The sequence below is a fragment of the Elaeis guineensis genome, chromosome 10 (assembly GCF_000442705.2).
Source record: "Elaeis guineensis isolate ETL-2024a chromosome 10, EG11, whole genome shotgun sequence".
In the NCBI taxonomy this organism is placed as follows: domain Eukaryota; kingdom Viridiplantae; phylum Streptophyta; class Magnoliopsida; order Arecales; family Arecaceae; genus Elaeis; species Elaeis guineensis.
The window spans coordinates 76,297,485-76,369,573 of NC_026002.2; the positions used below are offsets into that span (position 1 = coordinate 76,297,485).

Below are 72,089 nucleotides of genomic sequence, written 5' to 3' on the forward strand. Positions count from 1 at the left end.
CCCGCCAATGGAGACATATACGTTGGTAAATGATTTATTCTGAGGATTTATGTCGCCAGCGAGACCAGCGACAAACCGCCAGCGAGACCAACGGTTCTGAAGGATTTTGCTGCCAGATGATTCACAGTCTACCGCAAGAAGATATGCCGTATTATGATCCTGTCACAGAAAAAATATGGTCATAGTTTATGGTTGATAAGAAAAACTTAAGAAATTTGATGAATTTAAGATGATAAGCATAATTTGAAATTATAATGAATTAAAATTTTATATATGATTGATAGTGTGATGAATTAATTTATGAATTCATGAATTTACATATTGATTATGTTATTATCAGTAAACCAATATGTACAGTATTATTGCTTGATTTATTCAGTTAAAGGTATACACTGCTTACTGGGCTATTTAGCTCATGATGAGTTTTATATTTTTTCTTTATAGATCCAAAAAATTAGCATGATGCATGATTTCAGTTGGAAAAGCGATTAGAGATGGAGTTAGTTTATTTGATTTAGGATTTTCTCAGAATTGATGCAAGATTTTTATTTTAAGTGTTAACTTTGTCAGATAATTATTTTTTTTTTTTGACACTGAGTTTTGATTTATTATTTGAACTAAGGTTTGATCATTAAAAATTAAAATTTATTTAACTTTATGTGTATGATATCATGATGAGATGCCTTGCATGCTTATAAGAAAAGTTTCTTATGAGTATGCGGTGGTTGCCATGACCTTCGACTTACAATCTCGGGTCAGGGACGTGACACACATGATCTTTGCTGTCGGATGCCATTCTGGCTATAGCTTTTGTTGAAATGTAATTCGAGTTTTATACCCACAACTTGATCTGTCCGAGCTGCTTAATCCCGAGATGGACATGGAAGACACTTTGATGCGGCTACGTAAGAAGTAAGGGAATACTTATATATTTTTCGAATTCGTGATTCTCCGCCGAGTGTGGCACGTCGAAGATCTTGATGACAGGATAATTTTCAGGGTTGATGAAGTGCAACTAGCCGACGATGCTCCACAAGTCGAGTAGTCAATTTTTTTTCTTTTTTTTCTTTTTTTTTTTTGTAATGTCAGACAAAGAACTGACTAGATTCTTCTAAACACTTTTTGCTGGAATAAAATAATAACTTTTGCAACCATGCGTTCATATATATTTTTTTATTTCTTTTCATGTTGTTATTTTCTGAATCACACTAACTCCATATGATCGTCGTAAAAACTTTAACTTAATAAAATTTCAATCTTCATAATGCTACCCCTTACTCTCGAGTCTCAAAATCAGACTGAGGGAGTAGCTATATGACGCAAGTCCTCAGGTTATGCACTAGTTCCTTTTTTTTTGCCTTCGATGCTAGAATAGGGATAGTTATAGCTAATCTCAAGCTTTTAGAATTTCTAAGCCGATTAAAGATCGAGTTTAAATATAAGCTGATCAAAAACTTTTAGCATCTCATGATCGATTAAAGATCGAGTTTAAATATAAGTCGATCAAAGACTTTTAGCATCTCAAGGCCAATCAAAAGCTGAGTTTAAATATAAGTCGATCAAAGACTTTTAGCATCTCAAGGCCAATCAAAGATCGAGTTTAAATATAAGCCGATCAAAAATTTTTAGTATCTCAAGACTGATGAAAGGTCGAGTTTAAATATAAGCCGATCAAAGGCTTTTAGCATCTCAAGGTCAATCAAAAATCGAGTTTAAATATAAGTCAATCAAAGATCGAGTTTAAGTATAAGTCAATCAAAGACTTTTAGCATCTCAAGGCCGATCAAAAGTCGAGTTTAAATATAAGCCGGTCAAAGGCTTTTAGCATCTCAAGGCTGATCAAAGGCCAAATTTAAATATAAGCTCCTCATTGATATTACTCTCACTTATACATGAAAGTACCGACGTCAATAAATTGGAGCATCTATTCATGCATGTACTTTAGTAAAATTATAATATCACTGATAATACATGCAGAGGTTAGCTAAATTTCATGATCTTTGGAGTGGAGTTCCATCAAGCTATCTCAGTTTATAAATTTTAGGATGTACCATCTTATCCACTTGATAAGGACCTTCCCAATTAGGTGATAGCTTTTTTCGCTCCATAGGCTGTGAGACTTCGGCACGCCACAGCACCAGATCGCCGACTTAAAATTCTTTAGACTTGACTCAGGACTTATAGTATTTGGCCAACCTTTATCAGTAGGAGGCCATTCGCATGGCAGCTTGTTCCCTACTCTCCTCAATCAGGTCAAGATTGGTTCGCAATCATTTCGAGTTGGTGTCCTTATTGTACTCCTCGATCCTGAGGGAAGGAAGTCCGATCTCAACTGGTATAATTATTTTGGTTTCAAATACAAGATTGAATAGAGTTTCTCCGATCAGAATCCTCTGAGTTGTTCGGTATACCCACAGCACATGATACAGCTCATCCGCCCATGACCCCTCAGTCCGATTAAGTCTAGCTTCCAGGCCTTGCAAGAGAGTCCTGTTCGTCATTTCAGCCTCTTCATTTGCTTGTAGGTGTCCAACTGAAGTAAAGCATTATTCAATTCTGAGGTCTTCACAAAATTTTTGATGCTGAACTGCCTGCCATTGTCAGTTACCAACACTCTCAAGAGATCATAGCGATAAATAATAGATTTTAGATGAAGTCTTTAACCTTAACCTCTGTTATACGGGCTAGAGGCTCGATCTCCACCCACTTTGTGAAGTAATCAATGGCCACTAGAAGTAATTTACGCTGATCTGAGGCTTGAGAAAAGGGACCCAAAATGTCTATTTTTCACTGAGCGAAAGGCCATAGAGCGGCAATAGGAGTAAGGGGCACTGCTGGTTGATACTAAACATTAAAAATTCTCTGATAATGATCGCACCTTCTGACAAAATTGGAGGCATCTTTTTGCATCGAAAGCCAATAATAATCTTGCCAAAATATTTTGTAAGAAAGAGTCTTTGCATCCAAATGATTTTCACAAATCTTCTCATGGATCTCTTAGTGCATAGTCTACTTCGAACGGTCGCAGACACCTCAGAAGTGGAAGAGAGAAGGACCGCTTATATAACTTATCATCATGAAGCACATAATGGGTAGCCTGCTTGCAGATTTTTCAATCTTTCCGACTGTCAAGTGGTAATTCATCCGATCTGAGGTATTTTAACAAGGGGTTGATCCAGCAAAGTTCTTCATCAATCTGCTGGATAGCAAGAGATTCTTCTAGGCTCGAGATTTTCAATATCTCGATATAAGTTTTTTTTTAAAATTCAAATGATAGAGAGGCTGCTAGCTTTGACAGTGCATCCGTCCGTGTATTTTGTGTCTGAGATACCTATTGGATATTAAAGCTTAGAAAAGATGTGATCAGTTCTTTTACCTTTTCGAGGTACTTCTTCATGTTTTCCTCCCTAGCTTCATACTCTCCCATGACTTATCCTGTCACCAGTTAAGAGTCACTGAAGACCTTCAAGTATTTGGCTCACATCCTTTGCAAGTCTGAGTCCGGCAATTAAAGCCTTATACTTTACTTCGTTATTGGTGGCTGAAAATTCAAACCGCAAAGCGTACTCCATCACATCACCTTCCGACCTAGTTAAGATGATCTTAGCTTTTGATCTCGATGAATTGGAAGATCTATCCACATGAAAAATTCACTGGTCTTTAGGATCAGGGTTCATATTTATTTGTTCCTCTAATGCCATTGAATTATGCTCCACAGCCTCCGAGCCCTCCTCATCAGTGATGGTGCACTCAAGGACGAAGTCCCCCAAGACCTGAGCTTTAATTGAAGGCCTTGGATGGAACTTAATGTCGAATTTAAAGAGCTGTAAGGCCCATTTTGCAACCCATCCCAATGTGTCCGGATGGTGGAGGACTGCTTTGATTGGCTGATCCATGAGCAATACTATTGTATGAGCTTAAAAATAGGATCGAAGCTTCTTTGCCATGATGATCAGAGAGAATATTAATTTCTTTTAACTTTGTATACTTGGTCTCTACATCTTGAAGGACCTTACTTGAGTAATACATTAGTTTCTGAATTTGCCCTTCTTCTCGGATGAGAACCGAACTAATTATTGTCGGAGATATGGTAAGGTAGAGTAGCAATTCTTCTCTAGATTGGGGCTTTGTAAGCAAAGGTGCCGAGCTAAGGTATTGCTTCAACTCCTTAAATGCATTCTGACACTCAATCATCCATTGAAAGTTCCTCGGTGCTTGAGAGTTTGGAAGAAAGGCAAACATCTCTCAGCCGATCTGAAGATGAAATGATTGAGTGAGGCGATCCTTCCAGTAAGGTGCTGGACTTTCTTTATATTTCTTGATAGGGACATCTTCAAAATCATCTTAATCTTCTCGAAATTCACCTCAATTTCTCATCAGGAGACCATAAATCTAAGAAACTTTCCAGAGCTAACTCCGAAGGCACATTTTGTGGGATTCAACCGCATCTAGAATCGATGCAAGGTGCTGAAGGTTTTTTGAAGGTCGGCTATTTGATCTAAAGTGGCTCGATTTTTTATCAACATATCATCCAAATAAACATCCATATTACGATCAATTTGATCTTTGAATACCTTATTCACTAGTCGCTAGTCTGTTGCCCTGATATTTTTTAGTCCAAAGGGCATCATCCTGTAACAGTAGAGCCCAGAGTCAATAATAAAGGCCATTTTCTTCTTATCCTCAGGTGCCATTCAGATTTGGTTATAACCGGAGAAGGCATCCATGAAGGTGAGGAGCTCGTGCCCAGAAGTGGCATCCATCAATTGATCTATCCAAATGGAAGGATAGCTATCTTTGGAGCAGGCTTTATTCAGATCAGTAAAGTCGATGCACATGCGCCATTTTTCGTTCGCCTTCTTGACTAGCACCACGTTGGTGAGCCAGTCAGGGTACATTACTTCTCGGATAAAGCCAGTCTTGACCAGCTTATCCACTTCCTCAGCAATTGCTTTCTGATACTCTGGGACCAAGCTTCTCTTCTTCTGCTTTATTGGGCGGAAGGTCGGATCCACTCCCAAGTGATGGATCATCACCTCCGGATCTATGCTAGACATATCTGCCATTGTTCAAGCAAATAGATCTATATTTTTTTACAAAAGAGTAGTTAGCTAAGCTTTGGTTACCTGATCTATGGATGATTCGATTTCATAGTTTGATGGAGATTTTCTTTCCTCAAAGGAACCTCTACTAGATCCTCGGACAGCTGAGCATGCTCTCCAGTCAGATCATCGCTGGCGTCCAAACCTATTGGGAGTTCAGATTGGGGCACCGCTGGCTGCTCCTCTGCATGCAGTTTAGCAGCGAAATACTATCGAGCCATGGCCAACTTGCCTCGGACTTGCCCCACTTCAGCTTCCATTGAAAATTTCATCATCAAGTGGTAGCTCGACACCACTGCCTTCAATGCCCCTAGACTTGATCGGCCAAGTATTATATTATAGATTGACAGCAGATTAAGCACAAAAAAATCAATATGGATGGTCACCAGCTTGGATCTGGTTTCCACCGTAAGGAGCAGTCTGATGGTTCCCTTTGGAGTCACCGAACTCCCAGAGAAATCTTAGATTGAAGTACTGAATTTATTTAACTGTTTGGAACAAACCCTATTGCAGTGAAAGCAGCAAAGTACAAAATATCGACAGAACTTTCATTATCAATAAAAATACAGTGTACATTATAGTTAGCGATATTAACAATAATAACCACTACATCATTGTGTGGGGTTTGTACACTTCTGGCATCTTGTTCAGTGAAGACTATTGGCTTCTCAAGTTGAGGCCTCTTCGCTGCATGTGGCTCCACTGATTCAAATGATCCCCCAGTTATCATATGAATTTCACCCCACAGGGGTCTATCTTCTGGTGCTGCCTACCCCTCTGCTTGTGGTTGTGCTGGTGCCGATTGAGGTTGAGGCTGAAGGGGCTAGTGCTATTATTGTTGAAGCATAGGACGTCTCTGTTACTACTGTCTGGCCTTTGGAGGATATCAGCATGGAGAATCTTATCGTTGGATGAACCGATCCAGCCTCCCTTCTCGGATCAAACACTCAATTTTCTTTTTGAGCTGGTAACAATCTTCAATATTGTGATCGTGATTATGATGATAAAGGTAATACTTGTCTGGATTGCGGCACCCCGGGCTTGTTTGCATCTTTGGAGGTGGAGGCAACTTGGGCCGCAACTCCATTAAAATCTTTCCTGAAAATATTCAAAGGAGTGAGATCGCCAAATCATCTCGTAGGTGAATGATTCCTCCTCAGTGAAATATTCTTTCTCTTCGATGGGGATCTTGAATGGCGATGATTTCCACCATTTTGTTTAGGCGAGCGAGCCTCGCTCTGCTCTTGATTCCCCATAGTTGGGGTTATTCGGATGGTTTCTTCTGCCAGAGAATCTTCCAATCAGATATATTTCTCTTTCCAAGCCAATATTTTTGAAAAATTTCTGAGAAAGGTCTTCAACAGTGATTTTTTGAAGTCATCCATCAACAATCCATCCTTCAGGACGGACATTGCGATCGAGTAATCTAGGTCACAGACTTTCAACATAACTCTGTTGAATCGAGCTATGTAAAATCGAATGGACTCATCCTCCTATTTGATGGCTTGGAAGTAGTCCGAGTGCTTTTGTTGTCGCTGGCTGGTGATGAAATGGACAGTAAAAGTTTGGCTCAGCTGTTGGAAAGAGTGAATAAAAATCGATTTCAGACTGGAATGCCAATGTCGGGCCACCCCCTTCAAAGTGGAAGGAAAAGCTTGGCACAAGATAGCATCAAAGGCTTCCTGAAGGAGCATGACTGCTCGAAAGCTATTGACATGATCAGCAGAGTTCGTAGTCCCATCGTAGCTCTCCAGCTGAGGAACCTTAAAGTTTGATAGGATAGGTTCTTGGAGAATACTCGTCACAAAAGGCGGGTCAAAATCGAACTCGTCGGATGGTGCTGATGGGTTATTGCAAATCTACTGGATCTTCCAATCCATTTTTCAAAGTCTTCGCTTGACTTTCACATCTCGATTAGTATGCGCTTCAGAGCATGGAGGAGATCGTCAATCAGGGGTTGAATCATGCCCTGACTGAGGACTTGGAGACTGCCATCTCCTTGGTTCTTGGGTCTGATCCACCACCATTCGCTGGGTTGGAGGGATTTGGATTTGATTCGCTGGTTGCGGTGCCAGTGGAGGTTGAATCGCTACCTGAACGATAGCCGTAAGTTGCTGCACCTACTAAAAAAGCAAGTTGAATTGCTCCATGATCTTCACCATGAGTTGCCATACCAGCATAGAAACTTTCACTGTTGCTGGAGGTGCAAGAGCAGAGTGGTTTACTTCATTTTGCACCTACTAGGAGGTGGAGGCATTGGTTCTCCTGGAGGAAGTCCTATGTAGAGTCATCTTTATGAGTTTCCAACTTATCTATTTCTTTTTATAGGACCTGAGATCCCGCCCTTCCTCTATCTGTTGCGGCTTTTTCTAGTTGACGTCGGAAGGCAAGGAGGCACCGCACTGAAGCAACCTACAAAAAGTCTGGGCTGGAGGATTGTGCTCTGGCGAGGACCCTCCGATACTCAAGTCAGAATGCGCAAATAGAGAAACACAGTTTTTAAATCTATGAGATGGACTACTTACTTGGGTCCCTGGAGTTTGAGTATTTGTAGAGGAGACGGTTGTATAACCATTCCTGGAAGATAGGCTGGCCGAATCTAATGCGGTTATTTGGTTGTGATTCTCGAAATCAAGCGATTACACCTGCAAGATTCTCAAGGTCAGACGGTTACATCCAGATAAGATTGACAGCTATGGTTAGTTGGTGCCTGCCTTTTGAATTTAAGCCTGATCAATCTATTTTCGAGGAGAGATCAGAGAGTGTGGTGTGCCGACTTGGACTCGGACCCAATTGTCGGCCGAATAGGAGTTGGGATTGATAGTTTTTCGATCAAGACTCAGTTAGATAGATTGATCCAGAAGACTAGCCAACTCGCAGTTGTTATGCTGATCAGAGATTGTTTCGATATGCAAGCTGTGTAGAGATCAGATGCGACTGAAGATCGACCAGCAAGCTATCCGATCAAGGGTCGGATCAAACCTTTTCCATCCAGGATTCGGATAAAGAACTATCCGACTAGGGGTCGGATCAAAGACTGGCCGACTAGGAGTCGGATGAGTCATAATTAATCATGTGACTGTAGTGTTTAAGGTGTGCACTCTGACTAGCTCTTTTAGATTAGAAGTCGGATCAAAAATATGTTCGACGAAGGGTCAGACAGAATAATCTCGGACTAAGAGTCGAGACAAATACTTGCCGACCAAGGATCGGGCAAACCATAACAATTAGACCACTTGAAAGGCGTTGATATGGATCTGATGGATCATAATGGGTTTGAATCTTTATACATCATCGACTCATTCCAAATTACTCCTAACAGCATATATGATCAATTGTGTGCTGAAATTTGAAGGAGTATGATTATGGTATTGTCAATTGATAGCACATGTTCCAGGTATAAAAGCACGTCAAATGACGTAGAGATTTCCATTTCCTCGTTTCCAAAGCAAGCTCTGCCCAGAAGATAAAAGCTAAAACTGGTGTTTAATCTCTACATTCACATATGGATTTGTTGGATCCAGGGATTTGTTTGAGCAAGAGATTCGTCTGCATGTCAGATCCACATCCATTAGCAAACTAAAAGTTGTGAAATCATTTTGAGCAAAATAGATGGCCTTCTCAAGGCTGTAAATTATGGCAAAACACATTTCTCTAGGGCATATTATTTGGAGATTTTTGATCAACTGTGGCTCTGCTAATGAGGGAGAAAGGTCACCCTCAGCTTTTTGCCATTTTAATTTCTGTATTTGTTCTTTGCTAACCAACTCAAAATCTTACTTGCCTGATGTTGGCAGTTCATTATGAAGGCACCTTTGCTGACACTGGCGAAATTTTTGATACTACACATGAAGACCATACTTTTTTCTCATTTGAGCTCGGGAAGGGCAGTGTTATCAAAGCTTAGGATATAGCAGTAACAACTGTGATGGGAAACTATATAGGGTAGATCAATGAGGTTGTCCTCATTTTTATTGGAGGTATTTAGCTATATGGTCGTCTAGTAATTGGATTGTTCACGGTTGGGGAAGTTGCAAAAATTACTTGCAAGCCAGACTATGCTTATGGAAGTGCTGGTTCTCCTACAGACATACCACCAGAGTAATGTCCTAGTTTTTTCTTCACTCTCAGAACCCTTTTGTACTGCTATTTTCATTGCTGGCAACTCATGAACTAAAATCCTCATTAGCCGCACTTAAGAGGTGCCGTGCAACTCTGATCTTTGAGGTGGAGTGGGTGGCTTGCAGACCGTGGAAAGGTGCCAGTCTTGGTAGCGTTTCAGATGAAAAAGCCAAGCTTTATTCAAGTGCTACTGTCCATTCCTGCTGCACTAATCTCTGCTTTAAATCTGGAATTGCCTTGCTATGTCATGTGGGGCGCTGTGGCCAAAAGTTGACTGGCTAAACTGGACATTACATGCATATTCAATCTGCTTATAATTTGCATCATCTTCAATGAGTCCAGTCTCACTAGAATCCCTGTAATAACAAATCTTTGGTGTATATGTCCTTGCTGCTCCAATCATATTATGGAGGATATATCCCATATAAGCAGAGAGGTAGGCTGCAACCTGAATCCCCATGAAACTCCATTTTTAATTTTCAATATCCATGACATATAATGGTAAAAGACTTACGTCTGTTTGATTAAGAATGTTTCTGCAGCCAGGCGTGTGAAATTTTATCAGTGGCCTAAGAGCGGCAAGGAATGGGCTTTTTGTATTCTTCTAATTTTTTTACAAGGCATTTGTACCTTGATACGTGAGTAGCTAAAGATGCTGTGCTCGTCCTAATATTAAGGACTTGATGTGCACACATATGGCCTAATCATTAAAAATAATTCAAGATAATTGAGATGATAATAAATAATTAAAACTCTTTTGAGATAAAGATAAATTCTGATCAAAATAAATACTTCACTACGATTATGATTTCTTGATAGATAAGAATTTATATTAATCTAAAAGAGTCATTGATCTAGCCCATAAATACAGTCCGTGATTCTCCATTGGTAATAGACATCGAGATCCTCTAGATATAGACGGGAAGAACTCTTCTACAGTATTTTTCTGTAGGATAGAAGTGAGACAGATCCATGTGACTGATTGAACTTCCAGTATTTTTCGTAATATTCTTCATCTTTGATTCGTTTTTGGACTTGAACAACAATGACTGGAGGTATGTTATTTCCACGTCAAGATTAAATTTTTTACATTTAGTGGAGCCACTCTCTATGCTATATTATTCAGTCCTATTGATCTTGTTGCTATACTGAAAATTTGTATATGCCATACTTATATTTATTTTTTATATATTAAAATTTTTATGATTATTATTTATAAATAAAATGAAGAAGTTTTTTCTCTTGACATCTGTGAGGATGGGGCTGATGGTGAATTCTAAAGCTGCCGCATCAGATGTAGATCTAATTGGCCATCCTAATCAGTTTTATGATCGAAGTCATCGAGATCTGGATCTGCTCAAGGATTCCATAAAAAAATTATGTTTTTATTTATTTATTTAATTTTAAGAGGATCTTGATCATGCTATGCTATAGTTGCTTAAAATAAATAAACAAATAAAAAAGGGAGAACAAAGGGCCGACGGTGTGCCCTTCTCTTCTCTCCATCGCGATGGTCGGCCGGACTTCCGGCCCTGTGTCTAGCGGCCTGTTCTAGCGACCACGCTTGGCCGATGGCAAGTCTTCCAAACGGATGGACCGGTAAGGTTGGATTTGGCCGTGAAACCGACTGGTTGAAGGGCATGAAGTTCAAACCGGCGGTTGTCCCTCTTTATCGTTGGCGAAATGGATTGGTCGATCCTCAGAGAGGTCAACGGTCTGTCTTTTGGATTTTTTTTTTTCGGTGGCCACCGCCATCATTAGGCAGAGATTAAGGGCCGGTTTTCCCTCCTTCCCATCTAGATCCGCCCATCACCGGCTCACCGACGGTCGGGACATCGATCTTAAGTTGGCTATCGGTGGTACAGGTCAGCTGGTGATGCACCAATGATGAACCTGGGGCGTTCAAGCAGCGGCCTTAGGGTTTGGGCGGTATTTGGGAACAGAGGAGAAGGGGATTTGGGCTAACGGGTTTGGATTTTTTGGGTCCCAACCCGAAATTCGAAATCCAGCATGGACCCATTTACCAAATAGAAGATTTTGCATTTAAGCCCTTATATATTCGGTAAAAAGCCCTTTTAATTGACTGAACCAGATCAGTTTAGAGATTTTTGTAATTTAGTCCCTGATAAAGTTATTAATTCAATAAAGATCTTTATAAAATTACATTTTGGTCCCTATGATAGAGTTTGTTACATAAAGATCCCTGAATTATTATTTAGTCATCGTTTTTAATTTTATCACATAAAATTTCTTTTAAATTATATTTTACAATTTATATTGATCACATAAAAGTTTGGATTATTGTTTATTTGCTGAAAATTTTGTGATCATGACAAAGATGAAAACCATAATAAAGTTTTATATAGTTATTTAGATTATTCAATGTCATATTAAAGTTAGTGAATTTATTATATTCGAAAATAGTCATAGCATCCTGGATATAGTAAAAATCATATAAAGTAGTGGGTTTATTATGTTCAGAAATAGCCACAGCATCCTGGATATAGTAAAAACCACATAAAGATTGTAAATTAGATGATAATAGAATGATAATAAAATTATAATTAAATCATAAAAATAATTAACTTTATTTACAGGAAGTGGTTATTTTTATGATTTAATTGGAATAAGATGGTAATCTAAATATTAAGAATAGATTTTTTTCTAGGCCCACAGATTTGAAAATTTACTATCTTTAATATCTATGTTGCTAGTTTTGTTAATAAAGTATTAGTGAATTCCATACATGATGCATCTCTATCCACAAGAAGTTAGAATTTATTACTGAATTAATATTGATTATTTCAAATTATGATTTATGCTTCATAGCACTAAATTTTTCTGTGCTTATTGATTATTTTAGCTAATCTTACTGTATATATTAATGACGCTGCTTTTATTCTAATATTAAGTAGTGATAATTTTTCTGATTGAAAAAATAGTGCTCTTTACACTATTGGGTATAAAGATCTTGACCTGACGCTTCGTGTGGATGAACCACCTATTCCCACAGATTCAAGTACACCACAATAAATTTTGGTATACGAAAAATGGAAGCGATCTAATCGCTTGAGTTTGATGCTCATCAAGTCTTGGGTGTCTAAAAGTATTAGAGGGTCAATCCTTTAATATGATAGAGTCAAGGGTTTTATGAAGGCCATTGAAGAATAGTTTGAAAATTTTGATAAAGCATTGCCCAGTACCCTAATGAAGAGGCTTTCAAGCATGAAGTTTGACAGTACTAAAGGTGTATGTTACTATATCATGAAGATGAGAGATATTGCTGCTCAACTCAAGTCTTTAAAAGTTGAGATTTCTAATACTTTTTTAGTTTATTTTATTTTGAATTCTCTACCTACAGAATATGACTCTTTTAAGATTTTCTATAACACACATAAGAAAAATGGCCTGTTAATAAATTTTTGACCATGTGTGTTTAAGAGGAAGAAAGATTGAAATAAGAGAAGTAGAATATAAAGCATGAAAGTAGTAATCTTACTACTCATAGTAAAGAAAGAAAATTTTTATCCAAAAAAAAAAAGAAAGAAAGAAAAAAAGTACTCCTAAAAAAAAGAATGCTATAGTGCCAATAAAACATCATGGCAATAAAAATGCATACTTCTTTTGCAAAAAAAAAAAAGGACATATGAAGAAGGACTCTCCGTAAAGTATAAGAAATAGCTTGAAAAGAAAGGTACTTTTATATCTCTAGTATATTATAAATTATTTTTTTTTGATGTTCCTAATAATACTTGATGAATTGATTTTGATATACAATGCACATTACCAATACTATATAGAGTTTTCTTAATCTATAAGATCCGAAGGGAAGCGAACAAAGTATCTATTCAGGCAATTAGATACATTCACATATAGAAGCTGTGAAAACCTTTAGATTAGATTTGAATTTTGATTTTGTTTTGGATCTTGAAAATATATTTTATGTTCTTAATTTCTTTAAAAATTTAGTTTCTATTTTCAAGTTAACAGATATTAGTTTTGGTTTTCTTTTTGAAAATTCTATAGTTAATCCTTTTTGGGATAAAAGTGTTATTGAAACTGATTTTCTGATGGATGGTTTATATAAATTAGATTTGAATCTAAATTTTGAATGTAATCATTCATCTATACATGATGGTAATATTGGCATAAAGAGATACATTATTAGAAAAAACTCTTCAAGTTTATGGCATGAAAGATTAGTCTATATCTCTTTAGAGAGAATAAAGAGGTTGGTAAATGATGGCATTTTAAAAGATATTGATTTTACTAACTTTGGCACTTATTTGGATTGCATAAAGAAAAAATAAACTAACAAGTCCTCTAAAGGTGCCAGAAGGAGTTTTAATATTTTAGAGATCATATACACACTGATATCTCTGTGGATTATTTTTCTACTCTCTATTTTAATGGTTAGAGATATGTATCTCTATCTTCTCTTTGAAAAAAGTGAAGCACTAGATGTCTTTAAGATTTATAAAATAGGAGTAGAGAAATAATTGGACAAAAAAATAAAGATTGTAAGATTTGATAGAGGTGCAGAGTACTATGGAAGGTACATTAAAAAAGATCAGTCCATAGGTCTATTTGCAAGTTTTTTGAAGAAGAGGATATTATTGCCCAATACACAATGCTTAAAATACCACAACAAAATAGTATGACAAAAAGAAGAAATTGTATACTGATAGACATGGTAAGGAGTATGATTAGTAATTCTAATCTTTCTTTTTCTTTGGAGTGAAGCATTCTTAAATAGAGTTTCATATAAGGCTATACCTAAAATTTATTTTGAGTTGTGAAAAAGGATGCAAAACCAAGTTTAAGTCACTTAGATATATGAAAATATTCAGCTGAGCTGAGATATGGATTTATAATTCATACTTAAAGAAATTAAATTTCAGAACAGTTAGTAGCTATTTTATTGATTATATGGTAAACTCTAAAGGATATAGATTTTATTGTCCTAACCATGTACTCAAAATAATTGAATTTAGGAATACCAAATTTCTTGAGAATTATAAACTTAGTGGGAGTGATTTTTCTCATAAGGATGAATTTGAGAAAATAAAAGATCAAATTGATCAACTTATAAAAGATATAAAATTGATTGTTATTCAAGCAGATCCACAAGATCATAAACAACCAATTCAAGAATAACCACTCCATGAAGAATAAGTTCATATTGAGCCTACTATTGAGGATACCTAAAATATAGATGTAGTAGGATTAAGAAGATCCACAAGAGAAAAAGGATCTACAATTCCTAATGTTAGACCTGATCAATGGGCAGGCCGGGCCCGGCCGCAATACTGAACTAACACTATATGGCGTGGCTCGAGCCCGATCCGACCCAAAGTTCAAGCCTAAAAATTCTGCCAGGCCCAGCCCATTTTTATTTCAGATGCCCATGGCCTGCCCAAAAGCCACCTGTCCTTTTTTTATTTATTTTTATTTTTTAATTAAACTCTAAAATTTCAAACTTTGAAATCATGAAATTAAAAAATGTCCAAAATAAAATCATAACATAACTCAAAAAAATATAAAATTTTTTACATTTTTAAATTACAATAACAAACAAGCAAGCTAAATTGAAAAGACAACTAATGCTGCTTCCTTCTTTCAAAGGTCCTCCTTATTCCAATCCAAGCTCTTCCAGTGTCAAAATAACAAAAGAGATTTTATTATGAATGAAAAGCAAAAACCAAATTAAAAGAGGAGAGGCTTCAATTAAGATGATATAACTAAAATTTCAAATCATCATCATCATTCTGCTCTTCTTCGTTCTCCTCCTCACTAGAACTCTCAAGCTCCAGTTCAACATTGTCACTGAGAATCCCAAAGTTTCCTTTAAAAAAATTAATAAACATGTAAGATCATAGGAAGTAGTAAAAGAAATAGAAGAGTAAGGATTTAAATGAAAGTAGGAAAATAAAAAATAGAAAACAGATTACCTAATGTGAGACCCTTAGCACACATCCAATCCTCGAAACAAGCTAGTGCTTGAATTGTTTTAGGCTTAAGTGAAGCCCAACAAGGGTTGTTAATCTTTTTTTCCCATGCTAAATGTAGATTCAGAGACAACAGTAGATCTCGGGCCATCAATTCAAGATCAGGAAACCTATCACTATTCTTGTTCCAAAACTCCAACACATCAAAATCAGAATCACCATCAATAACTCTTTTAGACAAGTACATATCAATTTGTGATTGTTCAACATCTGGTTCCATTTTCTTTTTAAGAACTTTTTGAATTTTGGATCAGAAAAGACAACATTACTAGCACTGCCACCTGCATAATTAGAATCCGCAACTTCACCTTCAACACTAGTTCCCGCATTGCTACCCTTCTTATACTGCTCAAACAATTGATAAAGTGTGCTCTTTACCTTATCCACATAGCTACCAGCTTCATCCCCATAAGGTTAAGCATAATAAAAATCAATATAAGCTAGTTTGCAGCATGAATCCAACACAGCAGCACAAGAAAGCAAGAAGTTATAATCAGATGAGTATTTATTGAACGTTTCCTACATTTCCTTTACCATTATCCTTCATAAAATTATCAGGAGAACGGGCTGCCTCCAATAAATGCATTTGAATTTGCCATACCCCTTTGAAGTAAATGCTTGATGTAGGATATTTAACACCAGAAAACAGATTGGTAACTTCAAAGAAAATACCTAAGAACTTATGAAGTTTCTCCACATTTTTCCATTCTTCATCCCAGATTGCATAGGGTTTAAATTCTTCATCCCTTTGTCCCCAATGCACCAAAACAGATTTGAAATACAATGCACGATCAAGCATAGTATATGTCGAGTTCCATCTCACAACCACATCACCATGCAACTTCTTAATTTCTAACATCTAAATAAAAAGTCTTAGATGCCATCTCATAAAACTTTTTCGCTTTAACTTTAGATCTATTGATGTGAGAGAATCCATTTCTAATCTTAAAAACAGCATTGTGAATAAGATTCATTCTAGCCTGAACCATGAGATTTAATATGTAGCAGCAACATTGAATTTGAAAAAACAAGCCATCACACAAAAGAGAACTATGTGAAGCAAGCCTCAACTTAAGAAACCCAACCATATTATCATTGTATGGAGCATTTGTTGGAATTTCGTATGAGTGCATGCATATGTATTTCAATAATTTTTTTTTAAAATAACACAGCAGAATCAAAGATTAAAACACCTTTTAATCTAAAACATGCATGCATAAAATTAAGCACATAAGGATCTACTTCACATACTGAAATTAACACATGCTGATTTTATGCTGAAATTAAATATGTGATCGGATTACATGCCTGTTTCGCTAATCCTTCCTTCGAACATGGATCTGAAAGAAGATAGGTTCATTTTTAACCATGTAAGTGTTCGATCTCTATGGATATCTACTCAGGATCAATCTGGATTAGTCCTTTTTGGTGTTGATCTTTTTTCTCCAAAAATAATTTTTCTGTGAATCTAAATGAAGCCTGGATCCTTTGATCAACTCTTGATCTTTTCTTGATTTTTCTTCTCCTCTTCTTCTCTTGATTTCTCTTTGCATGATTCTTGAAGCAATCAAGACCAGCAATCAGCAAAAAGGAGGAGGCGCCCAAGCTCCTTGGGTGTTGGAGATGGTGGGACGTCCAAGAGCTTGGACATGTGAACCAAAGGGAGAAGAGAGAGGGAGGCATGGGGGGCTATTTGGAGGTTTGGAGCTTACTGAAAATCTTATAAATAAACCTTAAGAAAGAGTCCTTTAAATAGAAGAGAGGTTTGAATTCTTTTCAAAACCAAATTAGCCCCTTATCATGAGTTCTAATCGCACTAGGCCTCCTTATTGCTCTCACCTTTGTCCACGCCTAAGTGAGTCAAAGGGGTGCCAACCCTTGGCGCCCTCTATGGCTCTCTCTCACATGCCAACTAGAGGATAAGGGATGCCCCTCCCTTGTCCTTCATGCCATCTTCCAAGTGGGCACGCCCACACTTGATCAAATCAAATGGCGCCCCAACAAAATAAATCAAGGAATTGATTAGGGATTTGGACCCCTAATGCATATGATTCAAAACTCTAGGCACCCAATATTTGAAGCTCAATAAATCTAATTCATTTAGATTCTTAGTAGGTAATTAACTTGAATTATTCTTATCAAATAAATAATTCAAGTTTAAAGAGAAAATTGGGTCCAATCTTGTGCTAGTAAGATTATCCTAAACCCAATAGGATTTCTCTTAATCCAATTGAAACTTTATAAGCCCAATTGCTTAATCCAGATCTAATCCCTTTGTTGTGTGACCTCATAGGTTCAATTCTGTCTGGTAGTAAGATATACCATGATCTCTATTATAGTATCATCAAAATTTTTTTTAATAGATCGGAACAATTCTACTCTAACTCAATAAAGATTGTCGATCCTAAAAAATCTTAGTGAGCTTTCACAATCCATCAGTGATATTTAGCAGTATATAGTGGCAACCCAGTAGAACTGAAATAGAATCTCAATGTATAGTTTTCGTGTGATTCCGTCCCTCCATCGTGAGTCTCGACTAGATGGTAGGTCATGAATAAATCGTCAAACCTCATCATCAGTCATATGATAGATTCGATTAGCTTAAGTTCAATTATAAATCTTATGAAAACTCTTTCCCATCAATCACACTGCTGTGGCCACAGACTCACGAACTTAGCCTCTCAAATCTCATAGGACTATTCCTTTCTATCAAGATTGATAGATCCGATCTAGATGTGCATCCTACTTTTACAGTAGACCAACTGTTGCCAACATCTACTACAAGGACTCAAAGAGGCCATGTTTATATATCAGTCAGACTCCAGCAGCCTCACTATGAGCAATAGTGCTATTGTAAGTTAAAAAATCATTCACACAACTACAGCATCGAGATGATCATTGAAGATTGAGTAGAAATCTATGTGATCTCTCGTATGGTCATGCTCAATACTTATTGTTCTCTAACAACTACCTGCACTTATCGCTCAGTATCTCTACACTGTAGATCAGAGACTCATCTATTCTCAAGAAAGCAATTTGTGTGTCGATCTATCTAGATTGATCATAGTCCTTATGATGATACTATGATCGAAAATAATTTAAAAATTATTTATACATGCCTCTAATTCTCAACATCTTGAGAATATGTATTGTAAATATTGATTCCATAGACGATTCAAGAACACATCACACTTGAATGAAAATAAACTTAATATTTTATTAATCAAATTAATATTTTAAGTATAAAATTATGCCCTAGTGTTACACAATGTGTCAGCTATATTCGCTTCTAGAATATACATCTAACAATCTCTCACTTAGACTAAAGTCAGTTGGCCACTAATCTAAGTCCCATCTTCTCAAGATGGACTTTTATCTTTGGCAGACTTAATTGCTTTATCAGTAGGTCTGCCATATTATCTACAGAGTCTACTCTTCGTATTTTGATATATTTCTTTTCGAGATAGTCACGTATAATGTAAACCACCGCTCGATGTGCTTGGATTTTTATGAGACTTTGGCTCTTTAGCAAGTATTATAGCTCCGTTGTTGTAACAATAGAGTGGTATGGCATCTGATGTCATTATTCCAAACTCCACGATGAACCCAGAAACTTTTCTTTGCAGCATCTGAAGTAGTGACATATTCAACTTCTGTGATCGAATCCACTATGATGGGTTGCTTGGACTCTTCCAACTAACTGTACTACCATTGCATACGAACATATATCCTGATGTAGACTTTCTATCATCAAGATCAGACATAAAATTTGAATCAGTATAACCCTCAACTCGCAACTCAGAACCTCTTCTAAATATTAAAAATAAATCTTTAATTTTTCTCAAGTACTTAAAGATATTTTTCACAGCTATCTAGTGCTCCTCATTTAGATTCGATGGATACCTGCTCATGCCACTCACAGCAAGGATAATATCAGATCGAGTATACAGCATGGCATACTTGAGGCTCTCTGTAGTCGAGATATAAAAAATTCTACTCATGCGCTAAACTTCCTCAGATGTGGTCAGGCACATCATTTTGGAAAGATGAATACTATGCCTAAGAGATAGAAATCCTCTTTTAGAGTTTTTCATGCTGAACCTTTTCAGCACTTTCTCTATGTATAGTTTTTATAATAGGTTGAGCATTCTTTTAGATCTATCCCTATAGATTTTTATTTCAAGAATATATTATTGCACTCTCACTGATCCTTTTATATACACATAGTTCCTCCTCATTTTTGATGAAACCAAACAATTTGATCGTATCATCAAAATGAAGATTCAAACTTCAAAAAATTTATTTTAATCCGTATATGGACCTTTATAGCTTATAGACTCGATGATCACCATCATCGGATCTGAAACCTAAAGACTACCCCATATAGATATCTTCTTTAAAATATCCATTTAGAAAAGTAATTTTCACGTCTATTTGTCAGATTTCATAATCATAATAGGCTGCAACAGCAAGCAGAGTGCAGATAGATTTTAGCATTATAAGTGAGAAGATTTTTTGATAGTCAATACCTTCACACTGACTATAACCTTTTACCGCGAGCCTAGCTTTATAGGTCTCTACCTTACCATCTACATCGATTTTTCTTTTGTTGGTCCATTTACATCCAATGGGTACTATACCCTTAAGTAGATCCACTAAGGTCCATACTTGGTTCGAGTGCATCGAATCAATTTCTGACTTCATAGTATCTAACCATTTCTCAGAATCGATGTTGGACATCATCTTGTCAGAGATATTCAGATCATCATCATGATCTTTATCTCTCATAAAGAATATTTTCTTTACTTTCTCTATAAGTATATCCATGTACCTTTCAGAAAGATGGGAGACATTACTAGATTTACGAGATGGTGGAGGAACATCTATTATTGACTCATGAATAATGGGTTCTCGAGGATCCGTAGCTCTTTGCTCATCAGAGACCTTCTCTTCAAGCTCAACTAACCTCCCACTGCCATCATCCTGGATAAATTATTTTTCTAAGAATATGATATACATTGTGATTTTATGAAAAATAGAAATAGTATCCCATAGATTTTTTTAGATATTCTATAAAATGAGCTATAATAGATCTATCCTCTAATTTATCAGCTATCTATCTTTTCACATAGGCTGAACATCTTTAAGTCTTTAGATAATCTAGACTCGACTTCTTACCATGCCTTATCTCATATAGTGTGATAGGAACAAATTTTGATGGAACCATATTTAATAGATATATTGCAGTTAATAAGGCATGTCCCCAAAGATATAAAGATAAATCAATGAAGCTCATCATGGATTTGACCATATCTAATAGGATCCTATTCCTCCTTTCAGATATTTCATTGAACTAAGATGTTCCGGAAGGAGTCCATTGAGAGACTATACTATTATCCTTAAGATATTTCAAAAATTTTTGACTAAGATATTCACCTCCTCGATTAAATTGAATAACTTTAATGGGTTTATCTGTTTATTTTTTACTTCATTTTTAAATTTTTTAAATCTTTTAAATACTTCAGACTTATGTTTTATCAGAAATACAGACTCGTACCATGATAAATCATTGATAAAGATAATGAAGTAGCTATAACCACCCCTATGTGAGAAAAATTCAATGTAGGGGTAAAATGGTAATTTTAAAACTTTTTCAAAATCATGATTTTACAGTAAAAAATATTAATTAATCTAATTAATTAACATAAATTTATCCTACACTAAGATCTAAATATGATATATAGCATGCATTCATTTAAATTTGAAATTCAAATTCGAACAGTAAACACTTTACTGTAATGTGTTCAGAACACAATACCTTTGTGCAGGTAGTAGATCGCCGTAATCTGATAACCGTTGGGAGAGTCTGATCATCACGATGTAACCACACAGTGTGTCTAGCCTCTGTGGATCGTCCACACTAAGCTCTCGATCTGATCGACTCCTCATGAGTGCTAGCTCGTTGTAGAGCCCTTTTGACGGCCGATGCTGATCGAACTCCTTCGATCGATGTCTGTCAATTTTTTGGATGCTCCGGATCATCAACAGACGTGCTTGAGAGGATGTTGAAGATCTTTCTGAGATTTTATGGGCTCACGACACTTGTAGCTCACTTTCTCACTTCCCGAACCCCAGGCTAAAACTCTAGGGAACTCACCGGAAATCTTACACCCACTTTTCTTTCTTTTTCTCTTGGAAGGATATGAACTTCCTTCTCACTCACAAGACTTCCTCACGTCCCAAAATTTTTCTCCAAAAATCTTCTTCCTCACGCCCCACTCTTCTCCTCCTTTTATACTAACGTCAAACGTCTTATCCAAATGAAAGGATAAAGATGAGTAATTACACATTTGAATTCAAATTAAATTTTGAATTCAAATGGACACCAACTCATCTCTTATCCACTAAAGGCGTGAGGCATGGCTTAAATTATGCATGGAGTGATTTCATGAGAAATATTTTTCTCATGTAATAAATGGGGCGTTAAAAAAGGGATAAGACGCAAAGATTGATTGCCCATTCAAATTCAAATTTTATTTTGAATTTGAATGGCCAACCAATCATCCTTATCCATTCATTTGGCCTATTAAAGTGGGGCGTGGAGAGGGCTTGGCATGAGGAAAAAATTCATGATAAGTTTCTTCTCATGAATTCAAATGGGTACAATGGAAGTGAGGTGGCGCATGGAGATTGGGTCAAGGTGGTTTCATTATTTAAACCAACCTAATTGAACCAAATAAGTTAGGTCCAATTAGACTAATTTAAACCCAACTTAATTAGGCTTAATTAGGCTCAATAAAATCTTAATCAAATCAAAAATTGACTAAGCCCAACCCTTGATCAAATCAGGGACCAAACCATCTCGACGATTAAGTCAACTCGATCTTTGACGAGTTAATGGCTTATCCCCACCACTAATCTCACTTATCTGGCCAACCTGGTGAATTAGGTTTTGATTAGATCACTTGGTGATTAGGACTCGCCCATGTCATTAGGTAAATCAGTGTGATTGATTTAGGTGCTCCTAATGCCGGCTTTAATTAAATCTTTTTTAATCTGACTTGGTGAAGTCAGTGGGAGGATTGAAATTGGCTGGATTTTTTTTTCTTTTTGATTCTTTAATAAAATTTTCAAAAATTATTAGGTCCCTAAAAATGATTAAGTTATATTTATAACTAAATCATAGCCTCCCATTAAGTGAGTGATAATGAGTCCATTAGTTTAATAATCATTGGAGGCCCAAAGGCCTGGTGCTTATTGACTAATGGAATTATCATTCATAATATGATAATTTGGTTTGAGTCTTTCTAACGGTGATCAGGTTGGCCGATCAAAGTCAGGTCTGATCATTTATTGGTCCGATTCACCAAATCAAATCATGTTAATGGTTGGACCTAACCAGATCTTTTCAGTGGAGGCCAAAGCCTACTGATTAGATTCTGGGGCAAAATCAATTAGTAGAAGTTGTTTAGAGAAATAACTGGTTATGAACCTACCCATAGATCCACATGGGTTGACCAACCAAAGTTGGACTCATGTGTAGTCTGTGTGGATTCTAGTATCCACTAAGGAATTAAAGTAATTTCTCGAATTGGAGGTTGAGGCTACCAATTCGTAAAAATACTGAGAGAAACTTTAAACTAAAGTCTAAGTCTTTAGTATTAATAATTTATATACTAATATAGGTCTGGTTTTTCTTTATGCAGCTATGGTAACTACCCTGTTGCTCCGGTCATTATTAGATAATGACAAGCTCATGGGATCCAATTTCGATAGCTGGTATCGAAAATTAAAAATCATCCTTGAGCATGAGCGGATCCTTTATGTAGTAACGGATCTGGCACCTAAGAAGCCAGCCCTGAACGCTAGAGGGACAGTCCGAGATACTTACCAAAAGTGGCTCAATGACCGCACCACCGTCCGGTGCATAATGCTGGCGGCAATGAATGATGAGTTCAGCCGCAGGTTCGAGAACGTCCAGCCACAGGAGATGCTTCAAATATTGAACGACTCTTTTGGCACGCCTAACGACGTTGAAAGGCACAAAACTAGTTGTGCCATTTTCAATGCTCGGATGAGGGATGGAGCCTCAGTCACTGATCATATACTGTACATGATCGAAATGATTGAGCACCTAAGTAAACTGAGTTTTTTCCTGCACGAGCAGCTCGATAAGGATACGATCCTTAATTCTCTGCCCAAGTCCTTCCTTCCCTTCTTTACTCATTTTCGAATGACAAAGCCTGCAGTGAACTACCACGGCTTGTTAGGGTTGCTGCAGAACTTTGAGAAGGATCACCAGCTCCATAAGGAGTCGGTGAATGTTGTAGGAGGGTCTTCTTCTGATCGTCGACCCTTTAAGAAAGGGAAGAAGAACAAGAAGAAGAAAAATAAGAAGGTGCAGCTGCATGCTGGGACGTCTGCACAGGGTCAGACTAAAAAGCGCAAGCCCGACTAGAGCCAGGCGGAGTGCTTCTTTTGCAAGAAGCAAGGGCACTGAAAGAGGAACTGTCCTCTATACATTGCCTCACTAGATCCGAACAGGCCAAAGAAGAAGTAAGGTACTTATATGATAACACATTGCAACTTTTCTATTTGTGATACTATTGCCTGGGTATTGGATACCGGAAGCCCTTATCATATTTGCAATTCGATGCAGGATCTGTAGGTTAGTAGGAGATTTGATGAAGGCAAGAGGTTCCTGAATGTTGGAGATGGAAGCAAAGTTCCAGTTCTAGCATTAGGAATCATGAACCTTGTAATCAATTCTCGAAATGTAATTCTGAGTGAATGTCACTATTGTCCAAGCTTTTTATTAAATATTATTTCTGTAGGCCTTTTGGCCATGTACGGTTATCAATTTTTAATAAAAGAAAATGTTTGCAATATTATTTTGAATGATGTTACAATGTTTGTTGGACAACTTAATAATGGAATTTACTTTCTATCATAACCTGTTAATATGGTTCAAACCTCCGGTAAACACCCTAGAATAGATAATATGTCAGTAGTCTACCTTTGGCACTGTAGGCTAGGTCATATCAATAAGAACAGGATAAACAGGTTAGCTCAAGAAGGAATTCTTGAAGTAGGTGATTGTGAATCACTTCCAACTTGTGAGTCTTGTCTTCTTGGTAAAATGATCAAGTCACCTTTTACTGAAAAATGTGAGCGAGCCAGTGAACTCTTGGGTCTGGTACATTCTGATGTATGTGGACCCATGAGCTCAAGTGCAAGAGGTGGATATTTCTACTTTATAACCTTCACAGATGACCTATCGAGGTATGGGTATGTCTATTTAATGAAGCATAAGTCGGAGTCGTTTGAAATATTCAAACTATTCCAAAATGAGGTAGAAAGTGTATTAAAACTCTTCGATCTGATCGAGGAGGTGAATACCTTTCCATTGAGTTTCTGACATATCTTGGGGAGAATGGGATTCTCTCTCAATGGACTCCTCCTGGAACACCACAGCATAATGGTGTGTCTGAAAGGAGGAATCGGACCTTGTTGGACATGGTTCGATCCATGATGGGGTTTGTTGATTTACTGATCTTCTTTTGAGGATATGCACTCGAATCGGCTTGTTACCTTCTAAATAGAGTTTCGAGTAAGTCTGTAACCAAAACGCCATATGAGATATGGATAGAACGTAAGCCAATACTCTCGCACCTTAAGATTTGGGGGTGTCCGACTTATGTTAAACGTTTAATTACGAACAAGCTAGGACCTAGGTCTAACAAGTGTAATTTTATAGGATACCCAAAAGAGACCAAAGGATATTATTTCTACCTGGCTGATGAGCAAAAGGTATTTGTCAGACTTAAGGCAATCTTTTTGGAAAAAGAGTTTCTTGATGAAGGGACTATTGCCTCTAAGGTCGAACTTGACGAAGTTCGACTGGTGGAAAAATCGATACAAGTTGCTGAACCTGAACCGAATTTGATTAGATCAGATTCGGAGCCCATTGTTCAAGCACCCTTAAGGCGATCTGGTAGAGTACCACGTCAACCGGACAGATACTATGGTTTCTTGGTCTAGGATGATGATCCTATCGAACTTGATGAAAACGATGAGGATCCGATCACCTACATGGATGCAATGCAGAGACCTGACTCTGAGAAATGGCTAGAGGCCATGAAATCTGAAATGGAGTCTATGAAGGTCAACGATGTGTGGACATTGGTTGACCCACCCGAAGGAGTAAAACCCATAGAGTGTAAGTGGGTCTTCAAGAGGAAGAGGGGCGCAGACGGAAAGGTGGAAATCTATAAAGCCTGTCTAGTTGCCAAGGGATATCATCAACGTTATGGTATAGACTATGACGAGATATTTTCTGCTGTGGCAATGCTCAAATTCATTCGGATTATGCTTGCGATAGCTGCCCATCTGGACTATGAAATCTGGTAGATGGATGTGAAGACAGCTTTCCTAAACGGAGAGCTGGGTGAAGAGGTGTATATGATACAACCTGAAAGATTCACATCCACTGATGAGTCTAAGGTGTGCAGACTTCAGAGGTCTATTTATGGACTTAAGCAGGCATCCCGGAGTTGGAACATATGTTTTGATAGGACGATCAAGACGTATGGCTTCATTAAGAATGGAGAAGAGCCCTGCATTTATAAGTGGGCTAATGGTCCAGTAGTGGTATTTCTTGTATTGTATGTGGATGATATTCTCTTAATCGAAAATGATATCCCTGCATTACAGGGAATAAAGGTTTGGATGTCATCACAGTTCTCCATGAAGGATCTGTGAGAAGCTTCCTACATCCTAGGAATGAGGATCTATAGGGATAGATCTAAAAGGTTGCTTGGTTTATCCCAGTCTACGTATATAGATACTATGCTGAAGAGGTTCAGCATGGAGAATTTCAAGAAAGGCTATCTACCGATAGGCCATGAAATTTCTCTCTCGAAGAGGGATTGTCCGACAACACCTCAAGAGAGAGAGCGTATGAGTAAAATTCCATATGCTTCGGTAGTGGGATCTATCATGTATGCCATGATATGTACATGACCAGATGTGGCATACTCACTAGGGGTAGTGAGTAGATACCAATCTGATCCAGGGGAGAATCACTGGAAGGTTGTTAAAACTATCCTGAAGTATTTAAGAAATACTAAGGACCGGTGGCTTGTTTATGGTGAATCGAACTTGAGACTTATAGGGTTTACAGACTCTAGTTTCCAGTCTGATTACGATGACAGCAAAAGTGAGTCGGAATTTATTTTTACCTTTAATGGTGGGGCTATCTGCGGAAAAAGTTCCAAGCAACACACAGTGGCTGATTCAGTTTGCGAGGTGGAGTATGTCGCTACATCAGATGCTGCCAAAGAAGTGGTGTGGCTGAGGAAATTCATCACCGAGCTCGGAGTAGCACCCTCCCTTGTTGGTCCAGTTCTGCTCTATTGTGACAGCTCTGGAGCCATTGCTCAGGCGAAGGAACTCAAAGCACACCAACGGACGAAGCATATTCTACGCCGCTACCATCTCATCTGGAAAATTATGGATCGAGGTGATGTCGACCTTCAAAAGATCGACAGAAAGGAGAATCTGACCGACCCATTCACTAAAGCCATTGCGGTGAAGGAGTTCGACGACTACAAGTCGAAAATGGGTATTAGATACTGCACCGATTGGCTTTAGGTCAAGTGAGAGATTGTTGGGAATAGTGTCCCAAAGCCAATCATCAGTTTTTTGACGGTTGTGCTCATTTTTGTATATGTACATGAATTATGAATTAATAAAAATTATTTTGATATTTTTCATCATAAAATATTTCATCTTCTAATGAACTCCTATGTTGTGGTGAAGTCCTTAGGACTATTTAGACTCGACAAAGGAGGATTTATCGTTTAGTCCTTAAATCTGTTCGCGACCAAATGATACGTTGTTACCAAGGACGACAATGTTTATCAAGCATAGGTCGTTGTGTGCCATATAGGTTGGTTGTCCTCTTAACCAATGAGTGTGGAGACACTGGTATGGCATACAGGTGAGATGTAAGGGTACATCTGCACTGAACGTGACCGACTCTGGAGCTATTTCTGCTGTCAAGATTTACTCTGATGAAATATGGGTATAAATATCCTTCCGACCTGAGACCGCCACGGTGACTTGCAAACAACTCACTGCACTTAGGCACTGGACTATCTGAATTTCTAATTCAGTGACGGAAGGCTGCTGGGTGTAGTCAAGTACTTGACTTGTCGGTGCATGTGTCAAGATGGGATTGACCACTCCAGTTTAGAAGCTGTGTACAGTCATGTTTCAATTTAGCAAAACCTTGGCCAGGGTAGTCTTTGTGAGGAGTCACAGGACTGTTTGAGTTGAGCACGATTCGGATGATCTAATCAGGGTTGACAGTTTAACCCTGAGTCGTCCTAAACACAGAGGTCAAAAGGATGAATTATACAATAACCATATTCACGTAGGTTCTGAGTATTGCGATTGTGAGTATTCGACCTATCTGATCATCGGGTATCATTGCTAGATGGTCACTTCGATTAGTACAGAAATTAGTTCCTGTGCTACCGGCTTAGGTTCGAACCTGCGAGGTCACACACATTAGAAGTTTCTATCTGATCTAATGGCTGATGAAGAGTCCTAATGCTCGTGGACTATGAGTCCTACGTGTCTGAGACTCTGTGATCGAGAATCAAGATTCTCTGATCATGAGTCCCACACATTTTGGGTACTGAGGTCAAGAGTCCCACTGGTTTGGGACTCTTCGATCAGGGTTACATATCGATGAATTCTGATACCCGATTACCCATCGAATTTGGACTCAATATTTATGAGAGGTTTAATTAGTGATTTGATCGCTAATTAACTCAATTTGATTGAGTAATTATTTTTGGATCAAGTCCAATTGAATTGGATTCAGTTGGGTTTGACCCGATTAGGTTAAGAGTTGACCTAATTGTCGAGATGGTTTGGTCCCTGATTTGATCAGGGGTTGGGCTTAATCAATTTCTGATTTGATTAGGATTTTATTGAGCCTAATTAAGCCTAATTTAGTTGGATTTAAATTAGTCTAATTGGGCCTAACTTATTTGGTTCAATTAGGTTGGTTTAAATAATGAAACCACTTTGACCCATTCTCCCTACGCCACCTCACTTCCACTGCGCCCATTTGAATTCACGAGAAGGAAGTTCTCATGAATTTTTTCTCATACAAAGCCCTCCTCACGCCCTACTTTAATGCGCCAAATGAGTGGATAAGGATGATTGGTTGGCCATTCAAATTCAAAACAAAATTTGAATTTGAATGAGCAACCAATCTTAACGCCTTGACCTTATCCTCTTTTAACGCCCCATTTATTACACGAAAAAATATTTCTCATGAAATCACTCATGCACAAATTAAGCCACGCCCTCCTCTTCTCACGCCCTTAGTGGATAGGAATAAATTGATTTTCATTTGAATTCAAAATTTGATTTGAATTCAAATGTGCAATTACTCATCTTTATCCTTTCACGTGGATAAGACGTTTGACATTGTTTTAAAAGGAGGAGAAGAGTGGGGCGTATAAAAAAAAAATTGGAGAGAAAATCTGGGCGTGAGGAATCCTTATGTGCAAGGTGAAGGTCTATATCCTTCCGAGAGAAAAAGAAAGAAAAGAAAGAAAAAGTATGCATAGGATTTCAGTGAGTTCTTCAGGGTTTCAGCCTGGAGTTCGGGAAGTGAGAAGGTAAGCTACGAGTGTCGTGAGCCCATCAAATTTTAGAAAGATCTTCAACATCCTCTCAAGCACGTCTGCTAACGATCCAGAGCATCTGAAGAATTGACAGACATCGATCGAAGGAGTTCGATCAGCATCGACCGTCGAAAGAGCTCTACAACGAGCTAGCACTCGTGAGGAGTAGATCAGATCAGGAGCTTCGTGTGGACGATCCACAGAAGTCAGACACGCTGTGTGGCTGCATCGCGATGATCAGACTCTTCCGACGGTGATCAGATTACGGCAATCTACTACCCGCACAAAGGTATTGTGTTCTGAACACATTACAGTAAAGTATTTACTGTTCAAATTCAAATTTTAAATTTAAATGCATGCATGCTATATATCATATTTAGATCCTAGTGTAGGATAAATTTTTATTAATTAATTAGATTAATTAATAATTTTTACTGTAAAATAGTGATTTTGAAAAAGTTTTAAAATTATTATTTTACCGCTGCACTGAATGTCCCCACAGTCAGACTACCTACATTTCTAATATAGTGACGGAAGACTACTGGATCCATTGTGTGTGATACTACATGGATATTGGATGCAACATGCTCACATCATTACATATCTCATCAGGAGTGGTTTGCTACCTACATGAAGATCGATGGAGGAAGTGTGAGCTTTGGTGATGATCACCCTCGTAAAGTGGTCAGAGTTAGCACTATTAGGGTGAGAATATACGATGGGATCATTTGTACATTATCAAATGTCAAGCATGTACTGGAGTTAAAGAAGAATTTGATATCTTTGGGCTACTTGGAGAAGTAGGGATATGCTTTTAGTAGTCAGCTGGGGAGTGGATGCTTGAAGATTACTAAGGAAGTTTTAGTGATGATGAGAGGAAAGAGATTGAGCAATAATTTCTATTGAATGGAAGGCTCAGTGGTGAACGATGGTGGGAAAGTACTTGTAGTGGCATAGGAGGAACAACTGATGTATCAGCTGTGGTACTATCAGATGGATCACATGAGTGACCGAGGGCTCATGAAGTTAAGCAGAAGAGGAATGATCCCAGCCCTAAAGAAGGAGGGCAATGATTTGCGTGAGCCATGCATTTTTGGTAAACAGCATAAGATGAAGTTTGCCAATAATACCAAGCATAGTGAAGGAATGCTAGATTTGGTGCACTCAGATATATGGGGATCGACTCTGGTATTAGCTAGAGGTGGGGCAAAATTTTTTATCACATTCATTGATGATTACTTAAGGAAGGAGTGGCTATATCTGATTAGAGAAAAATCAAAGGTATTTTCTTAATTTAGAGTCTGGAGAGTTGAGGTAGAAAAGGAGACAGGAAGTCAGGTGAAGTGCCTCAAGTCAGATAATGGAGAAAAATATACAAGTCTTGAGTTCAGGAGGTACTATGAGGAGAATGACATCAAACACCATGATATAATGAAAATAACCCCTCAGCAGAATGGTGTTGCGGAGAGGATGAACCGAATATTGATGAAGAAAGCACGGAGTTTGAGGCTGCAGACATCACTTCCAAAATCTTTTTGGGATGATGCCATAATTTTTTTATATTTTTTTGTTAACAGGTCGCCTCATCGCAAGCTGAATAGAGGCATTCCAGAGGAGGTTTGGAGTGGAAAGGAGGTGGAGCTTGGCCACCTGAGGGTTTTCGGTTGCCCAGCCTATGCACATGTGGAGGCAACTAAAAGAAGTAAGCTGGACCCAAAGTCTCAGAAGATGATATTCATCAGGTATCTATAGGGAGCCAAAGGGTACCTACTATGGGATTCTCAAGCACAAAGGTCGGTGATCAGTAAGACATCATTTGTGACAAGAGGAGCATCTTGGAGAGGTCGAAGAGTACAGATAGAGTTGAAAAAGTGAAGATGGACAGTGGAGCTCAGTCACAGGCTGAGGGCATGCAATCTACTTCCACCTATAGGGTGTACCTATTGAGGTGGAGTTAGGTAGGAGAGGTCTTACTCAAGTGGAGGACCAGCATAAAGAGCTAGCTATTCAAATAGAGGTGTAGGAGGAGCCACAGACATCAGATGGGAGGAATGCACCAGTGGGAGTGGCATTGCATAAGACCCAACATACCATTCGCAAACCGATTAGGTATAGCATTGATGAGACAGTTTTATATGCTCTTATCACTACTAATGGAGATCCAAAGATGTTTGAGGAGGCCATGGAAAGTTTGAATTAGAAGTTATGGATGCAAGCTATGATGGAAGAGATGGAGTCACTTGAAAAGAACAAGACATGGCAGCTAGTGGATCTACTAAGAGTTGCTCAAGCTATCGATTCTAAGAGGATGTTCACACGGAAGGAGGTACCTTCAGAGCAAGGTGGAGTTAGATTCAAGGTAAGGCTTGTTGCCAAGGGATACTCTCAAAGAGAGAGAGTAGACTACACTGAGGTATTCTCTCCGATGGTGCATCATGCTTTAATCTAGATGTTGCTGTCAGTTGTAGCTCAGCATGATATGGAGTTGGAGCAGATGGATGTGAAGACGGCATTCTTACATAGGAGCCTAGAGGAGAGGATTTATATGTATGAAGCAACCAAATGGTTTCATTCAGTCCGGATTGGAGGAGAAGGCATATTTACTCAAGAAGTCTCTCTATGACTTGAAGCAGTCACCCTGCCAGTGGTATAAAAGATTTGATACTTTTGTTTTGAGTCTTGGATTCTCTACATGTGAACATGATAGCTGCATATATATGAAGGATGTGGATGAAGAAGATACATTGTCTGCAGAATTTGAGATAAGGGATATGGGTCTGGTCAGGAAGATACTTGGCATGGAGATTTGTTGGGATAGGAGCAGGGGTATTTTTTGCTTATCACAGGGAGGATACATCAGCAAGATGTTAAAGAGGTTTGGGATAGAGAAGACCAAACCAGTTGGAACACTATTGGTAAGCCACATGTCTCTTTCAAAATAGCAGTGCTCCCAAATAGAGAAAAAAAAAGAGTACATGGAGAGAGTTCTATATGCCAGTGTCGTAGGCGGTGTGATGTATGCTATGATGCATTGTAGGCCAGACATAGTGCATGCAGTGAGCCAAGTGAGCAGTTACAAGGCAAATCCAAAAAAAAAAAAAGCACTGGCAGGCATTGAAGTAGATTTTACGATATCTTCAGGGAACTCGAAGGCTTAGTCTGATTTTTGGACAGCATGATGGATCTAGGAGGAACTCAAATATCTCAAGGGAGATCTTAAGTCCATTGGAAGGGTTTGTTGATGCTAACTTTGCAGTGATCTTGATACAAGGAGGTCTACCACAGGTTATCTCTTTTGTATGTTTGGTGGGCTAGTTTCTTGGAGATCAACCCTTCAACCTATTATAGCCTTGTCTACCATAGAGGCTGAGTACATAGGTATCACAGAGGCTGTCAAGAAAGTACTATGGCTCAAGAGGCTTATTGCTGAAATGGGGGTGGAATAGAGAACAGTTACACAGTACAGTGATAGTCAGAGTGCTCTGCAGCTGGCACAGAACCCAGTCTATTATGCTAAGATAAAGCATATAGACATGAGGTACTATAGGATCAGAGAACTGATAAAGAAAGGTGAAGTGGAGCTAGTGAAGGTCCATACTAAGGAGAATCAATCAGATGCACTCACGAAGGTACTTTCTCGAGATAATTTTCAGATATGTGTGGCACGGATGGGTCTGAAGGATAAAGCTAAGTTCACAAGGGCTTAAGAGTACCAAGGTGGAGATTGTGAACTCAAATGTGGTGCTCCCAAGCCTTGAGAATACAAGAGAAGAAGTCAAGGGGTCAAGAGAGCAAGCTAGCAGAAGAATTAGCCAGGATAGAGTGTTTCTGTTGCTTGTCGGCTTATTTTTGAGATTGGGTCGACTAAGTTGAAGGTGAGTCGATCCAGTCTCAGAATGGATCGACTATATCTTAGAGGAAAAGCCAAATAGAGAGCTATATTTTGGGAGTTTCATATCGGCACATAGGTGAGTCAACTCAGTTTCAGTTTGAGTTGACTCAGTCCCAATTGAGCCGACTCAGTCTCAGCATGAGTCGATTCAGTTTTTGAGCAGAAGCTGTACAGAATTCTGTTTGGATCTAGAATCGAGTTCGATCCTAGATGACTTAGGCCCTTGGTCAAAGAGGTCTTAAGGGGCTAATCCATGATTTGGGTTAAGATTAAGTCCAAGGGGTAAGTGGATGGCAAGACATGGGTATATATGGGCTTGGAGAGTGTATCACATTAGATTAGCTATTTAGGAGTTTTTTTGAGCTTTGGGCTTGAGCCTTTTGTATAGGAATATATATATGTAACTAGGTCAAGGATTCATTGTATGCTGAGTATAGAAAAGAAATAAAAGCTCTTTCTATCAAAAAACTCTCTTCTTCTCTCTCATTTTCTCGAAGCTAAGGCATCGCCCTTGTTCTTGATTATTCTCACTTTCGCATCTAGGTGATCTCTCTTCAATTGCTGGCTAATCACCAAGTTCCCACGCACGATCCGTGGTCATTACCTAATAATTTCTTGCATTCAAAGCATGTAGACAGCTCCTTGTCTTTGTCTTTCTCTTAATCTTTGCTAGCTTCATCTTTGGAGAAGGGTCTTCTCTTGAAGTTTAGCCTCTTCTTCATGAATCGCTTAAATTTTTTGGTTATTAGGGCCAACTTTTCATCATCATCATCTTCCTCAGAATCTTCACTATCTTCATCTTTTTCTTTGGCTAGAGACTTGAGTGCCATAATCTTCTTCTTTTTGGCCTCCTCTTCTAAGTTTTGTTTCATGGTTAACTCATGTATCATAAGAGAATCAAGAAGTTCTTCAAGCGGCAAGGTGTTGAAATCTTTTGCTTCTTGTATGGTCATCATCTTTTCCTCTCAAGCTCGAAGAAGAGATCTAAGAATTTTTCTCATAAGTTCACTATTAGTATATGATTTTTTCAAGCTCTTAAGTCAATTAATAATATCAATAAATCATGTAAATATTTCGACAATACTTTTAGTCGATTTCATTTTGAAAAGTTCATACTCATGCACCAACATGTTTATTTTGGATTTCTTTACTTGATTGGTATCCTCATGGATAACCTCAAGTCTACGATATATTTCTTTGACTGAAATACAAGTGAAAATTTGATTGAATTCATTTGCATCAAGTAAACAATAAAGCACATTCATTGTTTTAGCACTCAATTAAGTCTTTTTCTTGTCAATGTCATCTCAATCTTTTTTGAATTTTGGAACAACATTGCCATCAATAGTAATTGTGGATGTGTGTGGTCTATTTATTATAATACTCCATAGATCATAATCAAGTGTTTGAATAAATATACGTATGCGTGCTTTCCAATATGTGTAGTTTGAACCGTTAAATAAAGGAGGTCAGTTAATGGACTGCCCTTCCACTAGGAAAATATTTAATTGGATTGTCATCTTGATCTTTTACTCTAGATCACAAGACACACAAATAAAAAAAAAAATTACTCTGATACCACTTGTCCAGAGATACAATCTAAGAGGAGGGGTGAATTGGATTTTTTAAAAATTTTTACGAATTTAAACAATTATGTATAGAGCAGAAATGTATATGCTGTATGTGTAGTAAAATAATGAGCTAAAAATAAATGCAAAGGATAAATAAGATCACATACACATAAACACAGAGTTTTATAGTAGTTCGGTGTCAATCTCCAACACCTATATCTACTCTTCAAGCAATCTTTTTGAAAATTTCACTATAATCCATAGATTATAGCAAGATTATCTTCTAGATTTACAATTTGAAGCAAGTTGGTTTTATGGGTTCACTAATCAAAATATATTCCCAGCCACTCTTAGGCTTGTACAAATTCAATCTAAGACTTGGATGAGCCTATCCCCCAAGTTTCAAATCTTATTAAAACTTGAAATACAAAAAATATAGGTGCAGAAATTTAAATATAAATACAAACTCCTTGATAAATTGATGTGAGACTTTGATGCTCAAGATGAGACATTAGAGGGCTTTTGCAATGAATGCTCCCTTCCTTCACTTGAGAATGACTTGATTGCACAGCAAGTTAAATGGTTGGAATGGAGTAAATTCTCTTTAAAGCTCTTTTAAAGAGTAGAACAGAATTTTTGAGTGTATTTCAGACTTTCCTCCCTTGTTGCTTTTTTTCTTGAGTTTTTATGCTTTAATAATCACTTAGAACCCTTCTAATCCAAGTTAGGGTTACTAAAAATGGGTTTATGGCCGTTGGAGGGTGAGAAATAGCCATTTGGAGCTTTTCGAAGTAATTCGGTAGAGTTTTGAAAACTAGTGTTTCAGACTGTCAGAAGCTATTGAATCGACTCATCAGATCTTTGAGTCGACTCAAGTGAGTCAGCTCATGAATTTCTTGAGTCGGCTCATTTGATAGGATTAGAAACAGCTTCTCTATCTTTTTTATGTCGGTGCCAGTCCTGTGTGCCTGAGTCAGCTCATACTGTATTTGAATCGACTCAAACAGCGGGATCCAAAATAATAGCTTCTATTTTTGTGCTAGTGCCCATCTGTGTGCCTGAGTTGGCTCATACTATTCCTGAGTCGATTCAAGATCCATGCCAAATACTAAAAGTGTGTTAGATTCTATCTATGTACCTAAGTCGGCTCATACTGTATCTGAGTCGACTCAAAGTCTGTGCCAAATGCTGAAAGTGTGTCAGAGTCTGTCTATGTGCCTGAGTCGACTCATACTGTGCTTGAGTCGACTCAAGGTCTGTGTTAAATGCTGAAAGCATACCAAAGTCGACTCATCATCCCCTTGAGTCAGCTCAAGACCTTATTTTCTTAAGAATATTTGGCTTCACCTCTTTAACTCTTCTTTGAATCTTCCATTCAGAAACAAACTTCATTGAGATAGGGTCTTAGCTTCCTAAAAACTTCTCTTAAACACTCAAATAATTTATTAGTACCAAAATATACTCAAAAATTTTATTATTCATCAAAATCAAACCTAGGATCAATAATATCATTCCATACCTTAGATCTGACCCTTGACTTTTGTGTGAACTCCTCATATTCACCAACTTCAACTTCAATAGGATTGTCACTTGCATTTGCCATTGTTCCTAGTCCTACCATAAGGATGTTAATAGGTCCTGAAAAAGGACCCAACAAAACAAAGTTAATAACTGAAAATTGAAACCCTTAAAAAAAGACAAATCAATTAAACAAATTATGAGTGTATATATATATATATATATATATATATATATATATATATGTATATATATATATATGTATATATATATGTATATATATATATATATATATATATATATGTATATATATATGTATATATATATGTATATATATATATATATATATATATATATGTATATATATATGTATATATATATATATATATATATATGGTTGCAGAATCTGCCATTTGAGTAGAATTTGCCATTTAGTTTGAGCAGAAATATCTTTTATATATATGGAATGTCTCCAATCGCACCTAGATAAGAAGCAAACTATCATTATAAAAATACTAATAATAGCACAATCCAATTTAAGCTCCTCAAAAATCATGAATCGTACAACCAATACATTATAATCATTCAATGAAAAATTTTACTAAACATATGTAAGGCATAAGCTACAATCATTATTTCAAGAATAATTAAGTTAGGGCTTACATAAGAGACACAATCAAAAAGTACAACCATTTCTTGATACAACAATCATTTCTCCCAAATTACTTGAACAAATTGTACACACCATCAACAATACTCCCTATATGCACCAACAACGTAACCACTAAAAGTACTCTCTTTTTTTTTACCTCTCGAGCAGTAACAGCTACTTAGTTTTCTCAAGGACTCGATGATGATGCTGCCTCTAGGCTTGACTCTCTCAAATATCCAAGAAGCATCTCAGCCTGCAACAGAAAACCCACCAAAGAAAACCCATCAAGGTTCAAAATTTCATAGATTAAAATAATGAATATATGAAGTCTAACAAATATATAACCCAAAAGTACTTAGAGAGAGAGACCGGAGCAACAAAGACGACGAGCAGCGACGGTCTGACATCAAGCGGCGATGGCGACTGTGACCTGTGGTTAGAGGGAGTGTGCATGTATGATATGAATCCGAGAGTGTGTGAGAGCCTGAGAGGCAGAGAGAGATGAGAGGGAGAGAAGAGAGGCAGAGAGGGAGAATGTGACGGGAGTGTTTGCGCGCCAGCACAAGGTGAGTGTGTGTGAGATGTATTAGTTTAGCATATATACCTAGGCCTAGGGTTAGGGAATTAGGGTTTAACAAATATTATATATATATATATATATATATATATAATTATTAATATATTATATATTATATTTCGGGCCGGGTCAGGCTATGTCCGGCTCGGGCCGGGCCCAACCTCCATCCATGCCCGGCCTGAAAATTAATTCGGGGCTAAAATTTTTGCTAGGCCCGATCCAAAACTAAAATTCCCTTATCCAAGCCCGTTCGAAATGGATCGGCTTAGGCAGGCTTTTTAGGTGGCCCACCCGTTGATAAGATCTACTAGTGATTATATTATCTACTTACAGAAATCCGACTTTTATGTTGAGCCGGATACTGATCCTAAGTTATTTTCACAAGTCATGAATGAAAACAAATCCACATATTGGTATGATGCCATGAAAGATAAGATGGAATCTATAGCTAAAAATCAAGTTTGCGATCTCATTGAATTACCTAAAAGTACTCCAGTCATTGACTATAAATGGATCTATAAGACCAAAAGAGATTTCTCAGATAATATTGAATGATATAAGTTCAGACTTGTAGTTAAGGATTTCACTCAAAAAGAAGATATTGACTATCATAAAACCTTCTCTCTAGTTACAAAGAAAGATTCATTGAGGATAATCATGGCTTTAGCAACTTATTTTAATTTAGAATTACAACAAATGGATGTAAAAAATGATATTTTTGAATGAAAATCTGGATGAAACAGTGTACACGACTCAGCCTAAAGATTTCTATACAGATAAAAATAATCATCTTATCTGTAAGTTAAAGAAGCCCATATATAAACTTAAACAGGCCTCCCACCAATGGTATATAAAATTTCATAATGTTATTAGCTCTTTTGGCTCTATAAAGAATACTATGGATCAATGTATATATCTTAAAATTAGTGAAAGTAAATACATATATTTAGTTCTATATGTAGATGATATATTACTTAAAAATAATGATTGGGGTTTGCTAAAGGAGACAAAACTATTTCTTTCTCAAAACTTTGAGATGGAGGATATGGGTAAAGCCTCTTATGTCATTGGCATAGAGATTCGCAGAAATAGATTACAAAAGATTTTAGGTTTATCTCAAAGGGCCTACATCAAAAAGATTTAAAATGTTAGATTGTACTTCTACAGTTGCACCCATTATGAATAATGATAAATTCAGTCAGAATCAATATCCATAAAATGAATTGGAAAAGAAGTAGATGAAGAATATCCCATATACATCTACGGTGGGAAGCTTGGTATATGCACGGTCTGTACAAGATTTGATATTGCATATGCAGTATGAATTTTGGATAGATATCAAAGCAATTCTGGCCTTGATCATTGGAAAGCTGCAAAGAAAGTTATACAATATCTACAAGGAACCAAGCATTATATGCATACCTACAGACATACTAATCACTTAGAAGTGATTAGTTATTCGGACTCAGATTTTGATGGATGTGTGGATATAAGAAAGTCTATTTCAAGATACATTTTTCTTCTAGCTGGAGGTGCTGTATCTTGGAGAAGTAATAACAATACATAGTTGCTTTATCTACAATGGAGACAGAGTTCGTTGCATGCTATGAAACTACTTCACAGGTAATATAAACGAGGAATCTCATTTCTGATTTGAGTGTTGTCAATTTTATTAATACTAATAAAGATTTATTGTGATAACTCCGCTATAATTTTTTTTTTAAGAATAATAAAACTAGAAGTCACAGCAAGCACATTGAGATAAAGTATCTTACTATTAAAGACCATGTCAAAAAGTATGAAATGGATATCCAACTTATCAGTACTCAATTAATGATTGTAGACCCCATGACTAAAAGGTTATCAGCTAAACAGTTTAAAGATCATATGGATTATATGAAAATTATTAGTTTAATTCTTATTTAATTTACTTTTTGTATAAATATTTATGACATTCTTAGAAATAAAGAACATGATTTTTACTTTGTGCATATAAAATTCATGCCATAAAGTTAGACTCTGAATAGCTTATAGGAAGTTATTCATAAAGAAAAGTATAAAATACTTAAATAAAGATTTCATGCATCGTAATACATGGAAGAGAGTATTCAATTTATAAAATATAACCGTCATGATTCATATATTGAAATTTCTTATTTAAGTGGGAGTATTGACTTGAGTTGATTTATGGCTATATTACAGTTTTGTTTATCATCTATTCAGTATCTTGATTGTAACATGTGGACTAAGTGGGAGAATATTGTACTCGTCCCAATATTAGGGACTTGGTCTAGCCCACATATAACCTAATCATTAAAGATAATTCAAAATAATTAAAATAATAATAAATAATTAAAACTCTTTTGAGATAAAGATGGACTCTGATCAAAATAAGGACTCCACTAAAATTATGATTTCTTGATAGAAAGGAATTTGTATTAATCTAAAAGAGTCTCTGATCTAGTCTATAAATACAGCCTCTGACTCTCCAGTGGTAATAGGCATCGAGATTCTCTAGGCATAGATTGGAAGAACTCTTCTGCAACATTCTTTTGCAGGATAGAAATGAGGCAGATCCATTTGACAGATTGATCTTTCGATATTTTTTGCAACGTTTTTCGTCTTTGATTTATCTTTGGACTTAAACAATAATGGCCGAAGATATATTATGTCTACGTCAAAATTAAATTTCTTACAAAAGATGCTGGTCTGTGGCTATTTATCCCAATTAGGGAATTAAAGAAGCAGAGGGAAATGGCTGCTGCGCTCAAGGAGGAAAAGAAGAGAGGAGGCAAAGGCTGCAGCTGCTGTCAGAATATGAACCAAGTTAGAAGCAAACAAGCACCAGGGCAAGGACAAGGGAAAAGCAAAATAATGTTTATGTTTTATGCTTCACTGACAAAGTTGGATATAGGGATGAATCCACGAAACATATCTGGATCCTTCAAAAGTTTCAGAACGTAAACATAATTGGTGCCGGTTGAAGTTTGTGAAGTTTTTTTGCCATTCGTCTGTGAATATTGCAACAAGGTAAAGGTCGAGCAAAACTGATGCCGTTACATGCACAGCTCTTGCTCTCCTTTATTTTATTTTATTTTTATTTTTTTGAGGATAAAACGAGCAGCTTGCTAACTACTTTGTACAACAAAAAATACAATTACTGCTAAAGCAGTAATTGCTTTAGCCCTTGATCCGTGATCTTCTTGCACACTGGAGACTACACCAGGCGATAGAGCAATGCTTGCCTGCAGGCTCTGTAAGTTGTTGGACATTTTATTTTCTGATCCCTTGGATTGTACATTAGAATGGTGTGATTATCTGCATATATCCCAAAAAAAAAAAAAAAACAGTGATATCCTTGCACACAATCAAGCGCGAAAACAGTAGATGGTGACAGCTTATTAGCATCGGAGATGATGCTAAGCATCAGCCTCCTGATTACGGCAGTCACCCCATGGATGTAAACAGTAGCACTGCTTGCTTTCTGGAATTGGGAGGTGGCAAACCTCGCCGCAGGATTGGACGGCAGAAGTCAAGACCAAGCTGTTTCAAGTAGAGTAGTGCATGGAAATTTAGGGTTTCCCGCTCTGTGGTCAGTCTACGGAGACAGTGAGAAACAGGCGAAAGAGATGAGACCTCCAGTTCCAAAAGTCACTACCATCTTGAGGTCAAGAAACTCATCACTGATCACCAAATAGGTACGTGGTGAGGGACGAGACATCTCTCATCTAAGCCAAGAACACGCCACTTAAAAGTTGTACATGTTGCCATTGCTGTAGAAATTATAAAAGTGATGCTGAAAAACAATTAGAACAGAAAATGTCATATCAATTCCTGGGTTTCAATTCTTTGCTTACAATTGTGAATTAACATCGAACTCCCCACCTAAGCGTGAGATGGTCGGTAAGAAGCGTCAAATACCACCCCAGCGCCATATTCTGCGCGGGGTTCTTATTTTATTTCCTTGCATGAATGAATAATTCCGTGCAAAACTTGGTTTGTTGCTCGTCGAAGCGTTACCTCTTTGCGTTGTTTCATGTACCGATAATATTGCTTGTCAAATTGTTTAATGACTGCGCAGTAAAATTACATGTCAGAACGAGAATGTCAGATTCTAATGCCTGCATTTCCTGGTGACCAACGTGAACAGGGGAGGATGCTGGGGCTTACGAGCATATCAAAATACATCACCACGAGGCAGCATATAATTCAACATTTATATTACAGTGGACTAAAGTTTATTCATAGCATATGCTTTCAAACCTTTTGAATACTCCCCCAGCAAAGAACGTTCCATCTACTTGTCCCTATTTATAAACCACCCACAAAAGTAACTTGACGCCTCCACGTCAGACCAAAAGAAGTCGCGTAACCGGCACTCCAAAGTGAGGCTCGGCCACGGAAGTTTACGCGGTGTCCGTCTCCTTTAACAAACTACTCTTTGTTTTTGGTAACAGTATTAACAAACCACTTGACCTTTGCCACCTGATGCATCAAGGTAGTGTTGTAGATATTGGAAGGTTTTCAAATGCAGTGCGAAAGCGGAGACCGGAGCCTTTGTAGTTGGATACAGGGCAGAACCAACAAAAGATGTTAGGCCCTAGTACCTGCAGGCAAAATTGATTCAAAGTAAAAGGATAGTTTCAGATATCCACATGCATGATCTCCCATGGTTTGCCTTAGAGCTGGTATATATAATAGTATAAACAAGAAAGCATGAAATATACTTGTGTACTATAGAAACAATAGAAAAAATTTGCAGACTGACCATGGCTACCCTTTAAAAGTATGCCTTCAACTGGAACCATGATAAACTTATAGCTTAAAAATAACAAATGCCTTGAAAGCCAAGTAGCCAGAACTGAGTGCACGTGAAGTAGTGATGCAGAACCCTTGATGTTTAAAGAGCAATAGAAAACAAGGAAACAATTCATGGCGTGTTTGGTAGAAAAGATCCACATATAAAGAGGCTGTTCTCTTATCAAATGTGAACTTCATAGAACCACATAACAAAATAGATGCTAAGAAACAGTAATATAAATATACAATTGAAATAATGTTAACCTTGAGAGTAGCAATGCACCATGCACAAGTTAGGACAAGCAAAGATTAATAGGATCGAATATATCAACGCTGACAATCACCATAAAAACAGACATCTAACAAATTTAACTTTAAGAAAGGTTGTATGTCTTTCTGATAACAACTTAGAGTAAGCAAGGGCAATGTCAGATGGCTTCAGAAGAATGCCATGTTACAGAATAGCACAAGCAGTTAACAATAACATAAAGCTAAATTTGCAATGTGAAAGGAAGAATAATAAAGCAAAATGATAAATGCTAAAACAAAGATTACAAACATTTCTAGAGGACCAAGTTTCAAATGACTGGCATCTTTAGAAAAGGATGGATGTTTCAGCAAGACATTGGCAATCAATGCCAGGATTCTGTCAAGTATCAAGGGTATGTTAATTCTTCCAAGGAGAACTGCATAAAATTGTTCAACCCACAAACCACAGTTTAATGGGAACATCGATTTTCATACCTTGGCAGATCATTATCTAAAAACAAGTTTTACCATCCATGGTTTAAATATGGAAAGCAGGTGTGGACATTTTGGTTATGACTGGATAGATTCACAGAACAAACATGACCTGGAAAATAAATTTTACCGCAAAAAATATAATAGCCTTGGTCCTCAATGACATGCATTTTGATCAAAAACTACAAAACAATAGACAAAGAAAAGAAAAGAGAGAAACTTTTCTTACTGAAACAAGGTTTTCATAGACACCAACATTATATGGATGTCTGTACATATTTCCTACTTTTTCTGCTATCCACATTGCTCTGACTCCTTCATGGTACTGCAGAACAGGAAGGCGGTAAAATTTTTTAAATATTTTATTCCAAAATCAAGTACTTAGCTAACTATGGAAATTTTTTCTCAAACCTCAATTGTCGTCTTGTTCTGCAGGATAAGGTAAATATGCCAAACCAACAGGATGCTTAGCGCCAAAGTTAAGGGACACAGAATAATCCCAGCAATAAGCTGTCAAATTGATAAATGTCTCAAAGTCAATATCACACTTAAGGAATGATGCTATCAAGGTTAAGTCAATTCTCTTCTACTTTTTTTTTTCTTTTGTTGAAAGTTACTCACATATGTTATTTTATTAGAGTCACTACTCTGAACCTGATCCTTCTGTGGATCACGAGTAAAATTTCCAACAAGAAGAACCTGAAAAAAATATTGTAAATCTTTTCTGCCACATTATAACTTCCAGGTCACCAATTAACTACATGTAACCGAATTATACCATCGAGTAGATGCAGGCAATCACGCCATACAGCACAAAAATAATAAAGACCTTATAGTTTTCATGCCCTACACAATTGTTTATCCAGACACAGTGGTGATCCTGCAGGCATGCCAGGGCAATGATGAATACTGAGAAAAGTTCTCGAAAAAAGAAAATACAAGTCGTCATACATACCATTCTCAAAATACATCTTTTGCAAACACGACAGTGATGTGTACGGGGAGGCTTATAGTGAGAACACTTCTGGCAATACCTCAGATCTCCACCCTGAATGATTACAGTAACAATCAAAAAACATATGGGAGAATTAGAGGTTAATAACAGAATAAGGTTTTCTCATGCTATGATCATCAATGTCATACAATTAGCTCACAGAAGTTACAATGTCATAAAATGTTTTCATCTAAAAGGACAGATCACCATAGCATATCCCACAACACTAGTCAACTCAAGCTAAACTGTACAAGATCAAAATATCAGTCACAGAACTGTACGTATAAATGTGCTATAGCAGCCAGTGCTGATTATCAAGCAAGGTGAGCAGTTACTCATTAATCCCAACACAATATAGAAAGACCCAAAGAAACACAAAGAACTCATTACCAGCAAGTTGCAAATTAGATTAACAGGGGGTCAATTGCATCAACAAACATGATAAAAAGCACAATCAAATTGCTACAGGAAGTAGGACCAGAACTTGCTAGGCATAAACATGGACCTATAGCATCTGAAGCACTATATAATATGAACTGGACTCGGAGAATGTGACTTACAAAAGCCAGTGATACCAATATGGAAAGATAGTACAGAATTAATATAGAAGGAGGGAAATACCTTAAAAATGCAAGTATTTTAAGAAATGCAACCAGAAAGCATCAACACCATAAAGTCATGCAAGTGTGATTATGAGAAGAAAAGGTAAATTGAGAAAAAAAATTGAGACATGCATGTAAATCAAAAAACAAGTAAATGTTTGATGATACGAGCACAAAAATAGATTCTTTAATCCCAGTTCCTTTTAATTTTTACTTTTGAAGCCAACTGACCTCACCCATCAAAGACGAAGATTAATAATCAATTTAGCTAAACATGCCTTTGATTTTCTTCCAATAATATGAGCTCCCTGGGCTAAATATGAAGAAGGCCCACCTGCATTGCCTCATCCCTCAAGGTCAAGCAAATGTCTGGGTGGATCCTTTGGAGATGCATCTTAACTCTTTTTCTGACTCTATTGCCGAACCAACCATCCATGTGTCAACCTCTATTGTTTCCTGCACCCAAGCAAATTCATGGGACTCGAAACTCAAGCATCCTTCATGACAGTGTTGCCAGACTATTAGGCTAAACCCTAACTGGTTACACATGCCACCTATATCGTAAGTTGAGTCCTAACTGATTACATATGCCACATGCATCTTAGAAACATGCCAACAATTTAAATCCTCAACTCATCTGTCACTTCACAAACATTACAATCCATTTGCTATTGTCTTTCCCCAAAATTTTCCAAAATAAGAGTCACATTTCCAACTATGTCTCCAAAGAATCACCAAGATTAACTATAGATTACATACTGAGATTGGGTGGAAAATTCAGTGTCTTTGCTCAAGCAAGAAACAAATATCTGCCTACGAGGCTAAGATAAGACCGGACAATAGGAGTCTAGATGACTAAAACCTTAGGAGATGCTAGGCAATTACGCGGTTAGGTTGCCTAAGCACTTGGTTGGGACAGTTCAGGCAACTATCTATAACAACATTGATGTCAACCACTTATAATGACAAATAAAGAACGACTGCAACACATTGTTAGATTAGTAGAGGGAAAGCTTGAGAGCTTTTATTGAAGAAACTGGCAGAAATTATATGATGACCAAATAAATTAGCCTTAGGTATGCAAGGAGCACCAATATATCATTAGTTCATAATAAGGACAATCCCGTCAACAAATGGTGCACGGAAATCTGTTGATATTTTTCTATCAAAAGATTTGCTAATAAGAATCCTTGGAAGCTTTCCTTATTTTCATCAATCCTTTCCTGTTACACGTTTTGCTTTTTGGGGTATAGTCTTCATGTGATAACCTTCCGCATCTTTAAAAGAGAATATTATAATTTCTTTACAATTCATTTAGAATTCAAAGTTCATGAATACAGGTCGATACTTGTCTGGGCATGTGAGAATAGCATCCAAGCTACCTTGAAAATTAAGTTATCTAAGGCCTTCTATATATTCCTGCCTTTTGATCATTAACTCTATTTGTAGATCTTGAGCCAATTGCTATGCAAAGCAGCATAGGCATGAAATACAACATCTGGTGACAAAACGCCTTTAATAGCTCAGCTAGAATACATGGCATGGCATAGCTTACAATCATTTTCCCTTCAAAAAAACACAAATTTTACATCTAAATGTGACCTGCAAATCTCTTTCTTTGACCCTTCAGCTAATATCTCTTGACCATTACAGACATGGACTGCACTGGTTGATGAACCATAGTGGGTTTACCTTCCATGGACAGCTTAAATCAAGGGGCAATTTCCTGCTATCTTTGAATAGAACCAACCCAACCCAATCGAAGTTATCTCTGTCTTCCCATACTTTCTTTTTTTTTTCCAGGATTTATATAAGATCTAAAATTTCATCTTCACCAGGATATCACTTAGAAATTTATAATCTATAATGGCAGTTGGCCAATATAAACCCAGCTATCCAAAATATAATCTAATAAGATATCACTATGCTGACTGAGAGTTTTATAATATTTTTAAAACAATTTTAAGTGGATTTTCTTAATTATAAAGTATTACCATCAATGTCTTAAAACAATTGTTAAGCTTAGTTTTATACTATTGGACTACATTTCATGTACCATACATATATATCAATTGAGATCTTGGAGTGTGTGAGTTCTTTCTATATTTTCCTATGTATTAGCCAAAGATCTCGATTCACCTTCGCATTGGTGATCCACTGAGATGGTTGGGATAACGTGCTTTAAAAACCTTGGGTAAGATAGAGATCTTTATATAACTTGTCCTCCATTTTGGGCTCAATCGACATACTCGTTGACAATATGACCCATAAAAGTATAGGTGTAGTTGTGTATGAACATTATTTGTTGTAAACTCCTGTGCATCGCAATCGAAGCAAATGATAGTTGAAGACATTATGATGTCCTTTATGACCAAATGTAGTCCAAGCTTGTTTAGACAATTTAGTTGGGTGAGCCGCACACAAATATCGTAAGCATGTTCGGATGTTCATAGCTGGCAACTAGCTATATATGTGGTTGTCAAGGTCTTCCTCAACTTTCCCTCTCCCTCCCCACCTTCATGCCTATTCCTTTCTTCCTCATCTGCTAAGCTTCCTGCCTACTTGTTCAAACACCAAGTACTAAATGGTTTACAAGATGGACCTTCTTGAGCCATACACCTTGCCCTACACATCGCATCAATTTGGGATCCATTAACCTCAACTTGGAAAAAGATCCACATTGTAAACTCTTCTCCATCCAATGATCACAAGAACATGATTCTCGACTTTGCAGTTGCCTTCTCTAGGTCTAGCTTGTAGCATGCTGCCGCCAAGCCTAATCGAATTCGAGATTACTGCCGTCAAGAAGACCATCATCCTCAGCAATACTTGCAACATGTCTTAATAAGCATCATGGAAAAGATTTTGCCATGAGGAATACTCTTATCCACCTTCCATCATCTTTGGTGATACCAACAACATGTCCGACACCAAGAACTTGTAGGAATGAAGAGAAATGAAAAAGTTGCTCAACTGAGGAGCAAGAAGAGATAGAAGTGAGAGGACAATCATGACACAAATGGTGATAAAGTGAGTTTTTGTTACATGCTTCTTTCAAATCCAATAGGTAAACAAGCCATCATTATCTTGCGTTCCACCTATCAACTTGCTTACCAACTACCAACACATAATTATCAGAATTTAGTTATGTGTATCTCACATGATCGCACACTTGAATTATTTCCTCATTTATACCTAGTGCTTATAATGATCTGCTTGGGCAACCCTTTTCCTATCCAAGAGCTTCATATGGTAGTTGCAAATCATATCTCCTGAAAGTCAAAGGGTGTGAAACCATTTCTAAGCCCAAAATGCCATTTGATATGGTTAGTCAACATAATTTTTATTCGTTATGCACAGCTTTAAGGGATCATATGTAAATAGCCCTTCTATATATTGTAATTTGAAGCCAATGACTAGACATCACTTAAAATGCCACCATTTGCACCATAAGCTTGAAAAAGGAGCATGCCCCTCACTATATTGTTGTGCCTGGAGAGTGAATGAAGAAGGGAAGCATAAAGACACTATTTTAAAATGGTATAAAAAAAGGGGCCATGACATCTTGCACAACCCACTTTCAAATGTATTTAATAAGATATCCAAAATTTGCTAAATGAGACCAAAGACTGGTTGTTCATACAATACACACCAAGAAGAAAATTAGGGCTATATGTCCCCATTTACAACTTCTCTTGGTTCCTTTATAAAGTATCGAGCCTAGCTCCTTTTGTTTCAATTCACTAGTGCACTTTTTGCAATGATTCATTCATTTGTTGTGAATAATTTGATTGTCTAGAAATTGTGACAACCAGCACATTCAAAGAATGAGCACTTCATGTGATAAAACCAAGTCTTATTACCTTTGAGTATCCTTGCACCATTTATGAAGTCTACTGAAATGCTTGATTTCTTGGTTTTACATTGTAAGGCAAGCTCAAACCTTTCATGAAAATTAAGCTTCTGCTACATTTAATTGTATATCATTTGCTAAAGTGAATTCTATTCACTGTCTATCCTTTGCAAATTACTTGTTGTGGGAAAACAAGTTTAGGTTGTCAAATATGGCAACCACAACACTTGGACCAATGGCTCATGAGACTCAATGACCCATGTGCATCACCTCATTTCCTAAGTGAGTCAGATAATGAGTCCAATATATGGGAGGCATCGGATCTTAAAACTACACTCCCTTCCATAAAGAAAAAAAAAAGAAGACATTGATCCAAAAGTTGCGGTCATTCAAAACCTTTCCTAAATTTGAAGGACAAAAGTGGCATTATTTCATCATGAGTTTCACATCTAAAACAAGTAAACTTTGACATCTTTCTCACCTTAGCCTATAGTTCATAGAAAGCTTATATGTATTAGTCTCCATCAGGATTACTTTACCCATAGACATATATAGGCTAGAAGTTATTTATATGCTATTCAAACTATCTTGGAATTTCCCTTGCCAAGCTATTATATACCCCATGATTGCGACACATCATGTTGTTCTATCCTTCACCATTTCTTCATGAAATGTCATCTGTAAAAAATGTGAATTTGATTGGTTCATCTCGTTCGATAGATACCTGCATATTGAGATCGTTTAGGCCCCACTTGGACACCCAATTAAGTTATCCTTAAATAAGATCTGCTCCATTGAGAAAAGATTAAGCAAGACTATCCAAGGATTGAGAAGTTTAGGAGATTAGAGGAGACAAGGTTTTCACCATCTCAATTTTCACCAGAAATCCTTTTCATCCTAAATTTTAGGAATTGGATGTTTAGGTTGCCGCCCCTAATCTCTCAAAATCTATTTCCATATCCAACATCAGCTCCATAACTCTTTCGCTTTTGTAGAGAGGATCATGAAAATGCATTATCAGACCATTCAAAAAGGCCTTTAAGGTTCCCTATTAGTGATAGTGATTACTTTTTAAATAATACGAGCCTATCCACTTGTGATTAAGTATATGAAAGTCGACCCTATATTGGATCTCGTTATGGCAACAATGTATGGTTCTATTGCCATAAAACCAGCATCCCTTTTGAACTCTCTAAATTGGGAGTTGACCAAAACAACCACATTTGTTCCCAATCATTTTGCTTAGTAAGCATTTTGGTTTATATTATAGCTTTGAATTTTTTCTGGATATGGTGCAACTTCTCATATCATCCACATATTCGATGGATCCTAGTGCAGTTCCCATGTTTCCCTTTGGTTTGATCCTAGTGCATCAATACATCCAATCATTTACGCTTGGTTAATCTCTCATACTTCTAAAAGGAATTTATATCATTTTCAGGGGCGAACACACAGGAAAGGAACGTGCTATTATGCTGACAAAACAGAAGTGCCATCAAAACAGAGTTGAGTTTTTGTTCTGCAGAAGATATAATTATATAAATGCTCCTTTATTGATCACATTCAATCGATTTCATGCAACATAAAATGGTAAACATGCAGAGCTCCCAATTACTAATAACCGTGATTCCCATCTACCAACAGGATAGCTATTGAATCGGGTTAGATAAACATCACTCAACTCGAAATGGTAAAATGCAAAGCTCCCGACTACCAAATACAGCAATTCAGATGTCTTCAATAATAATTTATTTCAATCAAAACCCCTATAAAAGAAAATGACACATGCTTGTCTAATGATCAGACGGAGCTGCACCAATCACGCAGAATCCCTCAAAGTGCAAAAGATCAAACTCTATTTACAAGCAAGAAAAAGGAAAAAAAAGAACCCAGATTCCTTATCAAAGGATCTCCAATATTACCCAAAAAAGCATCTTCTTTATACCTCAGTCAAGCACAGATCCACAAAGGAAAAAACACACAAATTTGACCAGAACAAGGGCAGATTTACTGCAAGAAAATCGAATCTTACACGAGGGCTAGCAGTAATATCAGCAGCATTCGTACCTTCCGCTTGATTTCATGGATCGGGTTGTCGGCGTCCTCCACGTCGGGCATAAAGGACGGCGGCACGCGACCCGGATCCCCGAATACGGCGATCAAATAGTTCGCCACTGCCATCAGGGTAAAGAAGGTGAAGACGGCGGCGTTCCCCAGCCCCGCCGCGGTCCAAAGGCCCAACCACTCATCGATCACCACGAAGACGGTCGCGTAGTAGAGGAACGCGACGGTGGCGAGCACGAGGATGATGGGAAGCGTGACGTAACCCCGGCGGCTCATGGCGATCTCGATGTCAAAAATGGCGATGACGTCCCTCCTCTCCCCTCCGGGTCGATCCAGATGCGGCTAGGTTTCCGCTCTTGTTCTTGGATCTAGGGTTAGGGTGGGGGAGAGGAGGGTATAAGGGCTCCCTCGTCGGCGTCGTCGTCTACCGAGGGGAGTTGGAGGAAAACGCCATGGGGGCTGCCAGTTGGCGGAGGCGCCGGCGCCGTTACACGACGGCGTCTCCACCTTTTCCCCAGAAGGCGACGGAGGGAGGAGGAAAAGAGGGGAGATGAGGCCAAAAGCGGGTCGAGGAGAAGAGGGGTTGCTCTCGCCCGGTGGCCTATCTAATTTCTAGCGGCAACGATGCGGACAGGGGGAGCGCGCAGGCTGAAACTCCCCTTGTCTAATTGTTATTTATTATGGATAACTGGGTGACGGTAACGCTATCTATTTATTTATTTGTTTTATAATTTTTATAAATTCGATTTTAGGTTTTTTTACTCAAGATTTTTTTTTATATAATTTAACAAATTGGGTTTATTAATGGAAAATAACGAATTGGACTTCACATGCAATTAATTTTCGAAACAAACCGTGCACTTGTTCACTTTTATGTCGGAACGTAGAACGTCGAAGGGCGTCCAAACTCCTGGATTAAAAACTTTACGCAACATTGTAAAATTAAAATCAATGAATATAGCTAAAATTGATAAAATATTAGTTTTATCTAAATCAAGTTTAAATTTCAAATTTTCAAGTTGGGTCTTTTTGCCATCTGAAGGTAATCTAGTCGGGGCTACTGAGCTGCAGCTGGTGAGAAGGGACCGAGTGGTCTTCGAAGGGCTAGTTGGCTTTTTAGGAAGCACAAATTCAGCTATAGTCTTCGATCTAAATTACTAAAAATAAAAAAAATCCTCATGTCAGTATAAGGTTCGATGGTGGAACCTTCAATATCTAAATAAGTTTTCCGTAAAAGCAAATAGATGTCTAGACTTTTAATATGAGTTTAATGATATGCTGTGTCAAGTTTGAGGTGAAAAGGAGTGTGGATAGAGAGGTGAGGTGTGGAGATCCGACAGACCTCGGGTGATACTCGAAGTGTATCGATAAATTTCGAGATGAATTTAGAATTTGTGGAAGAAATGAATCCGGTGCATGTGGAATTCATCTCTGAGAGATGGCATGCGAAGTAAGTATCCACTTACCTGAAAGATTTTAGAGAATTTGGAAATTATAGACAAAAGTGGGTACCTGTTGTTTCGAGGATGTGCACCATTTTTTCTCTCTAGGGGCCCGCAAAGGTATGCCTAGGTTGTTAAGGAATAACAGCTTGCATGTTCTGAGTTTGTTGATGTTGTATAATAAAGGAGTAGAGCTACTAGTTTATCATTTAGTAAATGGAAGACTCCAGAATTCTTTTGGTGCAATCGTGAGAGCTCACATGGCCATAGGTCATTGGTTATTCTAGTACCTCTCAATGGAGATATGTGTAGGACTATTATTGGGGTACCAGGGCCACGATGGATGGAGCATTCTGAATATATAAGTTGTGTAATATCCTACACAAATCTCAAAACACCAAAAAAAATGAAGAGGGAAAAAATAGGGAGAATACTCCCGTTAGGAGTTTTCTTCCTTTCTTCCATTAAAACTCCCGATTGGAGTTGGAATTAGAGGTCGGGTGTTAGAAACTAAGGATTGATATGCACAGCAGAAGGAAATATAAAAATTTTTGTGATTATCATGCCGTGGATAAAAATAAAAATTTCATATTAATTATGCGAGATCTTATCTCTTATCAATTTGAATCTCTCATAGTTATTAAGATTAGGATTAAGAGAAGGAAGATCAGATCTTCACCTTTACATCGATAGTTCTTCACTATAATTTGATGATCATGGATATCTTCATGATTTTTTTGAAGTCGCATAAGTATTCAATCTCTACAGATATCCACACGAGGCTATCATCTGATTAAAATTGTCTGATCTTACGGAGATGCTAGCTCTCTTGCAGAGATTCTTCTTTTGATGGTAGATTTTTTTTCCAACTGTTGAAAATCTTTTTCAAGGATTTCAGTCTTTTCTCTTTATAGATCATGCTTTGCATATGAATGGATTAAGAATCTTTTCTCATCCTTTCTTGATTTCTTTCTCAAAGAAATCTAGCGGCCTCTTTTTATTTTCCTTCTTTCTCTTGCCAAGAACCTTTTTTGGCTTCTTTTCTCACCCTTTTAAGAACTATTCTTGGAGTCTTAGCCCTTGGACGTCCAACCCTTGGATGTGAAGGAGAGAGAGGAGGCGTGAAGTAGTCGAGGCGCTCATCCTTCTCAAAGATGGGAAACCCTTTCTCCCCATTCCTTTTTTTGTGGTGTGAGATTAAGAGGGGCATGTAATATATGGGACGTCTAACTTCTTAGGTGTGTAAGAAAGGGGGCATACTGCATGGAGCGTGAGTTATCTCCTTTTAAAGAGAGAGACATAAGATTCCTTCTTAGGTTAGGACTTTAGGATGTGAGATATATGGTGCACAACCTCTTAAGGCATGAAACCATTTTCACGTAAGAAAGTATGGGGCATCCCAACACTTGGGTGCCAAGAGTCCAACTCAATAGGGACTCTCTCTTCTTTTTGACGTCAACCTTTGACCAATCAATGCCTTATGGCATTAGGAGTCCTTCCATGAGAAAAGACCTTGGGGTGTCTCAACTCTTAGATGCACACCCACCATATGGCGTGAGAAAATCTTGTTACATGAGGAATATGTGGTGCCAACTGAGGAGTCCTTTTAGGAGTCAAACTCTTATTTCTTAAGGGGCGCATGAGATAGCTTTGGCATAAGGAAGGTTATGGCATGGAATAGGAGGTGCTAGCTCTAATGAGGAGTCCTTCTGCAAGTCAATTATATTGATGAATAAACTTTGATGGATCAACCTTTGACCCATTCAAAACTAGTTAGGAGTCCTATTGCCTTTGAATTTGATTGTATCAACTTTTTGATATTGTCAAATTTTTGACATGTTAAATTAAATCCAACCATCTGATTAGACACAATCTCTTTGTGTGTAACCCCATTGATTATATTTTGTTTGATAATGAGATATATTGTGATCTCTCTCATCAATATCATTGAAACTCCTTTCAGTGGATTGCAAAAATTTTAACTTACCTAATACAAATTATTAACCATCAAAATAGTTTTCATGAGTCTCATAATCCATCAGTGATGCCTAGCAGTATGTTGTAGCATTCCAACAGAATAAAATTTATGGACCTCTAGGTGCAGTTACCATATGATTCAGTCCTTCTAAAGTGAATCCCAACAAGATGAAGCTTATGAAATTTCTCATCAAATCTCATCATCTGTCATATATCAAATTTATTCGACTCGAATTCTTGATGTGAAAATAATAGAAACTCTTTTTCACTATTCACACTACCTTGGCTAGGATCTTCTAAACTTGAGCTCATAAATCATATAGGACTAACTCTTTTATCTACTAAGATCGATAGATTTCATATAAACGTACACTCTATTCCTATAATGAACCTACTATAGTCAATATATATGCACCGCAAGGGCCATATGGCTAGGAGATCAAGTGTATATGTAGTCAAACTACAGTAATTTTATTATAAATAGCCGAGACACCGTAGGTCAAAGGACTAGTCATACTATTGCAATATTGAGTAAGTCACTAATGAGTGAGTAGACATCTAAGTGACTTCTCATATTAGTCATGCTTAGCACTTTTATTCTCTAGCAACCAACTACACTCCCACTTCAGTGTCCCCACATTGTATCATTAGTGGGTTGGCCTTTCTTTTTCCTTCTTTCTTCTTGTTCTTGTTTATTTCCATGGCTTCTCCCCTAGAAAGACCAACAGACCAAGGATCTACAAACTCAGAATCACTTGCTTGCACTTTCGGGGGTTCCCACGTAGAGGTGCTTGGGGTCCTCAGGCTCCAAATATGATTAGGTCCATTTTAAAGGGTGAAGATCTCGAGCAAATCCAAAGAGAATACATGATTTTCGAAGGTGTAACTCTCGAAGTGCCCAATCTTTTTAGGAGGGTTACCTCTCTCCAAAAAGGTAGTATGGCTTTATACGAGGAGGCCTTCAAGACTAGCCTTAGGCTTTCAATTCTCGTGGTTCTTGTTGAACTGCTAAGGTGGTATCGACTTTGTCCTGTCCAACTCATTCCCAATACCTCTGACAAATGATTATCAAGTTCTTTTATTTTCTTCTATGCCAAGACGTACCACTCCAAGCAAAGTTGTTTCAGTCACTCTTTCAAGTGAAGACCTGCCCTTAAAGCAGCGACTGTGTGTACCTCCCCTCGGAAGGATGTGATCAATTTTTCTTTTGGGCCCTCTTCCATTTATGTGTGGAGGGCCTATTTTTCTTTACATCTTCTTTGAATCCATAGGGGTTGCCAATGAAGTCAGCTTTGCTGGAGCTTTTAGAGCTGTCTAAAGTGGAGGAGGTGGTGTTGAAGAGCTCGAAGCAGCTTAAGGTGCCACCATATGTCGAACTCTTTTGTGAAGATCTCCTCAAGAGGCTATACTCTGATGGGCAATCTCAAATGTGAGCATCAATATCTTGAGTCCTTTGATTGCACAACTAATAAAGCTAATCTTAGTATTGGTGCAGGCATAGTATTTTCTTCGAGAAAGTTGTGTGGCCTTCCCACAAAGAAGAAAGAGAAGAAGAGAAAGAAGATCATCCTATCTCCTTCTCTTGAAGCCATTGCAGCCAAAGTTTCCATTGCTGAGGTTGGAGTCGCCATGGCCGAGGCTGTTGAGCCTAAAGTGATAGGGACTGTGGATATGTCGACAGAGAAGCAATCAAAGAAGAGAAGCGACTCAGTCCTTGTTTGTCTTTTTATGACTATAGGAGAAGCTGTTTTGACTCTTCCAGATGTTCCTCTATCCTCGATCGGTGGATCTGTTCCATTGGTTGAGGCTTATGCAACGTTGTTGGGAAAGCTGATGCCCCCAACCAAAGTGGCAAGTCTTTGGGCACGATCTTTCAGGGAGCATTTGCAAAATGCTACTAAAATAAGGTCTTAGCTATGCTCCTCTCAGTGTGTCTAGCTCTTAATTTACTATTGGTCTTCCAAGGGACCTTTGTGATGTGAGACATGCTTCAGTGGGTCCAGTGTCTAGATGAGAAGATTCATCAACTTCACTGTCTACTTTAAGTAGTTAAGGAGGAGCGAGGTAAGGCTGAAAAGGGGCTTTCCATGGAGAAATCCTGAGCCAATGCTATAGAGACGGCCTTAAGGGAGAACAAGGTTTCTCTGGAGGAAGCCAAAAGAAATCCCTGGATAAAGGTGGATCAACTTCAAGAAAGCAAGGCTGAGCTGCTTGAGCATGGGATCACATGGGATGGATTGAGAAAGCTACTACCCAAGCCAAGGAAGTGGAGATCCAAGTGAGGGTGGCTCAATCTCGGTTGGCAGAGGAGGCTGCAGCCGTTGAGCATCATCCCACTAAGACTGTGGCCAAGGGTATGGAGGACTTCAGGCAAAGCGAGGCTTTTCGTAAGGAACTCCTAGTGTCGTGTCAAAAAGTCTTCTTCACTAGTTTCAACCAGTGTAAGAAGAAGATTGAAGTATAGTTTTCAAAGCTTGACCTGAGTCTTGTGTCGCCTCTAGCTTCTACTTTCTCAAGCAGTAGTTCTTCTGACACTAGAAAGAATGAAGATGTGGGAGGAGATGCTGAGTCGCATCCCCAATAATTTTTTTTATTGTTGTAAATTTCCATAAGCTTCATTGTAATCTTAGGAGAAGTCTTTGAAAATAAAATACTTTTTTAGTTTCTTCTCTTTTCCTTGTGGGTGTGTCCTTATCCTAGTGATTCTCTTGTTTTGAATAGAAATAAAATTCATAATGGAAAAATTGCTAGCCGATATGCTGAAGGTGAAGAGAAGGAGGATTAGGCATGCTGAGATGAAATGCTGGATGGGGGGATAGAATCCAACCGTTCCTACTTCCTCAAGCAACATTTCTCCAATCGAGCCTTCTTCAAGTACCATCGGGAATGTGCCGCAGGTGGAGATAGAGATGGGCACTCTACCTATTAGGGCTAAAGGATTATTAGCGAGAGGGTTGCCGCAGATGTTGATCTGGGCCAAGGTGTGAGAGGTTAGAGTTTAGTTACTGACCATGTTCCTAGCGGAACTACTTTGATCGGACCCTTTCCAGGCACAATCGATGGTTTCTTTCTGATAGAGGCAGGGGTTGATGCTTAGCTTGCCGAAGTGGAGGGAAGACTACCTGACGTAGAGCCACTTTTAAGTGCATTAGGGGTGCAACTTGTCGATGTTGGAGCTCAAGTCGAGGCAACCAGATTGTTCATCAAGCCAAGGCTGGACATGCTTGATGCCGAGGCCACTACTTTAAACATAGCAGAGACTATTGTTTGGGGTGCCATAATCAACCCTTTGTCTATCGTGAGGTAAAAATCTAAGTATGGCAGTGTTGTGCAGGATCCGGTACCACACGGTGCAGCAGGAAGAAAGAAGAAACAAAACAAAAAACATAATACAAATATATGGATCAGCCTCAAGCCTACCTCCACAAGACGTACAAGCTTCACTATGAGAGAATAAAATAAAATCAATACAAGAGAAACTCACCACTCAACCCTTGTATAAGAGTCTCTCAAGAAAAAATCTCAAAACCCTTACAAAAGTTCTCTAAAATCTCTCTTGAAGTCTTTTTGTACCTCTAGGATGTCACCAACTTTTCAACATAACTGATGGCTTGTCAATCGGAGTTTGTAGACTCCAGAAACTCCAAAATATGATTACACTAAGAAACAGAGTCCCAAGCAAGTTTAGAATTATTCATAACTGTCAGATCATGATCGGCTCGCACTAGAGCCGTCTGATCGTGCACATCAGGGCCATCGATCACCTGATCAAGCTTGGATTCTTCCTCAGCCATCCGATCATGATCGGCTGCGATTTGAGCCATCGGATCATGCAAAAAATCACCTAAATCATATGTGGACCACGTGTTCGGTCCACGCGGCTCCCATGGACCGCCAGCACCCTGCGGTCCACGATGGACCACGTAGGGGCGCTGGGCCTGGGCGCCCGTGCATGTTGGGCTGACCCAAGTGCACCCACATTGAGCGCGCCCGTGCTGGGCCCACCTGCGTGCTGGGCCGCACGTGCTTGTGTGCATGTGCATCTCCGTCGGGCCTGATCGTGCCACTGCCAACCACCGTCGGTCCGCCACCACCTTGTGCGCTATGCAGTCCACTTCAAGCTTCTTTTTCACGTATTTTCTCCATTTGGACTCTGTTTAGACTGTTTTTGAGCTTGTTGGACTCCGTTCATCATCCTGAACCTCATTGTGGACTCAATATAGACTGAATCTTGAGGTATATCTTCTAACAATCTTCATCTCGACTCGATATTCGATGTCCACTTATCTCTAAGAGTCTGTCATCCATCTCACCCCCACATCTTGGGATATACCTGCTGTCTCATGGATGGGCAAACGTAGGAGTCGAGCTAGATCTCTCGATCCTACCTCCATCATAGGCTGTATCCACTCTAACCAAAATTCTGCTCGGGATATCATCCTGCGGTAATAGGAATCTCACCTTACGACATCGCCTCTCCTCCTCTCGAGTCTCCCATCTAGTGCCCGATCCACCTCCACCTGGAGCTCCACCTCGCACTGGGCTTCTCCTAGCTCCTGAAGCTCCACCTCACACTAGACTCTCCATTAAGTAGTAATATTCTCTCATCCTCTTCTTCTCCTTCAAAATAATCCTATCATCATGCAACACCTTCAGGATTCCTCCATCAGCTACCATCCTGTAGCCTCTCGAATCCAGTCTATTCAGTGAGATAAGATTTCATCTGAAATTGGATATATATCGAATCTCCCTCAATCTCTTCATTGCACCATCATGTATCTTCCAGCTGACCATCCCAATGTCTCTGATCGCACAGATCAATCCATTCGGTTGATAAATAGTGCCCTCACTATTCTCCAAGGAGTCAAACTGCTCCTTTCGACAACATACATGATAGGTGCATGTAGAATCTAAAATCTACTACTGAGAAGTAGATACCTTATCAGATATCCCTAGAACATCATCTTTTGACTCGCTACTGGCCATCGCTGCAGTAGCCCTCATCCGATCCTTGAGTTGGAAGGCAATCTCTGGCTATATACCCCAACTCATCACATCAGTAACATCTGGTCTTGCTTAAGTCTCTCATCCTGAAGTTGGACCGCCCTCGTCGCGATCTCCTATCACTCCATCTGCCACCTCTTGCTCCTCCAAAAATCATCAAAGCTGAGCTGCCACCACTTGAGCTCGAAGCTGGGTTCTCCCTCCTGAGAATCTCGTTCTGGAGAATCACCGCGATGACCTCGTCGATCTTGATGGTATTTTTTTTCACTAGAAGAGCAGTCACCAAAGACTCATACGAAGGGAGAAGCGATGCTAGCAAGACCAACACTTTGATCTTCTCCTCAACTTTCTCGCCAATGCTGAGGAATCGATGAGGATCTTCTGAAAGTGGCTGAGATGCTCCTACATACTCTGTCCTTCAGTCATCTATAGTGGGTAAAACTGTCTCCAGAGAAAGAGGGTATTGGTGAAAGACTTCGTCATGTACAACTCCTCGAGCTTCGACCACAATATCGTCGAAAAAGTCTCACCAAGCACATGAATTACCACCTCATCCGTTAGGTACAAGCGGATCATACTCACTGCCTGCATCTGGAGCCACCTCCAATCTGACACCTTCATAGTGGTCGGCTTCTCCTCATATAAGAGAGCATCGATCAACCCTTGCTGGATGAGCACGTCTTTCATCCTTACCTACCACAAGAAGAAATTACTCTTTTCATCAAACCTATAGATCTCTATCTTGATTGTACTTATCTTCTCCATCTTTTATCTCAATCACCACCGCTGTAACCTATGCTCTGACACCACCTTGCTCTGATACCAATTGTTGCATAAAATCTGATACCATACGATGCAACAGGAAAAAAGAAGAAATAAAATAAGAAACACAATACAAATCCATGGATCGACCTCAAGCCTACCTCCATGAGGTGTGCAAGCTTCACTATGAGAGAATAAAACAAAATCAATACAAGAAAAACTCACCACTCAACCTTTGTATAAGAGTCTCTCAAGAAAAAAATCTTAAAATCCTTATAAAAATTTTTTAAAATCTATTTTGAAGTTTTTTTACACCTCTAAGATGTCACCAGCTTTCCAACACAACTGACGGCTCATCAATTAGAGTTTTATTAGACTCCAAAAACTCTAAAATATGATTACATTAGGAAATAGAATCTCAATCAAGCCTAGAATCATCCATGGGACTGTCCGATCATGATCAGCTTGCATCAGAGCCGTTCGATCACGCACATCATGGCCACCGATCACCTGATCAAGCCCAAATTCATCCTCAGTTGTCCAATCATGATCGGCTGCAATCTAGACCATCGGATCACATAAAAAATCATTTGAACCATGCGTGGACCGAGTGTTCGATCCATGCAGCTCCTATGGACCGCCAGTGCCCCACGATCCATGATGGACAGCATAGGGGCACTGGGCCTAAGCACCCGTGCGCATTGGGCCGACCCGCGCATGCGCATGCTGAGCTGGCCCATGTGCGTGTCTCTGCCTAGCTCGGCCACGCCACTGCCAGCCACCGCCAGTCGGCCACTGGTCACCGCCACCTCGGGCACCATACCATCCACTCCAAACTTTTTTCGCACGTATTTTCTCTGTTTGGACTCCGTTTGGGTTGTTCTTGGGCTTGTTGGACTCCGTTCGTTATTTTGAACCTCGTTGTGGGCTCAATATAGATTGAATCCTAAAACATATTTTCTAACAGACAGGCATGACATCTCGAGCTACTGGTGAGAGGTCAAGAGGCCAACCTATCCGATCAGCTCCAATTATTGTAGTTGATTTGATCGAGGTCAAGGAGTAAGTAGATGAGGGAGAGGCGATTGTCATAGTGGTCAAAACTATGGAAGCGACCATAGGTCCCCTCCAATAGGTGGACAGGGGATCGCCCTCCTATCTGCCGGATACGCCTTCTCCTTGAGTGCTCCCTCCAACTTCTTGGCAGATAGACGAAGAGGAGGAAACAATGATCTTCACATATGATCAGCCCCGAGAGATAATCAAAGGTTTGATACCTCCTCAAGATGAGGGATATCTTGTTGGTATGATAGATAATAAGATACTTTTGAGTGTGTATCATAGCACCATGATGGTATATTTTTACCATCCTTGCTTACTGCTTACTTTTGTGCCCTTGGGTTGACTGATCGACCAACCTTTTAGATAGGCTTTGGGGTCTAAGCTCTGGAAGCTCAACTAGCGACTGCGCTTGCTCGAGCAGGGTGGTGAGAAATGGACATCGATGGCTGAATATTGAAAAGAGATCGCCAGACATGGTCGAGCCCTAGAGGAAATGGATCAAAGCCTCATCGAAGAAGCCTGCAAGAACCTCCAAAGATAGGTCAACAGTTACATTGTTAGGAATGAGAACCTAAAGAGGATTTTGGAGGCTGCTCAATGGGAAGTGCCTTGTCCTCTCTCCCTCGAATAAGGGTTCAAATCGATGCATGCGTAGAGTCTTCAAGAGTTCTTTGTCCAGCTTTCAACGAAGGAGGGTTCCAGACCGATGCAGATGAGAAGTCACTGAAAGCTTCAACAGATGAGGTCATTGAGATGTCTTCAACTACTTACATTTAGATCTTTCAAGATTACAAAGTGGACCTATAGTGGATGGTTCCAAAGCTGGATCTGAGGTGTATTCACCTCGGAGATGGTGGTGGGGAAGCCGAGGTGTCTTCTTCAAATAAATTCTAGTTCTTCTATTTTGGATGTTAGAACATATGCTTGACACCCACATACCTCAGTCGTTTACCCTTAGGGTGGCAGTCGAGATTCAGGAGTGGAGGATAATCTAAGATGTATCTGCTTATCTTTTCTTAATGTAATACTTCTTATAAAATGTAAAATTTTCTTTTGTCACTATTCCTTTTTTGGGTACCTGAATTTCTGACTTGATCATCTTGCACTATAGGGTAGACAGCTATTTAGTGCCCCCCTAATGCAGATTTGGAAACCGCGCTGGAGCACTTTGCCTCCTTGGTCACATTTGGTGCCGTGCTCTACAACAATTTTAGCCTCTGATGGATTTGATGCTGATATTATCTCATGAATCCCAAAGCATTCATTGCTCATCCAATTAGAGGGTCTTCCCTCCTGAAAGACTGTGTAGTCATTTAATGTTGTAGTCCCTGAATTGGCATTTTCATCGAAAGGGGCACCAAGAACTCTTTTTTCTCTTAGGGGTACGGTCTTTTAGAGTCACCGAATGTGTGCCACTTGGCTCTTGGACTGGAAGTTGAAAGGTTGCCATTTCTCCCAAACCTTTTATAAATAGGGAAAAACATCCTGATTTTTGGCCAGGATTCATCTCCAGCTCTAGCGAGGCCCTAAGAGGAAATTTGCTTTGACTTATTTTATCTTGTTGTGGATGAATGCTTCTGTAGTGCTGTGATTCAAAGTGTTGTTTTCCTCTGGCTTATATTCTTCTACTTCAGCAGGTTCTTTTCGGGGACTCGATCTTCTTGGATCAATGGGAAGAAGATTTGTTGGAAGCTCAGCCATCCTTTACTTCAAACTCAAAGAGACATCCGTATTGTAGTCTTCAAGGCTCGAAGAAGATGGGTATGGTAGCCCAACCTAGGGTGCTTGCTCTCCAGAACTTTCTTGAGGTTTTTCGACCAACGTGGGTTTACTCTTATCTGAGGCTCTGAGCCCTTCTGCTTTTTGAGGGGGAGGCAGCTGAGGCTTTTGGGTGTGATGTCTCCTCCAAAAGACATTTGGCTTAACCCAGGGCTTCTTAGAGACATGGTGGCCTAGCCTTAGGTGTGAAGCTTTCTTAGGGCTTTTTCTTGAGTTTTTCAGCTAGTGTGGGCTTAGTATTACTCAAGGCTTGGAGCCTTTTGCTTTTGAGGGTGAGGTAGCCAAGGCTTTTGGACATGGTGACCCAGCTTAGGGAGGTTTGGCTCAACCCAGGGCTTCCTAGAGGTTCGGTGGCTTAGTCCTAAGTGCAAAGCTTTCTTAGGGCTTTTTCTTGAGTTCTTTAGCCAATATGGGCTTACTATTACTTGAGGCTTGGAGCCTTCTACTTTTGAGGGTGAGACAGTCAAGACTTCGAGCATGGTGAGACCTGGCTTAGGGAGGATTGGCTTAACCCAGGACTTTCTAGAGGCGTGGTGGCTCAATTCAACATGAGACCTTGTTGCTCCAGTTTGCTTCACTCAATAATATTTCTTGATCATAGAAAAATTAGAGTTTTATTGTGGAGTCGGCTTTTACAAGATTTTTCCTACTAATAGTAAGGTTAGAGGTTGGCAAAGTTCTAAGATCAGGGTAGAGGTGTGCCATCCAACTGCCCCATTTGATAGACCCCAGTGTGTATTGCCTTGGTGATGCGATATGGTAGTAATGCCACCATCAAAACTCATGCCTTCTTCTGAACTTCCTCCAGAAGATCCAAGTGAAGGAAATGATAGGCAGTTTTATGCATGATTTTCAAAATTTTTTTGAATCTAAAGGCAGCGGAAGAATTATAGATTAAACAATTTAATCTAACATGCATAAGATCTAATCTTAAAACTACCTACGCATGGATCGTATGACATAAACATATATGCATAATCTAAAATCAACAATCATAAATCATATTTATGAACTAGATCTTATCTTCTGAGATCGAATCTTGATACCTGAGCATGGGTTGATTTTCACCATAGCTGATTTTCATGGATTTGGTGGTTTTTTCTGTCGCACAGCAGCCACATTGACGTCTGGCCTCCACAGGTATTCACACGAAGCCCTGCTCTGATCAATCTTCTTGGAGTGCTAGCTCCTCACAGAGATCACTTGATGGCTGAATGAACTTTTTTGAATCTCATAGACTCTTCCAAAAGAGAAGAAGACTGATGGAGGATCAAGAAGTGGAGGAGAAAATGAAATAGGGAAACTTCTATTTTCTCTCTTTCTTTTTTCTCTCCCAAACCCTTACACTAAGGATAAAACCCACGCCTTGGAAGATACCCACACCCAGAAGAAACGTCACACCCTCATACTTTCTCATGATGATCTCAGATGTTTTTCATCAATTTTTCCATCCCTTTTGTCACATAGAATGTAGCCCTTCTCAAGGTATTGGTGACAAGGGATAAGGAGATAAGATAAGGATTAAGTTAGAACTTAAATTCAAATCTGATTTGAATTTAAACTCTAACAAATCCTATCCATATCCATAATCAAAGAGGGCAACAAGGAGGAAATTGGCATGGGAAAAAACTCACACAAATCTGGTATTCACATGAAGAATGGTGTGGAAAAAAGTTTGTGACACAAGGGATAAATTCTAATCTAATTTGAATCAATTGAAAGAAGAGTGCCCTATAAGTCAATCATAAGTGTGTTCCAATAAAACTTTTCTTTATAATTTTTTAACTCATATAATGATATTTATTATTTAAAATATTGATTCATCATTTTAGCTGTATCTTATAATATCTAAGATTATGATAAACCCCAAAGATTATGGCAATAGTTTTAGGAGACATGAATGGGTCATACTGGTGAGATCTAAAATCCAAAAATCTTAATCTTAAATATTTCTGATCGTAGGAGCATTGAGTTAGAGATCAATATTCTGGATAGACTGGTACATCCTACGTATGCTCGATGGAGAGGGTGGCAGATCTTACTAGCCACTTGTGTATGGGATACTAATACAAGGATGTGAGTGCTCATTTGAGAAATGAGTCCACTGAATTAATTTGATGAAAGAGAACATCTTATGAAAGCCTTGCATGTCAAAAATGGTTCTCTAAGTGGGAGTCGTGCAAATGATCCTTAGATCTGAGATCACCATAAAATTTTATACACATGAATCCATATTTTAGTTCATACCCAAGCATGGCATTAAGACATGTATGAGGTATTCTGGATATGGTGGAGTATATATGAAGGTTGTGAGTTAGTCAATATGGAATCGATCACTCCTAGTAAGAGGAGATCGCATCTTATGTATTCTCAATCCTAGATGACTCGAAAAAAAATCTCTTTGCCAAAAGTAAGAAGGAGATTAGAAAAAATTTTTAATGCTTCTTTATTGGAGTCATCATTAATTATTTGAGAATCGATATGAATATGTATTTGAGTTTGGCATAGTTTCATACTTATGAACATATTCAGGGTGTAAGAATGATCGAAGGATTGAATTGCATGGTAACTTACCACTGAATGGTATATTTGATATTTTCATCAAATTTTACATCTTCTGGATGGTCATGATACGTTGCTAGATGTCATCTTGATTTATAAATTTTTGATCAAATTAAAAAATTTAATTCGATCACTATCTTTAATTCGATCACTAATTAGAAAGAATTCTAATTATTGAGCTCGAGTTAGCTCGATTGGACCTTAATCGATTAGATTAGAATCTAATTAAATTAGACCAATTTATATCCAAATTTACTGCTGGTTAGATGTAGAACCCAATGGGTCACACACATATAGAAATTGGTCAAGGACCCTTTTGAAAAAGGTTGATTGAAATTTTAGATTCAATCAAGATTTCGGTAAGCATGCTAGCATGTGTGGAAACCCTAGCTCCTTTAAAGATCAATTTGATCTCATCCCTTGCTAATTAGTGAGCTCAATTTGGTGGGTATTTGGGTCAGTTTGTGTCACCTAGAATTAGCTCAAATTAGGGCATCAAATCTTAAATTAATGCCATTTATGAAGAGTCCAAGTTGTGGTAGACTTTTAGCGCAAAACAGTTTTTGCACATGCATGTTGGCATGAGCAGAAGAAAAGAGTCCTTCTGGTATGGGATTAAGACATGTGTGTAGCCTATATCACCCTCCATCCTCTGGTGCACATCTCAAAGTATGAGATGGATTTTTTCTAAAATTTTTGGGGTGGAGAAAAATTAGAAATGAGAAGGGTCTCTCACGCATGCGTAGAAGGATCGCATCTCTCCATAATTTGGAGAGTCCTTCTCCTAATCAAATGCTTTCAAATTGAAATAATTTTTTATGATAATGTTTCACATTTGATAAGCTATTTTTGGTGATTCTTTTAAAATTTTTCCAGACTTATCAGATAGCCAAACGGATGCTGGAAGCTTCCTCACGTGTGTGCATGTGTGGTGATCAGCACTCGCATGAAGAGGTGCAAGGATCACTTCTTTTCATGGATTTTTTGATCTCCTTATTAGGTGATCTGAGATCAAGATTGAATCCACTATCCACATAAATATTTATGAATTTTTTTAATTTGAGAAAGCATATGAAAATATCCTTTCTCTGGTCGCATGTAGAAGAAGATGCTTATCGATGTATCATTGATAAGAATCCTTCTGCTTGAAGAACTCTTATCTTTGATAATCAGATCAGCAAAAGAACTCTAATCTCTGATAATCATATCAGATAAGACTTTTTTATAGGGTGTGTCCCTCACTTCTGACATCCCTCTAGTGGCTATAAATTGGCCTGGACGCTGGGTGTCCGAGGTATTCAGATCGGATTTTCAATTTCTCTCTGTTACTCTCCTTTCTTTCTTACAACCTATCCTAGTTTTAGGACAAAGCTTTGAGATTTAAAAAAACCTTATCTGATCCTAACAAGGGTTGTAAGGGTGCTAAAGAAGAAAAATCAGAAATCTAGAGGAGGTTTTGAGAGGGTGGAGTCAGATTTTTGGAGAAACCTGACCGATACAAGGCTAGTCGAGTTCTAGGAGCTGGAACTCTTGAAGCAAGGTGAAGAAGAAATGCTGTCTTTGGTTCATTTTTTGTGTGGATCATCGTTGGAGGGAAAACACTTGGATGCCTCATCAAAATTGGGATTAGCATTATAGGTATTCATCTTATCCAAGTTTAATTTATTGTACTTTGATTATTATAGTTAATGATTTTTGAGCATTAGGATTTCTAGTGCATCGGATGTTTTGAATGAAAAATTTTAAACACCTAGTCCTTCCACTGCATCACTAAAATCCAACAGTGGTATCAGAGCTTATCTTAATCTATATAATCAAAGGTTAAATTATAATCTTGATTATGATCAAGCATGATTTTTTGGTTTGGTTCAAGTCGGATCAAGGGTTGAACCCGATTGAACATCCAAATCCTAGCATGTCTTAGAGATATATTTTATATTAAATACATGATGTATGTGTAGAATATTTTTTAGTATCTTGATACTCTAATTGAGGTTCATCACCAGACCATCTGATCATAAGAGCAAGTAGGGTTTAGAGACCCTCTCTTCCTATTCCATAGGGTATTCTTATGGTGTGTAGGGGTGCCACTGTGATGTCCCAAGAAGAAGAATCATGAAAGGAGTATTTTGTGTTCATACATATTATTAAAACTTTATACATATGTGATATGCTTGAGATGCTTAATTATAATCATATTACATGATTATATTTTCATATCTTAGAGATATGATAAGATGCCATAATTAGTTATTATGATTGTTAAAATATAACTATAATAGTACATCATTGTGATTGATTGAATTAGGATGTGCTTGAGATCATTAAAGTCCTCATAAAAATCATATTAAGTCGTAGTGTTGTAAACCAGTAGCTGACATATTTCTTGAATCGATTAATCAATTGGTGTTGAAGGAGTATTTTAAGTGCGGTGGTTATTTAACTGATTTCATTGTTGGCCTGGCCAATTTTATTGATGTCTAAAAAAAATAAAGCAATAGGGGGACCCCCACCAATCTTAACACTTTTTTGATCAATTGGATTAGTTTGAATCTTGAATGAAGGTAGCTCAGTCTTTTGAACACTACATATACCTTTCTTTATGTCTAGTCAATATCCTGTCAAAAATCATAATAGGTTTATTGTGATATCCATAAGGCTAGCTATAGAGATTGATATGGGTTTGTCTTGGTGCATATTAGATATTTTATGATATATTTTGGATATATTGCTTTGTTATGATATCCATAAGGGTAGCATTTTTCAAATATAACTGTATGAAAATGAAGGATCTGACTTAACTAAAAATACTATAGTTTATTATGATATTCACAAGGCTATGAGTATTTTTAGAGGTCAGAATTATGTTGAGAGTTGCATGAGATGTAATTAGATAGGCTTTCCTACCTTTGAACTCATTGAGATTTGTTGTGATATCCATAAGACTTCATTGAGGGATTAGGGTCTCAATCCCATTAAGAAATCAAATTAAAATTTCTCATTTTCCATAGGAGAGGGCTATGGTATCCGATAAAATAGTGAGAGATATAACTAGTTTAACAGTCCTTATCTAGTTATGTATGTCAAACATGAGTAGCCTATTTATACTATTATTTTTTGTTTATGTAGATTTAAGTCTACATTATGGCTTTCTTATTTTCACTGCATGAAATATGTTGATCGATCTAGCTATGTGGATTGGTTAAGAAACTTGCAAGTTAGATTCGTATCAGAGAAGAACTCCAATGTTCTGGATATTTCTGATCTTGAGATGGTCAGTAATAATGAGAAGGCAATAGATATCTATAAAAATATTATCTATTTATTTTATGATAAGTTTAGATATTGAAAGTATAATTACAAGAATAATCTTGCAAGATTGAAGTAGAGTGCAAGTGTAGCACCAAAAGGTATGTATATAATACAGACTTATTTTTTATTGAGTGGCTCAGACTCTGATACTTAGATATTAGATATCACCTATGGATCGCATATTTATAATTCATTATATCGACTACAGAATATCAAAGGTCTAAAAAGAGGTAATCTTGAGCTCTATGGCGCAAGTAGAGAGTCCATTCGTGCAAAGACTATAGGAACCTGTATGCTTGATTTGCCTTCAGACAAAATTTTAGAATTGAAAAACTGTTATTACATGCTAAAGATTATTAGAAACATTATTTTTATACCTTTGTTATTAAAACAAGATTATGAAATCAGACTAATAGAAAATGGATGCTCCATTTTTTTTTCTAATAAATTTTATGGCAGCGATTATATTGATAATAATCTTTTAGTTCTTGTACTCAATCAAAATATTTTTCATATTGAAAGAAATATGAAAAAAAAGAGAGAAGATATGAATATCACATATCTCTGGTATTGTCACCTTAGTCATATTAGTGAGTCAAGGATAAACAAGTTATACAAAGAAGAATTCTTTGACCCGTATGATTATGAATCATTGAAAACTTGTGAATCTTGTCTCATGGATAAGATGATCAAGACTCTATTTTTTGAACATAGAGAGAGGGCAAATAAGTTGTTAGCCCTAGTATATACAGATGTATGTGGATCGATGACAACTCAGGCTAAAAGAGGATACTCCTATTTTATCACCTTTACAGATAATTTATCAAGGTTCGGATATGTGTATCTTATGAAACATAAATCCGAAGCTTTGATAAGTTTAAGAGGTATCAATGTATGGTTAAGAAATAAACTGAAAAAAGTATCAGGGTTCTTTGATCTGATCGAAGAGGAGAATACTTATCCAGTGAATTTTTTGATCATCTTAAAAGTAAAAGTATTCTCTCTGAATGAACCTCTCTTTATATACCTCAGTTAAATGATATAGCAGAAAGGAGGAATCATATTTTGATGGATATAGTGCAATCCATGATGTGCTTCACTAATCTCCTAATATCATTCTGTGGATATGCCCTAGAGACTGCCACATATATTTTAAACAGAGTGCCTTCAAAGTCTGTTGCAAGCACACCATATGAGATATGGAAGGGAAGAAAGTCTAATCTTAAACATCTTAAGATTTGGGACTGTCCTGCTTATGTCAAAAATATTTTTGGATATAAGCTTAATGCTAGATTAGACAAGTGTAGGTTTATAGGGTATCCTAAGAAAACTAATAGATACTACTTCTATCACCTTACCGAATAAAAAGTATTTGTTAGTAGGCACGTCATTTTTTTTTAAAAAATAAATTCATCCAAGAAGAAGATAGTGGGAGAAATATTAAACTTATAGAAGTTCAGGATCTACAAATTGATCCAAAAATACCTGTGGTTGGACCATAAGAAGATCCTCAATCAAAAGTATCTAAAGATGAAGTACATCCACAATGCACACCTCCTCTCCAAAGATCAGATAGAGTGCATCGAGTATCTCTGAGATATGATTTTATCATTGAGAATGATAATTCAATCAATATCGTTCAGGATAATGATCCACTGATCTATTCAGAAGCTGTCATGTGTAGAGACTCAGACAGATGACTGAAAGTCATAAAATCTGAGATAGACTAGATGTATACCAACCAAGCGTAGACCTTGGTTGATGCATCTGAGAGTGTAACCCTAATAGGATACAAGTGGATCTTCAAGAAGAAGATCGGAGCAGATGGCCAAGTAGAAGCCTACAAAGCTAGGTTGGTGGTGAAGGATTTCAGACAAAGATAAAGAATTAACTATGATGAAACTTTCTCACCAGTGGCTATACTCAAGTCTATCAGGATTTTACTTGCTATAGCGGTATACTACGATTATGAGATCTGACAGATAGATATCAAGATCGCATTCCTCAATGGTAATCTAGAGGAAGAGGTCTATATGACTCAGCCAAAGGGATTTGTCTCAAGTGGGAGGGCAAATCAAGTATGCAAGCTAATGAGATCTATTTCTGGATTAAAGCAGGCTTTGAGGAGTTGAAATATCTAATTTGATACGACAGTCAAAGAGTTTGACTTTATCAAAAATAAAGATGAACCATATGTGTATAAAAAGACAAGTAGGAGTGCTGTTGTCTTCTTAGTTTTATATGTCGTTGATATATTACTCATTGGAAATGATATTCTAATGATGCAATTGGTCAAGACTTGGCTATCGAATAATTTTTTTATGAAAGACTTTGGTGAAGCATCCTATATACTAGGTATAAAGATCTATAGAGATAGATCTAAAAAGATGTTGGCCTATCCCAGTCACGATACATAGATCTCATATTAAAGAAGTTTAATATAAAGACAAGTAAAAAAGATTACCTACCTACAAGTTATGGTATACGTCTCTCGAAGAAAATATGTCCTAAGACACCAGAAGAAAGAAAAAGAATGAATGAAATCTCTTATGCTTCGATTGTGGGGTCAATTATGTATTCCATGCTATGTACCAGGTCTGATGTAGCTTATGCCTTAGCCGTAGCTAAAAGATTTCAGACTGATCCAGGGGAGGATCATTGGAAAGCTGTGAAAAATATTCTGAAGTACTTAGGAAGGACTAAAGATATTTTTCTCATATATGGTGGAGGATCAAAGTTGAAACTAAAGGAATATATAGATTTTAATTTTCAATCTGATTTGGATGATAGCAAGTCAATATCAGGATACGTGTTTATCCTAAATGGTGGGACAGTGAGTTGGAAGAGTTCTAAGCAGTAGTTAGTAGCTGACTCAATTACTGAGGCAGAGTACATCGCTGCTAATGAAGCCATTAAGGAAGCTGTCTAGATGAAGAAATTCATCATAGATTTAGGAGTCATTCCTGAGATTGAAGGATCAGTGCCACTCTATTGTGATAATACTAGGGTCGTTATTCAAGCTAAGAAACTTAAGTCTCATCATAAATCTAAGCACATCCTCAGATATTTTCATCTTATTCAAAAAAGATAGACAAGATGTTGTCTTTGAACGAGTAGACATAAAGAATAATATAGCAGACCTATTCACTAAGGCCATGCCACAGTAGCTATTTGATCTCCATCTTAATTATATAGGATACAAAGATGATTGGCTTTAGTATAAGTGGGAGATTGAAAGAAAAGTGCCCTATAAGCCAATCATAAATGTGCTGTGATTGGATTTTTCTTTGTAATTTTTCAACTCATATAATGACATTTATTATTTGAGGTATTGATTCATCATTTTAGCTGCATCTTATAATGTCTAAGATTATAATGAACTTCAAAAATTAAGACAATGATTTAAGAAGACATGAATGAGTCATGCTAGTGAGACTTAAAATATTAAAATCCTAATCTTAAATATTTCTGATCATAGGAGCATTGAGTCGGAGATCAATGTTTCAGTTAGACTGGCACATCCTATGTATGCTCGATGGAGAGGGTGGCAAATCTCACTAGCAACTTATGTATGAGACACTAATACAAGGATGTGGGTGCTCATTTAAAAAATGGATCCACTGAATTGACTCGATGAAATAAAACATCATATAGAAGCTTTAGTTGCATGTCAAAGATGGTTCTCTAAGTGAAAGTCGTACAAGTGATCCTTAGACCTGAGATCATCATGGAATCTTGTGCACATAAATCCATATTTTGATTCATATCCAAGCATAGCATTAAGATATGTATGGGATGTTCTGGATATGATGGAGAATGTATGAAGATTGTGAGTTGGTCAACATGAAATTGATCACTCCTAATAAGAGGAGATCGCATCCTATGTATTCTCAATCCTAGATAACTCGAGAAAAATTTTTTTTGGCCAAAAATAGGAAGGAGATTAGAAAAAGTTTTTAATGCTTCTTTATTAGAGTCATCATGATT

At 37.9% G+C, this 72,089-nt stretch overlaps 1 protein-coding gene and 1 long non-coding RNA gene across 3 annotated transcripts; both read right to left on the reverse strand.

Annotated features, from left to right (window-relative positions):
* Positions 1 to 14,835: 14,835 nt before the first annotated feature.
* LOC109504985 (uncharacterized) lies at positions 14,836 to 37,119 on the reverse strand. Its single transcript, XR_002163485.3, has 4 exons — positions 36,941 to 37,119; positions 36,729 to 36,824; positions 35,921 to 36,039; positions 14,836 to 15,069 (listed from the first exon to the last, which is right to left on the reverse strand). It is a non-coding gene; the product is annotated as an uncharacterized lncRNA (long non-coding RNA).
* Positions 37,120 to 41,353: 4,234 nt separating this feature from the next.
* On the reverse strand, positions 41,354 to 50,859 carry LOC105033472 (probable protein S-acyltransferase 16). Of its 2 annotated transcripts, XM_010908299.4 has the most exons (7): positions 50,206 to 50,858; positions 43,645 to 43,737; positions 43,468 to 43,569; positions 43,311 to 43,388; positions 43,101 to 43,199; positions 42,919 to 43,014; positions 41,354 to 41,755 (listed from the first exon to the last, which is right to left on the reverse strand). In XM_010908299.4, exons 1-7 carry the CDS (start codon positions 50,476 to 50,478, stop codon positions 41,642 to 41,644), a joined length of 855 nt encoding a protein of 284 aa, XP_010906601.1. In that variant the 5' UTR covers positions 50,479 to 50,858; the 3' UTR covers positions 41,354 to 41,641. The 2 variants fall into 2 exon arrangements, with proteins under 2 accessions (XP_010906601.1, XP_010906602.1); XM_010908300.4 differs by lacking the exon at positions 43,468 to 43,569 and having other exon boundaries at positions 50,206 to 50,859.
* Between the last annotated feature and the right edge of the window lie 21,230 nt (positions 50,860 to 72,089).

What these genes read in the sequence shown, in the direction of transcription:
- LOC105033472 (XM_010908299.4), bottom strand. Translation starts at nt 50,478, where the DNA reads ATGAGCCGCCGGGGTTACGTCACGCTTCCCATCATCCTCGTGCTCGCC. An exon ending in TCCATGAAATCAAGCGGAAG is followed by an intron (nt 43,738 to 50,205) that starts GTACGAATGCTG and finishes GTAATCATTCAG; the next exon opens with GGTGGAGATCTGAGGTATTG. An exon ending in AAAGATGTATTTTGAGAATG is followed by an intron (nt 43,570 to 43,644) that starts GTATGTATGACG and finishes GCATGCCTGCAG; the next exon opens with GATCACCACTGTGTCTGGAT.